This window comes from Indicator indicator, chromosome 3 (genome assembly GCF_027791375.1).
Source record: "Indicator indicator isolate 239-I01 chromosome 3, UM_Iind_1.1, whole genome shotgun sequence".
NCBI lineage: Eukaryota > Metazoa > Chordata > Aves > Piciformes > Indicatoridae > Indicator > Indicator indicator.
The window spans coordinates 46650394-46722482 of record NC_072012.1 but is presented as its reverse complement, the minus strand read 5'-3'; positions in this window follow the sequence as shown (position 1 = coordinate 46722482).

The following is a 72089-nucleotide window of genomic DNA, read 5'->3' as shown; positions in this document are numbered from 1 at the left end:
AAGAACCCCAGCTTCCTCAGCCTGTCCTCAGCAGGGAGTGTTCCACTCCCTTCAGCATCTTTGTGGCTCTGCACTGGACTCTTTCAAGCAGAGAGATTTTAAATTCTATTTTTTTTTTAATTAACATTTGCTCTAATGAGAAAGTAAATACTGTTCAGAGGAAAGACAGGAATTTTAATTGCTTCTAATCATCTAAATATTTATCTGGAAAGAGTCATAGTATGGGTACATTAAATAAATAAATAAATAATGTAGCTTTACCTGGAGAAAGAAGTCTACAATATGCAGAAACAACGTAGGGAAGGTTTTATTACCCTCAGTGAACACAATGTCCTATGTTAGAAATTCATGTTCTTCATAATTATGATGTGGCAAATTTTCTATTTCCCTTTGTGTGAAGAAATAAATAAACTGGTGTATAAATACAGAAATCACCAATGGTATCCTGGGGTGCATTAAGAGGAGTGTGTCCAGCAGATCAAGGGAGGTTCTCTTCCCTGCCTCTACTCTGCCCAAGTGAGGCCCCATCTGGAATATTGCATCCAGTTCTGGGCTCCCCAGTTCAAGAGGGACAGGGTTCTGCTGGAGAGAGTCCAACGGAGGGCTACAAGGATGATGAAGGGACTGGAGCACTGCCTGGTGAGAAGAGGCTGAGAGCCCTGGGGCTGGTTAGTGTGGAGAAGAGAAGACTGAGAGGGGATTTAATAGATGTCTATAAATATCTGAGGACTGGGGGTCAAGAGGGAGGGGACAGGCTCTGCTCAGTTGCACCCTGGGATAGGACAAGGGGCAATGGATGTAAACTGCAGCACAGGAGGTTCCACCTCAATATGAGGAGGAACTTCACTGTGAGGGTGACAGAGCACTGGAACAGACTCCCCAGAGAGGTTGTGGAGTCTCCTTCTCTGGAGATTTTCAAGCCCCATCTGGATGTGTTCCTGTGTGACCTGTGCTGGATTCTATGGTCCTGCTCAGGCAGGTGAGTTGGACTGGAAGATCTCCAGAGCTCCCTTCCAACTCCTAACATCCTGTGATCCTGTGAAAATGACTACCTTTCTTTTTCTACAATTTTTTTCTACAATTTTACTGGCAAGATATGAAAAAAAAAAAAACCACAAAAACGCAGAACTAATTTTACTTTTAAGTTTAATGAAAATAAAGCTGAATAAATTAGCCATACTGTTTATATATATTCCAACTTACTACCTTTGCTACATTCAGAGACAGGACAAAGGAAATTACTCTAGAAAAACCATCTTAATTTATGCATAATGCTGCATCTTTACAGCCCACAGCAAAACTGTTTTGATGTTCTTATGCAAAACTTCATACAATTCTCTTTTCAATGGGATTTCATGGATTAAATAGAGCTATAGAAATTTCTTAATTGATTTAATTATTATTTTTTCATTATTATGTGCTATCTTACCTCCTTCCCTCTTCAGTTAAATGTCAGTTTCCAAACACAGTAATCTTTTCATTCCTCAGTGAATCCTGAGCTGAAAAGGAAGAGGTCATTCAGCTTCAAATGCAGCCTAATGGCTCTGAGTAAGGGGAATTTGCTCTTCATAGACATAATTCTCTCTATATTGTTTTTAAAATTCCCCAGATCCTTTTGTAGAATTAAAAATTATTTTACTCAACAGGGCTCTGCCAGAAGCATGGACATGGTTATTAAAAATAATTTTCAGTTATGGGAATGTATTTGGAAACTCTCCTTTCTTAAGGATTTCTATGTTGGGAGTTTTTTGATTATCTATTTATCAATTATATTTTCTGTATAAAGAGTTGTGGTGTTAGATATCAGACCAAGGGGATTGTTAAGACCTCATCCTTATTTTCCTTTTTACATCCAGTGGCAATGTATTTACATTCTACTCTTCTACTCAATCTGTGGAAAGTTTTCCTGGGTACCAGCCTAAAACTACCACAACAGTAGAGTTTATTGCTACTTATAGGGTAGAATAAAATTCACAGAAATGTTCATCTCTTTCTGCTGTATTTCTTACAGGCTGCTAAGCCCTTCACTTTGTCAGTCATAGTTAGAATCCCCCACTGCTGAAGTACAGAGGCACAGATGCTAAAAATGATGGATGTGATAACTTCAAGTCTCTGCTGGTGTTTAGTGTCATGTAGACCTGCTCTGTGAAAGCTTAGATGCCAGCATCTCTCTCTCTTTTGTTCTCTTTCTCTCACAAAAAAAAAAAAAAGAAAAAAAAAAAGAAAAAAGAAAAATCTTATAAAAGATAAAATCCATCTAAGCCAGTCTGTGTTTCTATGATTCGAATTCACCCAATGGTTATCCTCCATGGGAAATCCCAGTGAACAGAAAGTTATGCCAAGATGTGAAAAACTAAACACAAAGCAAAACAAAACCAACCCAGCAAAATAAAACAAACAAACAAACAAAAGAGCCAAATCTAAAAAAGGAGGGGGGGGGGGGGTGGGAGGGAATAAATACTGTTTAAACTCAGAAATTTCTTCATGGAGAGAGTTGTTAGCATTGGAATGTGCTGCCCAGGGAGGTGGTGGAGTCACCATCCCTGGAGGTGTTCAAGAGGGCATTGGACATGGCACTTGGTGAGAGGTTCAGTGGTCATGAGGTCTTGGGTGACAGGTTGGACTTTGATGATCCTTGAGGTCTTTTCCAACCTTATTGGTTCTGTGATTCTGTGGTGACTAAATATGACAAATGTATATCAGGTGTTTAGTCTCAGAGTCAGTCCAGACATTTTCTTCTCTAGCATCGACTTAGTTATAGTGTCCTAAACATTTTGATTTCTGAATACTGTTCAGTTATGGTAAGTTTTATTTTGGTTGTGAATTTAAAGCAAGCAATGGTTCCTTACTACTATTTCCAAGCTTTCCTTGGGACAAAAAAAAAAAAAAAATGCAGTCCTCATCCAGCAATTGCTTTCAAATATCTTTGTTAAGGTCCAGAAACACTGAGGCATAGAACTCCAAATAATTAATAAAATTCTTAGGATTAAGAATCATAGAATCATGGAAGAATCATAGAATGGTAGGTGTTGGAAGAGACCTGCAGAGAACATCTAGTCCAAACTTTCTGATAAACAAAAATACTTTAAGGCATGAAGGAAAATAGATGTAAGAGCCAAGGCAGCTTACAATACAGAGCCAAAAGGGAGCCAAGATAGTTCAGGATTCATGCTGAAAAGCATTTTACAGTGTGATATTTTTTTTCCCTGACTCTATGGACATGCTGTCATCTTACATGTAGCACTTTGTCCCTACAATTCCATTCAGGAACAAGATTTGAGATGCACTCACATCACTCAGTAGCTCATCTATTATCTATTTATCTGTGTATCTATCCATTTCTAGATTTATTTATTTCCTCAGAACCACAGGTCAAAAGGTTTATCTCTCCTTCTGGATTTTTTTTTTTCCTACAAATGTATTTTTTTCCCTGAAAATAACAACTCATTGAAGTCAAACCAAAAATTAAAAAGCTGTGTGCATGTCTGTGTATTATTAAGATTTGGTCAGAAAACAAACCAACCAAACTCCAGTGATCTATTTAGACTTAAATTTGAGGTCTACTCCAATGGACTGAAATGTTTCTTTAAACCCACTTCTTTAAAAGATTCATTTAGAAAACGTTGCTTTCCCAACAATAGAGATTAAATCATATATCTAAATAGTCTGTGTGTCCTGTGGAGCTGTTTGGGACCTAGTTGAGAGCTGAGTGACAGGACTACCCAGTGTGCCAATGTGCCTCTTGTTTTGGTTTAGCAGATAACTGCTGAAAGGTGACACGGGTGGTGTCAGCTCCCTATTTGCAGTGGTGTTGGCTAAACAAAACCTGCATGGGATTATTTGGGATTTTTCACTCATTTGAATCCTTAATTTATCCTTTCTTGCAACATCCCTGGTTCTAATTAACAGCCTTTAAGAGAGGATTAACTCTCTTTTTGCCTTTACTAAGTAGACCATGGCCAGTTTTATATGCTGAGAGGAGCTTTCTACTGTAATGACAGAAACAGGAAAATGAAAACATGCAATTTTATTTTTGCCTTTCTTCCAAGTGGAGGTTGGCCATCTCAGTTGAAATAAGCTGTCTGTGACAACAGTTTTATACTGGAATGAATTTTGTACTGGCATAGAATAATTCAAAAGCCTCCTCTCAATAACTCAAACAGCAAATTCCAGCATGGGTTGGCAATTCTGGTTTGACTCTCCAAAATTAGGAAGGTTTGTAAATGAATTAATTTTACTTGTTAAATGACTTCATCTTACTTTAGATGAAAGCAAGCCAAAGAGCCCAAAGTAACCCAAACTTAACCCAGGATCTCCAACCTTAGTAGAAAGTGAAAAAAAAATATGGACTCCTAGAGAACTTCCATCTCATCCTCAAACTGCCTCTCAACAAAGATAGCATTAATAAAATACCTTTCCAAGCTCTATTATGTACACAACTGCTTGTGACATTTTCTTCATTATCTCCCATTTAAGACACCATTGCTAAAATATTTTGTAGCTCTAAGTTAGAATTAAACTCCTGCTTCTGACAGAATAAACAATTATCCTCCAAACTTACTCATGCATGAACTTTTTATCCAGCAGACTCTTTATATGACCAGAGTTTGCAAAGGTATAAAGTTCAAGATTACTGAAATTTACTGATGTTATCAAACTTTTTTTTTTTTTTGCCAGTTGTTCAACTTCCATCAGTTCTCCTGCGCTAAAAATACTAAGAAAAAAAGACTCTGCAATAGGCTGCCCATAGAGGTTGTAGATGCTCCCTCCCTGGAAGTGTTCAAAACCAGGTTGGATGAGGCCTTGAGCAACCAAGTCTAGTTGAGAGGCAGCCCTGCCCATGGTGAGGAGGTTGGAGTAAGATGATCTCTGAGGCCCCTTCCATCCTATGCCATTCTAAGGCTGTATGATGCAGAATATTCTTTTCATCAGCTGGAGTCAGCTGCCCAGCTGTGTCCCCTCCCAATTTCTTCTGCATCCCTATTTTACTTGTTGGGGTGGTGTGAGAAGCAGAAAAGTCTCCTCCAAATTTCTTGTGCATCCTTGTTTTATTTCTTGGTGGGGTGGGGTGAGAAGCAGAAAAGTCTCCTCCCAATTTCTTGTGCATCCCTATTTTACTTGTGGGTGGGGTGGTGTGAGAAGCAGAAAAGTGAGAAGCAGAAAAGTCTCCTCCCAATTTCTTGTGCACCTTATTTTACTTGTGGGTGGGGTGGTGTGAGAAGCAGAAAAGTGAGAAGCAGAAAAGTCTCCTCCCAATTTCTTGTGCACCTTATTTTACTTGTGGGTGGGGTGGTGTGAGAAGCAGAAAAGTCTCCTCCCAGTTTCTTGTATATCCCTATTTTACTTGTTGGTGGGGTGATGTGAGAAGCAGAAAAGTGAGAAGCAGAAAAGTCCCTTCCCAATTTCTTGTGCATCACTATTTTACTTGTTGGTGGGGTGGTGTGAGAAGCAGAAAAGTCTCCTCCAAATTTCTTGTGCATCCTTGTTTTATTTCTTGGTGGGGTGGGGTAAGAAGCAGAAAAGTTCCTGACTCTGTGTGAGCACTGCTTAGCAAAAGCTGAAACAGTGGTGCATTATCAACTGTTTATCCCAAATCCAACATACAACACCATACAAGCTGCTGTGAAGAGAATTAACTCTATCCCAAACAAAACCAGTACAGTAACAAAACTGCAACTCAGGAGATATTCCTCTGGGGGGAAAAAAATAACTAAGAACTCTTATGAAGTTAGGATTAAAAAAACCCAGGAAAGCAAAGATCTCTAAATGGTTCTTCAAAATACATCAAAACTAAATGTTAATCTGCATCAGGCAGAACCAGAGACAGGGTACCAAAAAACATTGCAACACAACTTAATGTGCTCCTTGTGTAACATAAATCAAGAAACATAATCCAAAGATTGAAGTACTCTTTACTGTCTTCTATTAAATGATAGAATCTTGGAAAAATAAAGCAGGACTTCAAAAAAGGAAGCTGATGTTCAAAAAGAGGAAGAAACAACTTCATAATTATGCAAGAAGGAAATTTTGGGCATATTAAGTTAGTCACACCTTTTACTCACCTACCCTTTCACATAGTACACCTTTGATATTATAAATAAGATACTATATCAGCAAGTTTGCAGATACCAAGCTGTGTGGTGGTGTTGATACATCAGAGAGGCAGGTTGTCATCCAGAGGGACCTGGACAAGCTGGAGAGGTGGCCTAGGTGAACCTCAGGAGGTTCAACAAGAGCAAGTGCAGGGCTCTGCACCTGGGCTAGAACAATCCTCACTATCAGTAGAGACTGGGGAAGGAGGTGAGAGAAAGCAGCCCTGTGGAAAAGGACTTGGGGGTGCTGAAGGATGAGAAGCTGGACAGGAGCAGGCAGTGTGAGCTTGCAGCCCAGAAGGCAAATCACATCCTGGGATGCATCAAAAGCAGCACTGCCAGCAGAGCCAGAGAGGTGATTCTGCCACTTTGCTCTGCTCTGCTGAGACCTCACCTGCAGTACTGTGTGCAGGTCTGGAGCTCTCAACACAGGAAGGACATGGAGCTGATGGAGAGGGTCCAGAGGAGGGCCATGAAAATGATCAGGGGATTGGAGCACCTCTGCTACAAAGACAGGCTGAGGGAGCTGGGGGTGTTCAGCCTGGAGAAGAGGAGGCTCTGGGGAGACTTAATAGCAGCCTGCCAGTACCTGAAGAGAACCTACAAGAAGGATGGAGAGAGACTGTTTACAAATGTCTGCAGTGACAGGATGATGGACAGTGGCTTCAAGCTAGAGAAAGACAGATTTAGATTGGATATCAGGAAGAAATTCTTTACTATGAGGGTGGTGGAACACTGGAACAGGTTGTCCTGGGAGGTGGTTGAGGTTCCTTCCCTGGAGATATTCAAGGTGAGGCTGGATGAGGCCCTGGGCAACCTGATCTAGTTGGGGATATCCCTGCTGACTGCAGGGAGGTTGGACTGGATCAGCTTTGGATGTCCCTTCCAGCCTGGACCATTCTATGATTTTGTGATCAATAAGATATTATCAATAAGAGTAATGAGTAAGACATGCTCAAATGTGCTGATATCTTTCTGAACTGCCTGACTAATGCAGAGCAGGTCAGAGATTTTCAAAAGTGGGAATGATGTCCACGTTCTGAATATTGTCAGTGTTTGTGTGGATTAATGAAAGAGGAAGAAAAAAAATGTATAAAATCTTCCATTACAAATCAGAAACCACTAAAACTTCCATGAGAGATTATGAGTCAAGTTGAGTCACTCCTCCTCTGGAAATGTTGCCCTGGACAGAATAATTGTGGTGACATCATAACATGGTAAAGGATTTAATATTATTTATTTTTACCCCTGAAAATTCAATACATGTTGCCCTGATTTGGGGATTTAGTCTCAAAAATTCATTTTGCTTTTCTGAGCTCTAACTCTGAGATTACCTGCAATGTTCACAATAAAACTGCAAAAAGAACAGCATGAAGAGGTTGTAAGACCTGTACTGAAGAGAAGTATTTCTATGTGATTTTGAAGTCACCACTGCAGTATTGTTATCTTCTACGTGATTCATAGAATGGTCTGGGTTGAAAAGGACCTCCAAAGGTCATCTAGTCCAATCCCCTCTGCAGTCAGCAGGGGCATTCTCAACCTGATCCGGTTGCCCAGAGCTCTCTTGAGCTTCACCTTGAGTATCTCCAGAGTGAGATTCTTTTGGTGAGACAAGTGTCACACAAGTCTGGGAATCTGAATAACTATAAAGTCTGAACACAGGATCAGTTACTGGTGAGAGACTCTCCATTGCATGTACATGTAGAACTGAACTAGTTTCCAGTGAAACTCATCATGTCATGGTGTCCCTACCCATGGCAGGGGGGTTGGAACTAGATGATCCTTGTGGTCCCTTCCAACTCTGACTGATTCTATGATTCTATGATTTGCAGACAGCATAAAGTTTATAACAGAACTGTTTTGGGTTTATATTTGAGGAGTAAGATTGTAGAATCACAGAATGTTAGGGGCTGGAAGGGACCTTAAGAGGTGATCCAGTCCAACCTCCCTGCCAGAGCAGGATCACCTAGGAACTAGTTCACACAGGAATTCAGCCAGAAATTTTTCTCAAGGGAAAAATGTAGTACCCTGTGAAAGCAGAAGTTAGTAGTAACTGTTTTCAACTTTTTTTTCCTTCTTAAGCTGTCAATTATCTTCAACATTTACAGATTCACTGAATCACAGAATTATAGGGGTTGGAAGGGACCTCTGGAGATCCTCTAGTCAAACTTCCTGGCCAGAGCATGTTGCACAGGAAGGCATTCAGGCTGGACTTGAATGACTCCAGAGGCAGATGCTCAACCGCATCTCTAGTCAGCCTCACAGTTCTGTCACCCTCACAGTGAAAAACTTCCTTCTCATATGTAGATGGAACTTCCTATGTTCAAGTTTGTGCCTATTACCTCTTGTCCTGGTTTGGTGCACCACTGAAAAAAAGATTGGCCACATCCTCCTGACACACATCCTTGAAGTACTGATAAAACCTCCCTCAGTTTTCTCTTCTCTACAAGGGAAGGCTAAAGAGCCCTGAGTCCCTCAGCCTTTCTTCATAAAAGGGATCTTCTAGTCCTCTAATCCATGCTGCAGGAGCTGTCTTTTCAATTCTCTTTGCACATCAAATAGTTTGACCCTTACAGAAAGCAAGGTGACTTTTACAATGCTTTAAAAAAAAATATTAGTACTCTTAATTCTGTTTAGCTTCTGACAGGCAACCAAATTCATGTTAAATATCAAGTTTAGAAGTCTTCTTTTCAGAGTACTCCACATATTTAGATATCAGAATCTGCTTAGTACAGCATCATTTTGCTTTGCTATGCATTAAGAGAACAAACTCTAACTTAAGGACCAGATGGTCCTCACCATTAGTGTAAATTTTAATTGATCTGAGGACCTGGGCCTTCTCTCTTTGAGATCAGATATTGTCTATAGCAGGTTCATACCATAGTGGCTCCAGGAGTACAAGATGTGAAGCAGCAACAGCTACTGCAGGTTTACAGATCCCCACCTTGTTCTTTCAGAGAAGTCTCTCTGAAAGGTTCACCCCTTGACTTCAATCAGAACAAGAGTAAACTCAGGCTCCAGATTTCCTTCTACTTTTAACTGTTAATTTGCCATGTCAAACAAACATACTACATATATGGACATGAGGCTTATGAGCAGTGAGCCCTTTGAAGCACACAAGACGATTGCTAACAGGTTAAAGGCTCCCCACTTCTGTCTTCTAGCCACTCAAATCTGCAATTACAAAGAAGGTCTTGATCTCTGGAAACCATGCCTGGTTAAATTTCCTTAGCAGACAAGATGGCAGTGTGGAGCACTACATGTGGTTACTGTTAGTCACATCCTTGCTGGGAGTTACCATAGTGTAACTAAGGTAATAAGAGATGACAAACGGCAGCATGGCAGGCTGGTCTGGGTAGTTTCCTTTGGAGCAAGACAAACCCTGTAAGAAGAGGCTTTTCACTAACTATTTGTTGGTGGATGTAATGAATAAGCATTAAATTAGCTTTGAGCTGCACTTGACCTACAGAGAGAAAAGGGAAGATCCTAGGCAACTGCAAGAAATCTGCTAGGGACAAAGGGTGAAAGACAGCACAGTGAGATGCTGTGCAGGACAGATATAAACCTTGGGTCTTTTATTTGGTCAAAATTACTTCAGAAATACAGTCAAAACACTATATAAAAACAAACAAACCAATCCCAACAACAAGATACACCTCAAATTCTGCCATCTAGGCCCATGAAACTCTAGAATGCTGTGGCAATTGCCTGTGAGGTGAGCTTTTGCTGCTGAGCATGGATGCCTGTGGGCCTGAAAGAGGCATCATATATTGTGGAATTAGGTTAGGTGCTTCCTCAGTCCCTTTCTTCATTCATTTTGGATTTGTTTTCTGTTCAAGTACCAAAAAGCACTGCAGCACACGTTAATGTGCTCCTCATGTAACATAAATCCAAAGATTAAAGTATTCATTACTGACTTCTATTAAATTATAGAATCTTAGAAAGGAAAAAAACCCCAAACTTAATAAAGCATGACTTCAAGAAAGGAAGCTGATGTTCAAAAAGAGGAAGAAACAACTTCATAATTATGTAAGAAGGAAATCTTGGGCATATTAAGATAGTCACACATTTTACTCACCTACCCACCTATCCTTTCACATAGTACATCTTTGATATTATAAATAGGATATTATATCATCAAGTCTGCAGATGGCACCAATGTCTCTAGTGGTTTTGATACACCAGAGGGACAGAATGGCATCCAGAGGGACCTGAACAAGCTGGAGAGGTGGCCCAGGTGAACCTCTTGAGGTTCAACAAGAGCAAGTACAGGGTTCTGCACCTGGGCCAGAACATTCCTCACTATCAATACAGACTGGGGGAGGAAGGGATAGAAAGCAGCCCTGTGGAAAAGGACTTGGGAGTGCTGATGGGTGAGAAGCTGGACATGAGCAGGCAGTGTGAGCTTGCAGCCCAGAAGGCAAATCACATCCTGGGATGCATCCAAAGATGCACTGCCAGCAGATGGAGACAAGTGATTCTGCCACTTGATTCTGCTCTGTTGAGACCTCATCTGGAGTGTCGCAGCCCTCAATAAAGGAAGGACATGGACCTGATGGAGAGGGTCTGGAGGAGGGCTATAGAAATGATCAGGGGTTTGGAACACCTCTGCTACAAAGAGGCTGAGGGAGCTGAGGTTGTTCAGCCTGGAGAAGAGGAGGCTCTGGGGAGAGCTAATAGCAGCCTGCCAGACTGTTTACAAATGCCTGCAGTTACAGGACAAGGGGCAATGGCTTCAAACTAGAGAAGAGCCGATTTAGATTGGATATCAGGAGGAAGTTCTTTACTATGAGGGTAGTGAAACAATGGAACAGGTTGCCCAGGGAGGTGGTTGAGGTTCCTTCCCTGGAGATATTCAAGGTGAGGCTCAATGAGGTCCTGGCACCCTGATCTATTTGGGGATGTCCCTGATGACTGTGGGGAGATTGGACTGAATGACCTTTGGATGTCCCTTCCAGCCTGGACCATTCTATGATTCTAAGTACCTTCATTTGTTTGACCTTTTTCTATGTACTACACCAAACATCATTATGAAGGGCTCATGTCTCCCCTCTTGTCTCCACAAAAGCCAGTTACAACACTCCTTTTATTTTGGAGATGAGCCTTCACTGTGTCTGTATTATAAGAAACAACATCATCACTATAGTCCTGTAATGAGTCTAAAACCTAGAGAACACTGTTTTGAAAGGATGAATTGCTTTTCAGATGGTCATATCAGTGTGAAATCCAAAGATACTAAAAAAAAGATTTGAGAAAATGTGAATTTTGCAATTCTATTTGCTTTTCTCCACCAGTTTCAGCCTGTATGTGCTCTTTTTTTTTTAACCCTGATGATTTTCTACCCTCATCCAGCCACTTTTAAAAAAAGGAATAATGAAAGGTCCTTTCAACTTCTAAAGCTGAAGGCAGTTGGAAAAGTTATAGTGACAGATTTGCACTTTCTATTTGGCTCCTCAAAGTTGAAAAAGGCTTTAAGAGTTACCAAAAGAAAATCTAAACTCAGGCATTCAAAACAAATATAAAAGATGGCACTTTAGTGGTGAACCAGTTAAAAGATATGACACTGACCTGGTGGGTCCTTATTGCTCATTGTTTTTCAGTACTTAAGTACTTATTGCTTATTGTTTTTCAGTACTTTTGTTGTGTTCAGGAATGATTTGTCCTTTCCAGCAGCATACCTGTGCTTCCAATGGTTTATCCCTCAGGGTGTAATTTAGACCAATCTGAGACTGAGGTCAGATCCCCCTTTTGGGGACAGAGTGGCTGGAGAGTGGCCAGGCAGAAAGGGATGTGGGGGTGCTGGTTGACAGTAGGCTGAACATGAGCCAGCAGTGTGCCCAGATGCCCAAGAAGGTCAATGGCATCCTGGCCTGGATCAGGAATAGTGTGGCCAGCAGGAGTACAGGGAATTCTGCCCTGTGCTCAGCACTGGTTAGACCACACCTTGAGTGCTGTGTCCAGTTCTGGGACCCACAGATCAAGAAAGATGTTGAGATGCTGGAAGGTATCCAGAGAAGGGCAACAAAGCTGGGGAGGGGTCTGGAGCACAGCCCTGTGAGGAGAGGCTGAGGGAGCTGGGGGTGTTTAGCCTGGAGAAGAGGAGGTTCAGGGGAGACCTCATTGCTCTCTACAACTACCTGGAGGGAGGTTGTAGCCAGGTGGGGGTTGGTCTCTTCTCCCAGGCAAGCAGCAACAGAACAAGAAGACACAGTCTCAAGCTGTGCAGGGGGAAGTTTAGGCTTGATCTTATAAAGAAGTTCATCACAAAGAGAGATTTGCCATTGGAATGTGCTGCCCAGGGAGGTGGTGGAGTCACCATCCCTGGAAGTGTTTAAGAAAAGCCTGGATGAGGCACTCAGTGCCATGGTTCAGTTGATTGGATAGGGCTGGGTGATCAGTTGGACTGCATGATCTTGGAGGTCTCTTCCAACCTGGCTGATTCTGTGATTCCAGACAGAGCATGTGACTGTCCCACCCTGCCCAACCACTTGTGTTAGGATGTTACTGTTGCTGGCCTTCAACGACTCCTTTCCCTCCTCTCACTTTCTACTAAGGTTGTCTCCATCTCATCCAGTTCTTCTAAGTCCTAGGCAGAAAAACAAAGCTGCTAAAAACATTATTTTGACTCCAGAATTGGGAACAGACCAGGGGCACAAACCATGTTACATGTGAAAACCAGAACAGCATGTCTGACCCTATCCTTATTGTACAGAACTGGTGCATCATGTTCCCCTTTACAGGCTTCAGACATTCACCTTGTGAATGGTGATGTATTATACTAAATTCTCCTATGAGGTCAGGAAGATTTCCAACCTATCTTCTCTTCTCTGTTGATATATTTGCCTTTTCAGATATCTAAAGTTTTTCTCAGTTGCTAACATAGCTCCAAACAGCAATAAGCTTCTTGGAGTGTTTTATTTCTTGCACCTCTGCTATTATTACAAGCAAGTTTCATTGTCTGGAGCTTGCAGGAACCTGCAAAATGTGATCAAAATACTACCTCACTGAAAGGTGCATGGTAGAAAGGTTGAGATGTATTATCCTCTGCACTCAGAGATTCCCTTTGCTCTAGTTAGAGCATGATGCACATGAATGTGGATTAGAACCCCATTACTGTGGATAGTTGAGAAATTTGAAGCCATTCATAATTGCAAGAGGATCTAGGTGGAGGAATGTGCTTTTTTTTTTTTTTTTTTGCAGGCCTTTTGTAAGGCAACAGATGGGAAGCCACCCAATCTATTTTTCTCTTTCGTGTTCTGGCAGGAACACCTCTCCTGTTCCTACACTGAATTTATTAAACATACTAAAGTAACCTCGAATATCTGAGTAGGATCTGTGAACAAAGTGGTCTTCCTGTGTTGAATTAGCTTAATTTTAATAGAATAGATGATTTGTAAAAGGAAGAGTCAAACAAAGTGTTTTTCTTATGTTGAAGCTGGGGTTGCTTAGCCTGGAGAAGAGAAGGCTTATGGGAAACCTTATTGCTCTCTACAACTGCCTGAAGGGAAGCTGTAGCCAGGTGGAGGTTGATCTCTTCTCCCAGGCAACCAGTGACAGAAGAAGAGGACACAGTCTCAAGCTGTGCAGAGGGAAGTTTAGGCTTGATCTTAGAAAGAAGTTCCTCCCAGAAAGAGAGATCACAGGATTACAATATATCAGGGGTTGGAAGCGACCCAAATAGATCATCGAGTTCAAACCCCCTGGTCAGAGCAGGACCATAGAATACAGCTCAAGTCACAGAGGAACACATCCAGACAGGGCTGGAAAGTCTCCAGAGAAGGAGACTCCACAACCCCTCTGGGGAGCCTGTTCCAATGACCCTTACAGTAAAGAAGTTCCCCCTTGTGTTGAGGTGGAACCTCCTGTGATGCAGCTTACATCCATTGCTCCTTGTCCTATCAGAGGGAGCAAGTGAGAAGAGCCTGTCCCCTCCTTCCCGACACTCAGCCCTCAGATATTTATAAACATTTATTAAATCCCCTCTAAGCCTTCTCCTTTCCAGCCTAAAAAGCCTCAGTTCCCTCAGTCTCTCCTCATAAAGCATGTCCCCATTGGAATGTGCTGCCCAGTGAGGTGGTGGGGTTGATGTCCCTGGAGATGTTTAAGAAGAGACTGGATGAGGCACTTAGTGCCATGGTCTGGTTGATTAGATAGGGCTGGGTGATTGGTTGGACTTGATGATCTTGGAGGTCTCTTCCAAACTGGTTGATTCTATGATTCTGTGAATTAACTTAATTTTAATAGGACAGATAATTTGTAATAGGGAGAGTCCCAGGTATCCTGTCTCTTTCTTAGTCTTAACTGTTTTGATTCTACTGTTTTGAATCTCAATTTCTGATAATATCTTTTTTTTACAGAGCCAGTTGCTGATAATAAGAAAGAAAGAAAGAAAGAAAGAAGGAAGGAAGGAAGGAAGGAAGGAAGGAAGGAAGGAAGGAAGGAAAGAAGGAAGGAAGGAAGGAAGGAAAGAAAGAAAGAAAGAAAGAGAGAAAGAAAGAAAGAAAGAAAGAAAGAAAGAAAGAAAGAAAGAAAGAAAGAAAGAAAGAAAGAAAGAAAGAAAGAAAGAAAGAAAGAAAGAAAGAAAGAAAGAAAGAAAGAAAGAAAGAAAGAAAGAAAGAAAGAAAAGAAAGAAAGAAAAAGAAAGAAAGAAGACTGTCCAACATTTCACCAGGAAATTAATCACAGCTAGTGTCATACGGGATTTTGTTTTAGGTTTCTAAAATTTGGATTAAAATCACAGCTAGCCTCCTCTTGTGTTTAATTTAGCTTCATGAGAAATTGTCTAAAATGTTTCACCTGATGACATTTACCAATCTGTACTTGCAACCTGATTGATCTCTTTTAAGATATGCCTACATTGACAGGCACTATGTACTAAAAGCCAAACAAATATAGAGGGGGAAAAAAAAGCCTATTTTAGTCCATAGGTATAGTTGCTGTGATTTCATAAAACATATACACATACATGAAGTGCTTTAGGTATCAAAGGGAAATGTGTTTTCTAGGGAATTGTTTCCAGTTTGAGTAACCATATGGAGGTTGAAAACCATTTAAAAATGAAAATAAGATGGCTTGTATCACCTGCATAACTTGTTTTGTTCTCTGCCTTCAGGCTTCAAAACCCACTTCCCCATATTTTTTCCTCTCTCTAAAAATAATCTACATCAGTTTAATTTATCCCAGGTCCCAACAGAAGGATCAGATTTTAAGCATTTAATGCTGCGGTTTCAAATCCAATTTTACAGTGTTCATCGTTTCAGAAGTGGCAGAATCCAAAGTGAACTTTAAAAAAAAAACAAAACAGAAGAAGTTAGAATAAAGAAACAAAAAATAGCTCAAGCTACTCAGTGTGCACACACTTCTCTCATTCCCCCCCCCCCCCATACCCAAGGTACAGCTTTAGTATGAAGCTGTAGCCTGATGGATGTTTCTGAAGGTGTTTTGAATGATTCTTGTTTTTAAGAGTGGTTTTTTAATCAAACGAAGTAAAATCTTGAAGGAAGGTGTGATGGTTTTAAAAACTGTCTTTTTAATTTTTCTTCACAGACTTCAAGCAGAGAAAGTGAAGGAATGTAAATAAGTCACAATTGGGTATAAGAAAGCAAAATAATGATTGTTCTAAACACTTCTATTGGAGAGAGAGAAATGTGTAAGAACTGTTACTCAAAACAAGGGTGGGGAGTTTGGGCAGTCTGAGTTCTCAGCTTGCTTGCTGGGCTGTCTGGCTGCTGCTGCTTCTTTTCTGTCTGAAGATAACACACTGACCTTGATGAGCTAGCAGCCTCTCTGCTTCTTAACTCTCTGTCTTCTGCCAGGGGGTCTGGGGATTCCTTCTGGACTGTGGGGAGAGGCCCCTTGGGAGGTCCCCTCTTTGGGGGAAGCAAAGGGAGCTTGGTTGTGCTTTTCTGTTGATTGTATGTATTTGTAAACGTTGTGAATAGTGACTATTTGTACACATTCATTGCATTTCATCATAGATTGCAGATTTGCTTGTAAATACAGCTTTCATTTGCTTCCAGACTGAGCTAGCCTGGTTGTTGTGGGTGTGGGGGGATTTCAGCTCTCACACTGTTACAGATGGCCTTGTATGTATGTGCAAATTTTTTATGTACTTACTCTGATGAACTCTGATGAAAATAGTGCACAGAAACACAGCATTTCAGATTACTATGGGGGAAAAGTGAACTTGAGCAGAGAGTGCAGAATAATCACTTTTCTGCTAAGTGTGTAGAATCTGGTATAATGCAATTTGCTCTTCCTCCTCATGGGACTACTTTTGGCTGTCTTTCAGACTTGACATCTATTTGCATGACATAGTAGCATCTTCCTTACAAGGAGAGACGGAGGGAACTGGGGCTCTTTAGTTTGGAGAAGAGGAGACTGAGGGGTGGCCTCATTCATGTTTATAAATATGTGCAGGGTGAGTGCCAAGAGGATGGAGTCAGGCTCTGCTGGGTGATGCTCAGTGACAGCACAAGGGGCAGTGGGTGGAAGCTGAGGCATAGGGAGTTCCATGGAAACATGAAGAAAAATGTTTTCACTGTGAGGGTGACACAACACTGGAACAGGCTGCCTAGGGAAGTTGTGGAGTTTCCCTCTCTAGAAATATTCAAATCCCACCTGGATGTGTTCCTGTGTGATCTGCTCTAGGTGATCCTGCTCTGGCAGGGAGGGTTGGAGTGGATGTTCTTTCAAGGTCCCTTCCAACCCCTAACATTCTGTAATTTTGTGATCTCTTCTATTTTGAAAATACCAATAACAGGGAAAAAAGTAAATTGTTTCAGGTATCCTTTACTGCCTTAATAACATGAACAGCCCCTGCCATCTGGGCCAATTTGTATGCATGAGTTTGCTTTCCTGCTGGTCAAGATTACCATCATTAAGGGATTACTGTCTGCATTTCCACTGTCTGTGGGGTGCAAACGCTGTTGTAAGGACCCTAAGCAGAGGAATCCTTAGGTGAGAATTGGCAATGTTACTTTCAACAGGTCATATTTGCTTTGTAAATCTCTCTCCATGCTTCTCAGTGAATGGGAATTGGTATTCACAGGTTCAATTTCACTGACTTCAAAAGTGGGACTATTATTGAACAGCAGTGTTGGGTCTACAGGACACAGAGAACTGGAGTGAGCAGTGATAGAGTTCTGGATCTACAGAGAGCTTTGAACTGATGGAGACCAGAAGCAAACTTTGCTTGCTGAGACAAAGAAGCCCTGGTAGAGGGCTCTCACAGGTGTAATAAATGACTCCCAAATAAAAGATGGTGATTCCTGCTGGAGAACAGCAGAAAATAGATATGGTAGTGTTGGATACCTTTCTGCCCTTCCCAGAAGATCTTATTCCCTTTGAGACACTTTCCCTCAGAGAAGTTTTGTAAGTTATTATAAATCAAATGCAAATTTAATAAATTATATGGCAATTGTGTACTGAAAATTTGCCATCTGGTTTTATTTTTTCTTCTTTTTCCTACTGCACAGAGTTGTCTCTTGGAGGAAATTTGGCTGCAGTGTCTTAGCTGAGTATAAATCAGCACTGGTAGTAACATTGATGTTGCAGGCACAGCAATTACTTGAATTAATTGTTGGTTTCTCTGAGGCTGTGACAGACAACTGCATGCAGAACCTTGTTTTTTGATATTGTAAAGAAGTCAGAGATTTAGTGGATATGGAAGGTGAATTACCTTTTTCATCATGATTGGGTTCCTACAGGTCAGGGTTCAGACACATTAGCGAGGTAATGTGACAAAGCTTAAAACTGCTACAACTTATTCCAGGTGTATTGGGAGGATATGGAAGGCTACAAGGATGATTAAGGGACTGGAGCACTGCCTGATGAGGAAAGGTTGAGAGACCTGAGGCTGTTCAGTCTGGAGAGGAGAAGACTGAGAGGGGATTTAATAAATGTTTATAAATGCCTGAGGGCTGGGGGTCAAGAAGGAAGGGACAGGCTCTGCTCACTTGTGCCCTGGGATAGGACAAGGGGAAATGGATGGAAACTACAGCACAGAAGTCCCACCTCAATATGAGGAAGAACTTTTTTTCTGTAAGGGTCATGGAGCACTGGAACAGGCTGCCCAGAGAGGTTGTGGAGTCTCTTTCTCTGGAGCCTTTCCAGCCTTGTCTGGATGTGTTCCTGTGTGACCTGTGCTGATTCTATGGTCCTGCTCTGGCAGGGGGGTTGGACTCAATGACCTTCAGAGGTCCCTTCCAACCCCTAACATCCTGTGATATTGGGAGGATATTTGTCAGCTGGATGTCACAGACAGTCCTAGATAGATTATTTTGAAGTGAGTGGAGAAACCATACATCTACTTTGACATAGCAATCCCTTCCAAAACATTTTAAAAATAAGACAAAAAAAAAAAAAGAAATCTGTTTTTATGAACTCTGTTTGCAGCCTCCCTGCATTACTTTTTCTTTGCAAGGTATATGTGGAATGCTAAAATTCACTCCCATTTTAACCAAGTGTCACCAAAAACAGCCTGGACACATGATACTGAAGCTGCTCTTGTGCTACTCATTTAAGTTATGTATCAAGTCTAAATTTAATCAAGGCCACATTTTATTTATACATTTCATGCATTAAACTCATTTAAACATTTAGTCAGCTTTCATTAGGGGAAATACTACCGGGCACATCATGCAGTAGTAAGGCTAATGTGCTTCAGGAATTTGAAAGGAGGATTTAGAGATCAGAGGGTCTGATTTCCAGTTTTCTTTTTCTTTTTCCTCCTTGGTGCTTGGAGCAGCCCTGTATGCTGCACAGAGTTTGTTTCCTAGGACACTAATACAGTCAGCATGGTCTGTACAAATGTGTAAACACAGACATTCTCTGTAATCAGTGGGTTTGGTGTCTTAAGGCAAGATAATGTTTTTTTTAGGAAATGCAATTTATGTTCCAGATTAAGTTTCTCCTCCAGACTGATAACGTCCTGAGGTTGAATGAGATCATAAATATTGTGTTCTGGCTTTTTGTTCTCTGTCATAGATCTTCATTCTCTCTTCTCCCCCTCGCCCCCCAGTGTTTTAGGAAGAAGGGGATGAAAGAAATGTATCTATAATGATTTACCTACACAAAAAGACAGTCTGCAGGGCTTGAAAATATGGGAAAAAATGATAACATTCTAAAATTATGGACAGCTACAATAAGCACAATACCATTCCTGAATCAACACTGTTGTTTCATCCAAAAAATCTCCATCAGATTAAAAGCCCCCATGCATGAGAAAAGAGTAACACAGCCCTCACTGAATGTGTCCATTCTGCAATCATTTTTCAGCTCTCTTTTGGACAAATTCTCCCTGGTGCATCATCACCTTATTGTCTACAAAGCTGAGGAAACTTTGTGTAGTATCTTTTGTCTTAATTCAGATAAGAAAATGTGTGTGTATGTATCTCTCTCTCTCTCTCTCTATCTCATATCTCTATCTCTATCTCTATCTCTATCTCTATCTCTATCTCTGTAGCTCTCTCTCTCTCTCTATCTCTATCTCTACCTCTCTCTATCTCTATCTCTCTCTATCTCTATCTATCTCTATCTCTCTCTATCTCTCTCTATCTCTATCTCTCTCTATCTATCTCTATCTCTATCTCTATCTCTATCATCTCTATCTCTATCTCTATCTCTATCTCTATCTCTATATCTCTATCATCTCTATCTCTATCTCTATCTCTATCTCTATCTCTATCTCTATCTCTATCTCTATCTCTATCTCTATCTCTATCTCTATCTCTCTCTGTATCTCTATCTCTATCTCTACCTCTACCTCTACCTCTATCTCTATCTCTATCTCTATCTCTATCTCTATCTCTATCTCGATCTCTATCTCTATCTCTATCTCTATCTCTATCTCTATCTCTATCTCTATCATCTCTATCTCTATCTCTATCTCTATCTCTATCTCTATCTCTATCTCTCTCTATCTCTATCTCTCTCTATATATATCTATATTTATATATCTATATCTCTCTCATCTATATCTATATATCTATATTCCAAATATATATATTCATATATTAATATAGTCCAAATATATATGTATTAAAAAAATATTCCAAATTCACAATACAAATTAACTTATCTTTGCTACTAAAAATAAAAAAGTAAAGAAGAAAAAAAAATTATTAATAGACAAAACCTGCTTCACCCCTCTGCTTTTTCAGGAGAAGCAGTTGGATTGGATTTTACCATGGGGCTTTTTCCCCTCCTGATGCAATTACACCACAGTCCTTAAGAATGGAATTTTGTCATTCTCATGTGCATGGTATCTTACAGGGCTGCAAATCCAGTAGATGACAAAGCCTTAGTGACCCAGGGCATATTTGAACTTGTGATCTACCAGATGAAAGGCTTCACGTTCAACTCCCAGTCCCATGACTCATCCAATTTCCCAGCATAATTTTGGTTTGGGAAAGAAATTCTTGAACTGCAAGTTTGTAGAAAAACTTTCCACCAGAATGGCAATTTAAAACCAGCATGGCTTGATTTACAGACGTGTTGAGCCTCCAGGGTCCCACTGGATATAAAAAACATGCAAGAGCCAGAAGAACAGACCTTACTTAGCACCTGTCTTTAAAACACTGCACAAAGGAGAAAAAAAAAAACAAAACAAAACATGCTGCTATAAGATCCAGGGATCATGATCTCAAGATGCAAATATGGGGCCAGGCTTGCAAAGGAATGATTTCTACATCATCATTCCTTTTCTCAGCCTGCAAGGAAACCACTACAAAGGTGCTTTTGAAGGCTCTTGACGTGGTGTGTCCTAAAGGGCTAACAAGACTAGGAGCACAGCTTTCTGACAGCAAAGAGTATGATTACATCCCTGATCTCTGATCATATCCCCTTTTGCCTCCATGTCTTTTGAGGAGAAACTATTTCTCTCCCTCTTAACAGCAACGCTTCTGGTGGGTTTTCCCCCAAGCTCAAGCTCTTCTCTGACCAAAAGTTGGAGAACTGAAGTCAGGCAGTCAGAGATTGTGTGAGGAAACCTAGAGCTGCACAAAAGAAATTAATTCTCCCTGTTATGTGGGGTAGTTTTAGTCTGATGCCTAGGAAAATTTTCCACAGATGGAGTAGGAAAATGGCAGAATGTAAATAAATTACCATTGGATGTAAAAGGGAAAATAATTATAAGGTCCAAATAAGCCCATTGGTCTGATAACTAACAGAAAGTTAGCTGTGTGAACTAACTTTTGCTCACTTTTCAGCTTCTTCACTCTTAGCAGATCCTAGCTAGATGCTTTTGCTTGGCTGTTGCTGACTTGGCTGCCTTCTTGTTGTGGCTAAGTACTAACAAGCTACTCTCTGCTCTTCTCTCTCTCTTTTCCCTTGTATAGTGTGGGGGAAGGGAGCAGAGAAGGGGAAGCTATTAGTAGCCCCCTGGTTTTCTGCAGGGGGTGGTTCTTGTGTTGTTTATAAATGGTAAATATATGTAACTAAAGTATATTTTGTACACATTCATTGCACTCCATATTTCTAGAGCTTAGTTTTGCTTGTAAATAGAGCTTCATTTGCTTTCCAACTGAGATGGTCTGGCAATTTTATTTTGGGGGAGCTAATTTCAACCCACCACATTATGTGTATTATATTGGTTCAGGCCTCAAGACATGGGTACCTCTCAGTGGTACCCATGTCACACAAGTCAGCTCACTCCCAGAGCAAGCAGCCTCTTCAAGTGGCTAATTTCAGGCACTCATATTCATTCTCATGTCTCATGTTCTTTAACATACTCAGAGACTCACTGCTTGTGAGAGTTGTGTGCTGTGGTTAACTCAAAGCCCATGCTCAGGAGCAGCCAACAAAAGCAATACAATTGTTCCTTGTAGGTCTTAGATAACCTCTTAGCAGTTGAACTCCCTTGTGACTACGTAGTTACACCAAGCATTATTCCACACAGAAGAATCCTTGGAATGTGGTAGCTAAGTTAAAAATAATTTGAGCAACAGTGTTCAGGAGAGACATTGCCAAGACAAACAAATCATGAGATCAGAAAAGTGGCAAAAGAACTCATTAACCAGAATCCTTATGAGCTCCTCTTTTCTTTTTGCATCTTAAGGCACAGATTATAGTGCTTTTGTCTACCAAAAGAGGCTTTCCTACTACAAGTAAATTACTCCTAGCTTGAACTAGTAAAAATATGTCTCATTTTAATGTGGATTAATGACTAGAGACATTATAACTGCAACAGGAAGCTGCAATGGAAACTCCTTGTTGGTGTTACTGGGTTTATTTGGTGGAAATTGATATTTAAGTAGACTTTAATGTGGCTTAAGGGAGAGGTAAAACAGGATCAATGAAGAATATAATCAAAACCCAGATCTATAGTAGTTAGGAATGCTTTATGCAGTTGCAACTCTCCCTCACTGCCTTTGAATGGCACAAGAGGATCACACTGATTTCACAGAATCACAGAATCAACAAGGTTGGAAAAGACCTCAAGGATCATCAAAGTCCAACCTGTCACCCAAGACCTCATGGCTACAAAACCATGGCACCAAGTGCCATGTCCAATCCCCTCCTGAACACCTCCAGGAATGGTGACTCCACCACCTCCCTGGGCAGCACACATCTGTTTTCTTCTTAAACAAAAGGCAGCAGAGTGTCCTGTAAGGAACTGGAAAATTCTCAGCATATGAATATGCAAATAGAGATTTATCAATAGCAGACTTACTAAAGCAGGTTGAAAATGGGAGGCTTTGAAAACAGAAGGATTTGACAAATTCTGTGGCTATCCTCAATTGCAGAGGCATTTCACCCTTCAGCCAAAGTTCTGGTGAAGGTAGAAAGTGCCACTTTGTGACCTAGTTTGGGAGAAGAGATTGAGATTCTTGAGAAGGTTGTGGTCATTTGGATTTTGTGAATGCCAGAATGAACTTTCCTTCTAGACAGGAAATAGGTTTAGACAAAACCATTCCTCCTTCCTGTGGTCCCTGGAAAAGGTGGCAGGGAACTTTTGGGTTGATCTGTGTATTAAACACTCCCACTAATAAAAGTGAAAACCATGAAACACCTTGGGATGAAACTGGATTATGCTTTTGCTTTCAAGTGAATCCCCAACTTGTGTGAGGTTTTTTTTTTTTTTTCAGATCTGTATTTTATGCCAGGCAGTTTGCACAACTTTAATACACTTTGCATTTTAAACCAAGAAACAGGCACAGGTGAGGGAGGGCTGGAGGGAAAGTCATATGAGGAGAGGCTGAGGGAGCTGGGGGTGTTCAGCCTGGAGAAGAGGAGACTTAGAGGGGACCATAGTCCAGCCCTAGACTATATGAATAATTATGTATTATAGTAGATTATATTAATAAATATGTATTATAGTAGACTATATTAATAATTATGAATTATATAAATGATATTAATTATTAACAATAATTAACTATTACTAATAATTGGAGCACATATGGTGCTGAAGCAATGAACTGGTGAGCGGGCTGGAGGGAAAGGCTGATGAGGAGAGGCTGAGGGAGCTGGGGGTGTTCAGCCTGGAGAAGAGGAGGCTCAGGGGGGACCTCAATCACACTCTACAAGTACCTGAAGGGAAGTTGCAGTCAGGTGGGGGTCAGGCTCTGCTCCCAGGCAACTTGTGACAGGACAAGAGGGCATGGCCTGAAGCTATGCCAGGGGAGATTTAGGTTGGATATTAGGAAGCACTTCCTGACAGAAAGGCTGATTAGGCACTGGGCTGGACTGCCCAGGGAGATGGTGGAGTCACCATCATTGGAGGTGTTTAAGAAAAGCTTGGCTGTGGCACTTAGTGGCATGGTTTAGCTGATGTGGTGGTGTTAGGTCATAGGCTGGACTTGATGATCTCAGAGGTCTTTTCCAGCCTCAGTTAATTCTGGGATTCTGTGAAACGTTTCAAGCTGAAGTGTGTCTTTATTTCCACAGGGTGTCACTGTAAGGCAACGACACAGGGTTTGGAAATCCTTAACGAGATCTGTTCCATCACAGAGTTTGCGTTTACTTCAGAAGGCTGCAGCGAGACAATGGTGCTTGCTAAACGCTGAAGCAAGCCTCATGTAGCTTTAATGTCAACACTGAATATCAGCCCTTGTACAAAACCAAACCAAACCAAACCACAAACCCACAACCCAAAGCAAGCCACCCAAACCAAGCAATGGGCTGGTTCTGTGAAAACCTGTAACTGGATTTTAAGATTCCTTACTGGGAAAAGAATGACATGAAAAAATCTTCCTGAAAGATTGAAATGCTTCGTTTGGGAACAGAGGGTGGGGTTCAGCCATTGCTAGAAGAGTTGCTCTAGGGCAGAACATTTTACCTGACAACAGAGCTTCACTCTTCTGTATAATTTCAACCATCCCCTTTCCACTAAAACCCTTACCTCCAAGCTGCCAGGCATCTGTCATGGTGTAACAGCTTAGGGGGTACCCAGCTGATGCATAGGTAGAACCCCAGCATCGGTCCCTTTATCTGCAACAGTTGCAGATGGATCTGATTGCCTCCTAAAGGACCTGTGGCTGCTTCCCAGAGGGAAAAATCAATTAGAAAGGGAGGTACACTTCATTTTTAAAAAAAATCACAGAATGTTAGGGGTTGGAAAGGACTGAAAAAGCTCATCCAGTCCAAGCCCCCTGCCAGAGCAGGATCACCTTAGAGCAGGATCACCTTAGAGTAGGTCACACAGGAATGCATCCAGGAGGTTTTCAAATATCTCCAGAGAAGCAGACTACACAACCCCCCTGGGCAGCCTGTTCCAGAGCTCTGTCACCCTCACAGGAAAAAAGTTTTTCCTTATGTTCACATGGAACCTCTGCTGTTTCAGCTTACACCCATTGTCCCTTGTCCTATCACTGGACATCACTGAACAGAGCTTCTGCTCCATCCTGCACCCATTGCCCCTTGTCCTATCACTGGACATCACTGAGCAGAGCCTGGCTCCATCCTCCCAACACTGCCCTGCACATCTTTATAAACATGAAGAAGGTCCACCTCAGTCTCCTCTTCTCCAAGCCAAAGGGACCCAGCTCCCTCAGTCTTATTTTCCATCAAACTATATTACTTAAGGGATCATTCCAAACAACAAGTTTTTCCCCTCCCTGACAGTATTTACTTAATTTGGTTTTACTCCTCTTCCTTTCTTCTCTTGCTTCTTTATTTTTTTCCCATGAAATTGTTCTTGATGTCACCATCAATAGTTTAAACAATAATTGATTCTGTTGGCTTTGTTTGCTTGGTTTTATTCTGGATGCATTAGGAACAAAAAAATCCCATACTGACAATTTTTTTGAAACTTCCTTTACATTTTAGTTCTCTCCAGACAGCAATTTCTATAAGATTTAGATTGGATGTTAGGAAGAAATTCTTCCCCATGAGGGTGGTGAGACACTGGAACAGGTTGCCCAGGGAGGTGGTGGAAGCCTCATCCCTGGAGGTTTTTGCAGCCAGGCTGGATGTGGCTGTGAGCAACCTGATCTAGTGTGAGGTGTCCCTGCCCATGGCATGGGAAATTGGAACTGGATGATCCTTGAGGTCCCTTCCAACCCTGAGAATTCTATGATTCTATGGTCCTGCTCCAGCAGGGGAGTTGGACTCAATGATTTTTTTTGGTCCCTTCCAACCCCTAACATCCTGTGATCCTGTGAAATTAAAAACTTCAGGTAAAGACTTATGGCCCACTGCCCTAGGTAATTGAAGTCTGCCTACAGCTGACTGCTGCTTTCTCATCCTATGATCATCTGATGTTAAGAGGTCTGATTGCCAAATAAACAACGCAAGGAGCCGAGGGAGTCCCTTCTGGAGATGGAAGCTCAGCGTTCCCAACTGTTGTAATCTTTGCTTCCTGACTTTGGGTAAGTGATCTTTGTTCAGCACCAGGTGGGTGGTATGAGACAGTCACCAGGCACTTTTCTGCTTACTGGTCATGTAACACTGAAAAGTGGATGCCAAACCTCTTTATCATGATGGTGGTGGAACATTGGAAGGCGATGGTCAGGGAGGGTGGTTTAAGCCCCATTCCTGGAGATATTCAAGGTAGGGCTCACTCAGTAGGGTTCTGGGTAACCTGATCTAGTTGAGGGTGTGCCTGCTTACTGCAGGGGGTTTGGACAAGATGACCTTTAGAGGTCTCTTCCAGCCCAAACCATTCTATGATTGTAGGTGAGCACTTTCAGCATTTCACTACTGCCATTTCACAACTGCCTTGCACTTCTCTTTTTCTTCTGTACAAGCAATGGTCCCACAACCATATGCCATGCAGTAACTTCTTTGCTGAGACCAATTTGCAACATTTTTAGTTTTACCATCAAAAGTTTTCTTCTGTCTCTCTCATGAATCATAGAATCATAGAATCAGTCAGGGTTGGAAGGGACCACAAGGATCATCCAGTTCCAACCCCCCTGCCATGGGCAGGGACACCTCACACTAGATCAGGCTGGCCAGAGCCTCGTCCAGCCTGGCCTTAAACACCTCCAGGGATGAGGCCTCAACCACCTCCCTGGACAACCCATTCCAGGCTCTCACCACTCTCCTGGGGAAGAACTTCTTCCTCACGTCCAGTCTGAATCTCCCCACTTCCAGCTTTATTCCATTCCATTTATTCAGAGGGTTGTCATCAATGGCACAGAGTCAACTTGGAGGCCTGTGGCCAGTGGTGTCCCCAAGGGATCAGTACTGGGTCCAGTTTTGTTCAGTATCTTTATCAACGACCTGGCTGAGGGCATTGAGAGTACCCTCAGCAAGTTCCTGAGGATACAGAACTGGGGGGGTTGGCTGACACCCCTCAGGCTGTGCACCATCCAACGTGACCTGGACAGGATGAGAGCTGGGTGCAGGCAAATCTCATGAAGGTTAATAAGGACAAGTGCAGGGTCCTGCATCTGGGGAGGAATAACAACAGGCACCAGGACAGGTTAGAGGCTGCCCTGCTGGAAAGCAGCTCCCCAGAGTAAGACCTTGGAGTGCTGGGGGACAGCAAGTTCTGCATGGAACAGCAATGTGCTCTTGTGGCCAAGAGAGCCAATGGGATCCTGGGATGTATCAGGAAAGGTGTGTCCAGCAGGGCTAGGAAGGTTCTTCTGCCTCTTCTCTGCCCTGCTAAGACCACACCTGTAATCCTGTGTCCAGTTTTGGGGCTCCCCAGTTGAAGAGAGACAGAGACCTGCTGGAGAGAGTCCAACAGAGAGCCACAAGGATGATTAGGGGACTTGAGCATCTCCTCTAGGAAGAAGAGAGTGTGAGCCCTGGGGCTGTTTAGTCTGGAGAAGAGAAGACTGAGAGGGGATCTGTTCCTGTGCAAACTATCCTGGGTGATCCTGCTCTGGCAGGGGGATTGGACCTGATGATCTCTGGAGGTCCCTTCCAATCTCTGATATACTGTGAGACTGTGAGACTGTGAAGATCATTATTTAGCAATACACTCACAGTGGCTCTCACCATGATAACAAGGGGGAGAATATTTGCATGCACATGACATGCAATAAGCTCAAAGAGCCAAGACTTCAGACAGGTTCTACAGCTCAGTGCTGCAGACAATACAGAAGTGCTGAGTACTGAACCCTGAGTCACTAAGATGCAAACTTCGAATCCAGGCTTTTGGCTTTGAAACAGGCACCTCAATGCAGACTCCTAGATGATTTGATGGCCTCCTAAGAGCAGAGGAGGATGAGCATCTCCAGCTGGCAGCCCACATCTGCATGGGTCACAGGGGATTTGTCACAAGGGCGCTGAGCTGTGCTTCTGCACTTTGGAACACAGCTTACAGCACCATCTAGTGAGCCACAGAAACCTGAATGGCACAGACCACTGCCTGAAGAAAACCAATATACATTACAAAAATTTTAAACAAATATAAGTACATCTCCCCCCTCCACCCCAATCCCCATTTTCTGCAGAAAATAAGAGCTTAGCCTTTATTTTAATCCCAGTGCACAGCTTCCAATACCTAAAAAGTTATTATATTCAATGGTCAATCAGGACACATAATTAAATGGCAACAAAAACTTGGACAAAGCTTGGCAGACTCCTATCACTCAATTCATCCTGCACTCTCAAACCCAAAAGCATTTTTTTCCAGAGTATTAGTATCTTTCTGAAGAGATTAACATGTTTTCCCTTTTGAAGGCAACAAGAAGGGTGCACTTGGCTGTCAGAAAAGCCACCCCTATTCTGCCTGACCGGGTCCAGTGATTTATTTACATGAAGGTAACAATGCAGATGAAAATCATGCCCTGTATGTTTAGTATGCTGCATCACTCTGCTCCCTCACTAAAGCAGCATAAGCTCAAATTCTCCTCTGCAAGGTGCTTTGCTGTACTGGGAAGTACCTGTAAAATAGTATCTAATTCTATCTCTGCACTCTTCTTCTCCTGTTCACAGGCTCATAGGATACTAGGGCCCAGAAGGGATCTCTGGAGATCATCCAGTCCAACCCCCCTGTTAAAAGCAGGACACATAGGAGCACATCCGGGAGGGTTTTGAATGTCTCCAGAGAGGGAGATTCCACAACCTCTCTGGGCAGCCTGTTCCAGGGCTCTCTCAGCCTCACTGGAAAGAAGTTTCTCCTCATGTTGAGGTGAAATCTTCTATGTTCAAGCTTGTCCCTGTTGTTTCTTGTCTTAATCCTGTGCACCACCGAAAAGAGCTTTGCCCCTCCACTTGACACCCACCCCTCAGGCATTCATAGATACTGATCAGGTTCCCTTCAGTTCTCCAGGATAAACAGCCCCAGGGCTCTCAGTCTGTCTTCACAGGGGAGATGCTCAAGTCCCCTAATCATCCTCATGGCTCTCTGTTGGACTCTCTCCAGCAGCTCCCTGTCTCTCTTGAACTGGGGAGCCCAAAACTGGACACAATTCTCCAGGTGTGGTCTCACATTCATGTTCTTACTACTGGCAAACTCCATTGTACTTCTATATCCCTACAGAAAAGAAATTATCTCAATGCAAGTGAGATGCCAGAAAAAATGCAGTTATTCCTAGGAAGAGACATTATAGCTGGATGTGTTTAAAGGTCATTTAGAAGTGATACTTAGAGATGTGTATTAGGGGTGAACTTTGCAGAGTAGGGCTTGATGATCCCAAGGATCTTTTCCTACCTAAATGATCCTGTGACTCTGTGATAGTCAAAGACTATCAAGTTGACATAAAGACATTTCTAGCTTCTATTTAGACATAATTTACTTCCAAGGAATAAACTCTTCTGTGTTCTTCATCATGGAATATAAGCTGTGTCTGGTTTATAATGGGTTATCACACCTCTGAATTTTCTGGAAATGTATTTTTTTTTTCACCTGCAAAAACATTTTGGTTATTTGTTTCTTATTCCTCAACATCTGGAGACATGGTTAAACTTCTAGGTGGATCAGGTTTGCACCAGCAGTGCTGTTTGATGGATGTGGCTGTATCTTTTTTTTTCCCACAGGTGCATTCAGTTACAAAAATGGAAGCCTCAAACCAAAAATATTTTGTAAATCAGAAAAATTCCCAGTCATGAGTTGTCAACCAAATAAACTGATTCATTGATTTGTTGTTACCAGTTGTCCTCTTACTACAATGCTTGCTTACAAATTTTTTTTTTTTACCTATTCTAATCATATTTTGCACCTTCTTAGTAGGTCTCATCCCTACCAGAGCTTCTAGGTCTTAGTATAAAAATACAATAATGGCAAAATATTCATATACAGATGTAAGAGTGATGAGAATCACAGAGTCACAGCATCACAGAATGTTAAGGGTTGGAAAGGACCTCAAAAGATTGTCTAGTCCAACCCCCCTGCCAGAGCAGGATCACCTAGAGCAAGTCACACAGGAATGCATCCAGGCAAGTTTTGAATGTCTCCAGAGGAGACTCCACAACCTCTTTGTGCAGCCTGTGCCAGGGCTCTGTCACCCTCACAGTGAAAATGTTTTTCCTTATGTTCACATGGAACTTCCTCTTTCATCCATTGTCCTTTGTCCTATCATTGGACATCCCCCCTGAGCAGAGCCTGGCTCTCTCCTCCCAGTGCTGCCCTTCACATCTTTCTCAACATGAATGAGGTCACCTCTTAGGCTCTTCTTCTCCAAGCTAAAGAGTCCCAGCTCCCTCAGCCTTTCCTCAGTTCCACTCCCTTCATCATCTCTGTGGTTCTGCTCTGGACTCTTTCAAGCAGTTCCCTGAGGTCCTTCTTGAGCTGAGGGGCCTGGAGCTGAATACAATATTCCTGATGTGGCCTTGCTAGGGCAGAAAAGATGGGGAGGAGAACCTCTCCTTACCTACTAACCACACTCCTTCTAATACACCCCAGAAAAGGCAGGTTAATGAACAGGTTAAAATCTGTTTTCCTAGCTTTCAGAGTCTGAGATCAGATTGATGACTGCAATCAGTTTACACACCAAACTGAAGACTGCAATGAACTCTCATTACAGTGTCCTGGATAGCTTTTAATGTGGCTTAATTACTTTTCCCCTCAATATCCTCCTGTACAGTCTGATGGTGTCAATAAAATGAGGGGATATTATACTTTGGCCTTTTGTTGAGATGTATGGATTTTACCATTGCAACATTTACCAGGTCAACATTTACCTGTTTCATAGGACATCAGAGTGCAGTTTGAATCTACTCATTTCTCAACTCAGTAATGCCAAAATTGTTGAATTTCTTTAAATTTCTGCAGAATTTTAAATAGGTAGAAAAACCAGACCTCAATAAGATCTACACCTTTATTTTTTAAGTGTTCAGTTCTTTTCTCATTCTTCTCAGATGTCTTGTTTTGTTTTGTTTTGTTTGGCAGTTTTTTGTTTGTTTGTTTGGGTTTTTTTGAGGGATGGTGCTTTCCTTCTTCCTTTTTCAAAGACATGTTGGTAACTTCTCCTTCTAACCCACACACATCAGCTCTACATTCCACCTCACAGGAATTTAGAGTATCCATAGCAGAGCAGCCTCTTATTTATTAATTTATTTAATCAGAGGATTAAATTCTTGATAGGAAACATCCCCTTTTGGATCAGTATAGGTTGGGGACTGAGCTGTTGGAGAGCAGTGGAGGGGAAAAGGACCTGGGGGTCCTAGTGGATGGAAGGTTGACCATGAGCCAGCAATGTGCTCTTGTGGCCAAGAAGGTCCTGGGGTGGATTAGAAAGGCTGTGGTTAGTAGGTTAAGAGAGGTTCTCCTCCCCCCTCTACTATGCCCTGCTGAGGCCACATCAGGAATATTGTATCCAGTTCTGGGCCCCTCAGTTCAAGAAGGACCTCAGGGAACTACTTGAAAGAGTCCAATGCAGAGCCACAAAAATGATGAAGGGAGTTAAACATCTTCCTTATGAGGAAAGACTGAGGGAGCTGAGGGCTCTTTAGTTTGGAGAAGAGGAGACTAAGGATGGCCTCATTCATCTTTATAACTATGTGAAGGGTGAGTGTCAAGAGGCTGGAGCCAGGCTCTGCTGGGTGATGCCCAATGACAGGACAAGGGGCACTGGGTGGAAGTTGAGGCATAGGAAGTTCCATGCAAACATGAAGAAAAATGTTTTCACTGTGCAGGTGACAGAACACTGGAAGAGGCTGCTCAGGGAGAGTTGTGGAGTCTTTCTCTCTGGAGATACTCAGAACCTACCTGGATGTGTTCCTGTGTGACCTGCTCTAGGTGATCCTGCTTTGGCAGGGTGGTTGGACTGGATGAGCTTTCGAAGTCCCTTCCAACCCCTAACATTCTGTGATTCTGTGAAATGTAGAAACTATCTTCATGTTTCACATCTGTTATGCAATCAGCAAAATGGATGAGAAAGAATGTTCCTACTTGCTGCCTGGAAAACAGGCTGCATTCCCTGTGGTGCATCCCAGCAGTGAGCTGAGCAAATATTATGTTGACAGAGCTTGAGGGAAGAAACTTGAACACTGTTCTTCAGCAGCCCTGAAATTTGACTTTGACAGCAGAGTAAGCAGCTACAATCCAGTCATGCCTTGTGGAAGTGAATTGCCAAGGCATCATTTTTAGGGATGATTTTCTTGTTACAAAGCATCGATGGTGAGCAAGAATTTTAAGGGGAAAATTTATGATGAGTTTTCTACACAGCCCTTATAGTTCCTCTGACAGAATAACTTCATTTTGCTTTAGCTTTTCTCCTTTTGGAAATGCATTTAAGGCTTAGAACTGTCACCAGGGTTCTTTCTGAAAGGAACAGGGTGGGGATAAATACCTCCCCCCAGTTTCAATGAAAGTAGCTTTAAGGAAAGAGCCACTCTCAAAACCTGTCAAATCCTGTCAAATGGACAAACACTTTTTTTTGTTTGTTTAATTCTTCATTTCTTTTTGTTAGTCCTTAGATAAAAAACATCCATCACAATTAGTGCTGAGAATTAGAAAGCAGCTTGACACTAGGAATCACTTTAGTTCCTAGTCATAGAGCACAAAATAATCCTTCCCTGTTGGACATAATGTGGTTTGACTTGGTGATCCTGAGGGTCTTTTCCAACCTGAATGTTTCTGTGATTCTGTGATATGTTTCTGTGATTCTGTGATATGTTTCTGTGAATGGAGTGCTGCATGTGTGTCCTTCTCATGAGTCATTGCCTTGTTAGTTTTTTCGGTAGCAAGTTGGTGATAATTAATTTCAAACTTGTTTTCAGTTATGTTATGAGAATTCTTGTTTAAAACACATTGAAAATGTGGAAATTTGCATTAGTAACATTAATACGTAGCTTTTGGGGATACCTAAGAGGATTTGGCAATAGAATAGTTCATGGATCTGTTTCTTTACCTTTTCTTTGTCTACAGCTGGGAATAGAAGTTACATTGATTAGGGGAAAAAAAAAAAGAATCTGGGAGCTTTTGCCTTGTTTTTGTTGCTAAGGAAACCATTTCCTTGGCATCAATGCATCTAGCAGGTCTGTCTTACTTTCCTGTGAGCTCTGACAGAGAGAGTATTGTGGAATGGCATTGGGGGGCAAAAAAACCCCCACAGAGATAAACAAGGAGGAAAAGATCAACAAAAGCAGCTGAAAGTTAATACATGGATATTGCCCAGTTGAATTGAATTAAGGCTTGTTTCTGTGTGGGTCAGCTAGGGAGTTCTGTGTATGGGTAAGGATTTTAAGGCTCCAACAAGGCTACAGCCAAAAGCCAGAGGAACAGGAGCCTCCACATCAGAAAGTTCCATCCACAATCCCAACCCCCATTAAAAAAAGAAAAAAAGGAAAAAAAAAAAAAAAGAAGAGGGAATTATGGAACTATGTGTCTGGGTGCAAAAAAAAAAAAAAAAAGGGGAAAAAAAAAAAGAAGAGGGAATTATGGAACTGTGTGTCTGGGTGCAAAACTTGAAGACAGAAATGTTTGGTTTCTACTCTTCTGCCAGTCTTAAAATGGTAACCTCATTTGAAAGAAAATCTTTTAAAACCTAAAGCAATTTTAAAGTCAAAACCCGCTGCAGCTATCACATAATTTATGTGATGGTATGTCAGATGGGATATGCCATGAGAATCTAGTAATTATGTGCATTCAGTATGTTAAATCAATTTTCTTGTGGTGTTTCTGCAGCTGTAATTTTATTCTTGCTTCACTTTGCACCGTGTATCACAAAACTAAGGACTGAGAAGGCAGATAAGTGACTGCTATTCACTCTTCCTGCCTGACTGTACAATGCTTCAGCTGTTTCCTTTTCCAGAACTGTTTCTTGCAAAGGACTTAAACTCTGCTGAAAATGAAGTGAATGACAAGCAGGATATGCCCAGCACCACATTTGGCAGGAAGCTGGGTGACACATGAAAACCTGTCAAATAAGTTCTGTTAGCAAAACTGAAGGCTATCCCAAATGGCAAAATGATTGGCTCCAGGATGTAGAAGGGGAATACCAAAAGACAGTGATATGAATCCAGGCAAAAGCAATAGTAAAACCATCACTGTCACCTGACAAATGTACAGCAGCCTGCCACGTCTGGAGGCTGTTGTTAATAATCTCTGTACCATTTCTCCTTCAGAAGTCAGACACAAATCCCTGCCATCAGAGCTAGAACTATTTGAGTTCTTAAACTGAAAGTTGCAAAATGTGTTGTTGGTGTGGAAGTATGAGATGCTGAAGCTGGTGCCTTCAAGGCAAGGAGACATATTCACAATTCATTTAGTCCTTTCCCTCTTGCTGCACATAGAATCATAGAATCAGTCAGGGTTGGAAGGGACCACAAGGATCATCTAGTTCCAACCCCCCTGCCGTGGGCAGGGACACCTCACACTAGAAATACACATAAAATAGGTCTATTTTTAATTTCTATTTCAAGGATATTTTTGTGATTATGAACATGGACTGACAGATGTCATCAAGATACAGACACATTTACCTGGGGACTGTTAGGAGCTGCAACATTGGAGGCTACTCCATAGGGAAGCTAAGAGTGCTCCCAAGAACAGCAGGGCAGTAATTCCTCTCACCAGGGCACAGTGGAACAGTGCAAGATCCCATTGACAGTGACATTAGAGGAAGGCAAGGTAACCTCAGAGAAAGGGCCAAGCTCAGACCTGCTGGAGAGAACCCAACAAGAGAGTCATTAAGATGATTAGGGCACTGAGCATCTCCCCTATGAAGAGAGACTGAAGAACCGAGTCTTGAGAAGAGAAGGCTGAGAGGGGATCTGATCAATGTCTATCAATATCTGAGGGGTGGGTGTCAAGTGGAGGGGGGTCAAGCTCTTTTCAGTGGTGTGCACTAATAAGCCAAGGAACAACAGGTGCAAGCTTGAACATAGAAGATTTCACCTCAACATGAGGTGAGACTGAGGGAGCTGGGGAGAAGAGGAGAGTTAGGGGTGACCTCATTCATGTACAGGGTGAGTGCCAGGAGGCTGGAGCCAGGCTCTGCTGGGTGATGCCCAATGACAGGACAAGGGGCAATGGTGGAAGCTGAGGCATAGGAAGTTCCATGGAAACATGAGGAAAAATGTTTTCACTGTGAGGGTGATAGAACACTGGAACAGGCTCCCCAAGGGGGTTGTGGAGTCTTCCTCTCTGGAGAGTTTCAAAACCTGCCTGGATGCTTTCCCATGCAGACTACCCTAAGTGATCCTGCTTTGGCAGGGTGGTTGGACTCAATGATCTCTAGAGGTCCCTTCCAACCTCTAATGTACTGTGATAATTTGACACCTCTGCAATGCAGCTTAGGCAAGCCCACCCTTGAGTACTGACAAAAGAGTATGATGGATGCTGAGGTCAGTCCAGAGAGCTGAGCCTATGGGTGCTTTCAGAGCCCAGACAGGGATGTGCTGTGGAGACTCTACAACCCCTCTGGGGAGCCTGTTCCAGTGCCCTGGGACCCTCACAGTGAAGAAGTTCCTCCTCATGTTGACGTGGAACCTCCTGTGCTGTAGTTTACATCCATTATCCCTTGTCCTATCCCAGGGTGCCACTGAGCAGAGCCTGTCCCCTCCCTCTTGACCCCCAGCCCTCAGATATTTATAAACATTTATTAAATCCTCTCTCAGTCTTCTCTTCTCCAGACTTAACAGCCCCAGGGCTCTCAGCCTCTCCTCATCAGGCAGTGTTTCAGTCTCTTAATCATCCTTGGCTGCCCTCCGTTGGACTCCCTCCAGCAGATTCTTGTCCCTCTTGAACTGGGGAGCCCAGAACTGGATGCAATATTCCAGGTGTGGTCTCACTAGGGAAGAGTAGAGGGGAGGAGGAGAACCTCCCTGGATCTGCTGGACACACTCCTCTTAATGCACTCCTCTTAATGCACCTGCCCATGGCAGGGGGGTTGGAACTAGCTGATCCTTGAGGTCCCTTCCAACCCTGACAATTCTCTGACTCTAAGATATACCTTTTGTAACAAATAAATCTTTGTAATTTTATTATTTTTTTCAGCTGTCGTTTTTTTTACTTCTTCTTCTCTCTTGCAGTATTAAACAGAAGCTTTTTTCTATATGCTGCTGGTGTGCAATAGTGGTTGGTGTAATATACACAAGATAGAGGATTTCCATGGGACATGTCGAGAACACAGACAAAATGAACCTAACTGAGCCCTTTTTACTTTTAAAGAGAGAGTAAATTGGGAGAAGTAGCCTCCAAGATGATTCTCTGATTCTCTGAAATTGGCTTGATGATTTCAAAGCCCTAATTGCATCCAGATAGTAGGCCTACAAAGTACTAACCTGCAGAGGAAAAAAAATAAAAATTAAAGCCCATCTTTTTGATGGAAGTAGCATCCTGTGAGTGACTAATGGTTATTATATAATTAGAGTACATGAAACCCTCACTGACCAGCATAGAAATGGTCATTTTTACCTCCTTTTGGGGGGGCAGAGGAGAAGAATTTGTGCTTATATAGACTATAGCCTGAATTAACATGCATGAGGAAGTCATTTGTCCTTGTTTGCTTGCAGCCTAAATACAGGTTTGTGTTTTGACCTTTAATGTCAATCCTTGGATTCAGTTCTACAGGAAAAATAACATCAGTTTTGTCTTCGAAGTTTGTTATTAATTACTCTAGAAACAGAATTTTATATCTTGACATAATCTATTCTGCCCTGGAAAGAGTGATTGCCCATTGGGATGGGCTGCCCAGGGAGGTGGTGGAGTCACCATCCCTGGAGATGTTCAAGAGAAGCCTGGATGAAGCACTTAGTGCCATGGTCTGGTTGATTGGATAGGGCTGGGTGATAGGTTGGAGTGGATGATCTTGGAGGTCTCTTTCAACCTGGTTGATTCTATGATTCTATGATTCTATGTGGGATTGCTGTAGGCTGACTGCTTTGCTGCAGTTAGGGAAGTCAGCTTTTCTAAGCAAACAATGAGGAGAGAAAAATAATCTGCAAAGCCTAAACTGCCTGCTTGCAAATCTCTAATGGTCATCTGCTAGGGACTAGGAAAAACTCAGGAAGGGTAAAGAGGATGATCAGAAGGCTGGAGCACCTCTCTTATGAGGAGTGTCTGAGAGAATTGAGGCTGTTCAGTCTGGAGAAGAGAGGGCTCTGAGGTGACCTTCTTGTGGCCTTCCAGGACCTGAAGGGGGCTACAAGAAAGCTGGGGAGGGACTTTTTAGGATATCAGATAGTGATAGGACTAGGGGGAATGGAATAAAGCTGGAAGTGGGGAGATTCAGGCTGGATGTAAGAGAGAAGTTCTTTACTATGAGGGTGGTGAGAGCCTGGAATGTTGAGGCCCCATCCCTGGAGGTGTTTTAGGCCAGGCTGGATGAGGCTCTGGCCAGCCTGATGTAGTGTGAGGTGTCCCTGCCCATGGCAGGGGGGTTGGAACTGGCTGATCCTTGTGGTCCCTTCCAACCCTGACTGATTCTATGATTCTATGATAAAATCAACTTCATTTCACATTTCTGGGATGATGGAATAAGACAGGTAAGTGTATTTAAGCCTTCTGGTTATCAGCAATCAGCTTACATTTCTGGGGTCTGGTGCAGTTATTAATACCAGTGTGTTGTGCATTTTTTTTTGCTATCGCAGACAATGTAGCAGTTATCTACAGAACAGAGATTTCTATATGAAAATTAAAAATGTGTGAGGGGGTAATTTCTTTACCTGTCACACGAGAACGGGAATAGGCTTAGAGAGAAACAAAAGGCTTGCTGTCAAAGACATTAGATGCTGTTGCTTCTAACAGGAAAAAAAAAATCCTGGTTTCCCTTTCATTGCAACTCTCAGGCATCAAAGAATGTTTCAAAGAGCACAGAACAGAGATCTTCTTTCACAGGGGTAGATTTACTTAGAAGATTTTTACTCTATATTCCAAAGTAATCTTGGGAAGTCTGAAAGGATTAGATGAGAATCACAGGCAAAGAGAATGGGCTATAATTGAAAGAAATGAACAAAAAACAAACAAACAAAAAAACCCAACCAAACGAAACTCCCTCAAATAACCAAGCAGATGATCTTTAATTCGTAGTTTTGTTCAGCTTCTTAAAATTTCACTGGAGTTCTCATGAACAGGGCTGATGTGAAAATTTCATCATCACTGACATTGCCCATTCCCACCCAGCTTTCAGTCCAAAATGTAAGGTCATAGAATCACTGAAGCACAGAGTGCATCAGGTTGGATGGGATCCTCCAAGGTCATCTTGGCCAACCGACCTGCAGTGAGCTGGTGCATCTTTAACTAGATAGGTTGCTTAGGGCCTCATCAAGTTTGACCTTGAATGCCTCCAGGGATGGGGCAACCTCTTCTAGTATTTCACCAGTCTCATTGTAAAGAACTTCCTCCTTATGTCCAGCCTAAATCTACCTGGCTCTGCTTTAAAACTGCTGTCCCACATCCTGTTGCTACCTGCCTTTCTAAACAGTCCTTCCCCACCCTTCCTGTAGGTGCCTTCAGATACTGAAATGGAGCTATGAGGTCTCCCCAGAGTCTTTTCTTCTCCAGGGTGAACAGCCTCAACTCTTTCTGCCCTGTGATCATTGTGGCCCTCTTCTGAACTCGCTTCAGCAGGTCCATGTCCTTCACGTGTTGGGGCCCCAGAGCTGGGAACAGAACTCCAGACGAGGTCTAACCACAGAGAAAGGAGAAGAATCACCTCCCCTGACCTTCTGGCCATGACTGTTTTTATGCAGCCCAGGATATGAGAAGAGTAGATTTAGGTTGGATGTTAGGAACAAGTTCTTTACCGTGAGGGTGGTGGAACACTGCAACAAGTTCTCCAGAAAGGTAATTGAGGCCTCATCCTTGGAGATCTTCAAGGTCAAGCTGGACAAGACTCTGAGCAACCTGATCTAGTGGAGGATGCCCCTGCTGACTGCAGGGGCTTGGACTAGCTGACCTTTGGAGGTCTCTTCCAATCCAAACCATTCCACCATTCATTGCCTTTCTGTGCTGAAAGCTGGAATATATTCCTGGCTCATGCACAGTTTTTTATCCACCAGTTCCCCCAAGTTCTTTTCTGCAGGGATGCTCTCAATTTCATCATCCCCCAACCTGTATTGATATCAAAGATTGCTCTGACCCAAGTGCAGGACCTTGCACTTTGCAAGTGATTTCTCTTGGTACCTATAAAAAGGATTTCTGCTTCATTCATTCTATACACATATTCAGCACAGTAATCTTCCTGTGTTTGAGTAGTTAGGAATGGTTTTGAATGCCACAGAGAAAATGACAGAGAAACTGCACTAAACAAGAGGAAAATATTTTACAGCTCCTGAATTATTTTACAGTTTTTGACCGCTCCTATTTCTTCTCTTCTCTCATTCCTTTTGCTCACCAAGTTCAACAGGGAAGACAGGTGAGGAAAAGGCAATCTCAAAAAATGTTGACAAGAAGTTGACAAAGCTGTGCTTAGTGATTTAATTAGTAAAAGTCAGAGTCCATTGCAGGTAATTTGTATATAGGGAAAAAAATAAATCTGGATTCTTTAAAAACAAATGGAATGTTTTTGCAATTGACAGCAGGAGATCTGGGAACTCACTCTTTCTACCTGAAATAGGGCCAGGCTGGATGAGGCTCTGGTCAGCCTGATCTAGTGTGAGGTGTCCCTGCCCATGGCAGGGGGGGTTGGAACTGGCTGATCCTTGTGGTCCCTTCCAACCCTGACTGATTCTATGATTCTATGAAATATGAGAAGCATGAATCTTTTTTTTTTAATTTGATATCTGTTTCTGGAAATATCTAAACCAACTTTCACTATAACTATAAGGTCATGATATACTCCAACCCAAATCTTATGATCCCCCAAATACAGAGAATCCCTATATAAGAGTCTTCTCATTCCTTCCTACTTCTCAGGTTGCCCCAAAGTGAGCCAGAGTGGTGAACTAATCATGATGTCCATTAACTGAAGGAAAAGAAATTTGTTTCTTTACATTTGAGTTACCTCCTGGATTCTGCTTGGTGAAAAGCAGAGACACCAGCCTAAGAAGAGAGAAGAGCTGCAGCTGTAATTCACAGGATTCCCCAGGGTGTTTCCTAAAGCTGCTGTTTCAAAAGATAGACATTAGATAGGAGAACTTCAGTAGCAGCTCCAAAGTGGCAGTCTGGGGTGGCACATCTTATAGTCCTCCTGAATTTTTACTGCTGCAGATGATGCTGATGTAGATGAGCCATAACTTTGAAGTAGCCCTGATATCTGTGACCCTCATCTCCAAGCTCTTTGATGTCTTGTCAGAAGATGCAGAGCGAAATCTCTCTCACACATACTGAAAGCTAAATACGTAGTTAGAGTTTTGGGTGGAATAAAACCTCTTTCCAAAAGCTTGCTTTGTTCATGCAGGCATCACAGAACCATAGAATGATAGGGGTGGAAATGGACCTCTGGAGATCATCTAGTCCAACCTCCCCACCTGAAAACAGAGCAGGTTGCACAGGATATTGTCCAGGCAGGCTTTGAATGACTCCAGAGACGGAGACTCCATCACCTCTCTGGACAGTCTATTCCAGTGCTCTACTGCTCTCAATGTAAAGAAATTCCTCCTCATGTTTAGATTGAACTTCCTCTGTTCAAGTTTGTGCTCATTACCTCTTGTCCTGTCACTGGGCACCCCTGAAAGGAGACTGACCCCATCCTCCTGACACCCATCCTCAAGTATTGATAAGTATTGAGAAGATCCCCTTTCAGTCTTCTCTAAAAGGAAGGCTAAAAAGCCCTAAGTCCCTCAGCCTTTCTTCATAAGAGAGATGTTCTAGTCCCCTAAAAATCTTTGTACCCTTTGCTGTGCCCTCTCAAGCTGTTCCCTGTCCCTCTTGAATTGGGGAGCCCAGAAGTACTCCAGATGGAGACTCACAAGGGCAGAGTAAAGGGGGAGGGTTAACCTGTACTGATACCTGGGGTTATGCCACCCTAGGTGCAGTATCCCACACTTGCCATTGTTGAACTTCATGCAGTTACTCTCTGCTCAGCTCCTCGGCCTGTCCAGGTCATGCTGGATGGCAACACAACTGTCTGGTGTGTCAGCCATCCCTCCCAGCTTTGTGTCATCAGCACTCTTGCTGAGCTTACCCTCCATCTCTTTGTCCAAGTTGTTGATGAGCATACTGAACAGGACCAGACCCAGGACTGACCCCTGGGGAAATACCACTTCTTACTGACCCCCAACTAGACTGTGCCACTGACCACCACCCTCTGAGATCTATATTTCAGACAGCTTTCAATCCACCCCACTGTCTGTTCACTTCACCCACACTTCCTAAATGTGTATCAGACTTTAAATAAGCTGTTGTCTTAATCATCTGTTAAATCATAAAACACCTAAGGAAACTAATAGACACCTTTGCAGGATGCAGCCAGGCTCTTCTCAGTGACGTCCAATGATAGGACAAGGAGCAATGGGTGCAAGCTGGAGCAGAGAAGGTTCCATGTGAACATAAGGCAAAATGTATTCACTGTGAGGTTGACAGCCCTGGAAGAGTCTGCCCAGAGAGGTTCTGGAGTCTCCTTCTCTGGAGACATTCAAAGCCTGCCTGGATGCATTCCTGTGTGACCTGCTCTTGGTGATCCTGCTCTTTCAAGGAGGTTGGATTGGATGATCTTTTGAAGTCCTCCTCTCTAACATTCTGTGATTCTGTGATTACAAGGAGATGGCTGAGTTTTAACCTCTGTTCAAGGGACCTGTTCAGTGCAACACAGGCATAAAAGCAGAGCTAATCTGAGCCTGTGCCTGCTCAGGTTAGCTCTGCTGCAAATCACTCACTCCTCCATGGTCAGGGAAATGACAGCTCCTTCCCTGGCATGGCATGGCAATATTTCCACTGGTTTCAGGCTGGGCCCAGAAATTGTGTAGGTTGCTCAGCTCTGGAGAGTGTCAAAGAATGAACATCATGGTGGGGTCCCATTATTCCCACAAATCAACTAAAATCCAACTTTCCCAGCAGCTATCATAGTCAGAAATCAATGTATCTAATTTCTTTGAAGCTTTCTAATAAGCACTTCCCTGATTTAAGAGCTTGGGGTGAAGAGTTAGGGAAAATGCTCTTTTTGTTTACTGCAGAAACTGAAACTACAGACCATGAAAGTGATCAAGGAAGAAATAAGAGATAACCTGAGGTAAAAAAAAAAATGGGGTTATTTACTTTATTAAAGATAATGTTCATTCAAAACTCCTGGTCTTTAAAAAAAAAATCTTTCAGTTTGACTAAGCTTCACTGAACTGTTTTGGCTGAATCAACAGTCCAGGAAGAGAGTAGTTTTCCCTTTTTCTGAAAATGTTAATTGGTAAAATATTCATTCAGTGCCCTAGAAACAAGATTCACTTCACTCTTTAGCTCAAGGGAGCAAAGCTATATTCTTTCTTTCTTTCTTTGAGAAAAATTCCTAGTCACCACAATGAAAAGTGTTCTGGCCTCTGCTATAAACTTTTTTTTAATTTAGTTTAAATATAGTTTAAGGATTGGAATTTGTTTGCTTCCTCAGACCTGGTGAATGGACAGTTTATGTGAAAACCACTGGATATGAGTGTCCCTTCCACTTTTGTCCAGTTATTTATTCTGACTAAAGTGCAGCTACTCTTGGGACAAGTCAGCATTATTCTATTTCTATAGTCAGTGTTGAGAGAAAAGATCAGCATCACTGATACAGGATCACAGGATCCCAGGATGTTAGGGGTTGGAAGGGACCTCTGGAGATCATCAACTCCAACCCCCCTGCCTGAGCAGGACCATAGAATCTAGCACAGGTCACACAGGAACACATCCAGACAGGGCTGGAAAGTCTCCAGAGAAGGAGACTCCACAACCTCTCTGGGCAGCCTGTTCCAGTGCTCTGTGACCCTCACAGTGAAGAAGTTCCTCCTCATGTTGAGGTGGAGCCTCCTGTGCTGGAGATGATATCCATCACCCCTTGTCCTATCACAGGGTGCAAGTGAGCAGAGCCTGTCCCCTCCCTCTTGACACTCAGCCCTCAGATATTTATAGACATTAATTACAAATTTGATTAAGCTGTAAAAGTAATGTCTTCAACAGTTTTGCCTTTCCTCTTCTTTCTTCCTCCCTTCGCTCTTCTCTTATATCCTGCTGCAGATTAAATGAAACTTTTTTTTGTTAAGCAGAAAAATTGGGGCCAACTGTTGAAAAGAAGGAATCAGTTAACTGAAAAAATCAGTTTACACATCTTTAGCTCTCTTTTTCCAGTGAGGAAATCAAAATCAAAAATCCATCTGGTTAAATATTGCACAGATAGAGGAAATACAAAGTTATAGCATTTCCAAATGATCTTTGAAAGGGTTCAAGCCTGAATGAAAGAACATCTAAGCAAGAGTTTTTTTCCTTTTTATCACTTTACCTGCATAAAATGGAAAATTTAAGTAGTATTATGGTTACTCTACACATAATAGGTCCTGTAGACCAGAATTTTGTTCCCACACTGACTGCCTTGTTTAGGAAAATCAGAAGGTGTGGTAGTTTTAGTAGTTTTAATGTTGGGGGAGAATTTTTCAAGCCACCACAGAGGGGGAAAAGTAAAACGAGCACAGCTTCCTCTAGAGTTTTCTCCTCAAAGCACAAACTCTCTGAGCCTCAAAAGGATGGAGATGTCTAAATATCTTTCATATTCCTGTGCCTTTGAAGTTTTGGGTGATGACAAGGTGGCCATTCTGTATCTATGAATAATGGCCTTGACCTGACTTGGACTCCAGCTGAGCATCTTTCTTTGTCATAGTTGGCTGAAAACAGGCACTTTTCAATTTTTAAGGTATCATCTATAATTGGAGAAGTTGGAAGCCTGCCACAGACCATGTTTTTATTTCACATCTGAGTGATAAAATAGAGGGGTAACCTCTCATGTGCTCAGCAGAAGAAAATATGCAAAATATATTAATCTGGATGAGACATCACAGTACCATTGTCTGGGACCTCAGAGTAGAAATAGGGTCTTGGGTCTGGGACCCAAGAGATTCAGAAATAGATTTATGTGTGAACATATATCATGAGTGTGGTCATGGCTGCTAGGAAAGGAAGAGGTTGAATGTCTGTTTCTTGGCATCTTCAACCAGATGTTTCCTTGGAGGAAAGCTTAAACCCGGCACATTGGCTTTGGCTGAAATTCTACCACTACAAAAATACGAAACAAGAATCCCAAGCACAAATATAGGCTGGGTGAGGAGTGGCCTGAGAGCAATTTTGAGGATGTCAGGTGATGCAAAACTCAACATGAGCTGGCAATGTGCGCTTCCAGCCCAGGAGGCCAAACAAGTCCTGGGTTGTATCGAAAGAAGTGAGACCAGGAGGATGAGGGAGGTGATTCTGCCTCTCTACTCTGCTCTCTTGAGAGCCTGCATGGAGTACTGCACCCAATTCTGGTGTCCCCAGCATAAGAGAAGCATGGAAATGGTGGAGAGGGTCCAGAAGAGGGCCACAAGGATGATCAAAGGGCTGGAGTGTCACTGTCGTGGCGGACTGAGCACGACATGTACACACCTATAGCTGCAAACCAAGTAGAGTAGCAAACATAGAGCCCCTTTATTATTATTAACAACACACATTTATGTGTTTTCTATCCTACTGTGGCTACTTCTAATTGCTTAACAAGTTGTTTTTAATACTCTTATTGGTTATTGCTACCTCACGATGGTAATAGCTGTTCTTGTTAAATTACACATGGGCTGATTCAAACCTCTTCTCTTAGAGTTTCCCAGACACTCTTTGTTCTTGCAAACCACCTGCATCTCTGGAGCCTCTCATACCTTTACTGATGCAGAGTAATCTGCCCAAGGTCAAGTTCTTCTTTCCCAGGCAAGGAATCTGTGGACCCACCACAGTCCCCCGCACTGGAGCACCTCCTTCATGGGAACAGACTGAGAGAATTGGGGCTGTTCATCATGGAGAAGAGAAGGCTCTGGGGAGACCTTAGAGCAGCCTTCCAGTACCTGAAGGTGGCCTACAAGAAAGCCTGGAAGGGACTTTTTACAAGGGCTTGGTGCGATTGGATGATAGGGAATGGATTGAAGCTTGGGGAGGGTGGATTTAGATTGGAGAGTAGAAAGAAATTCTTGACAGTGAGGGTGGTGAGACACTGGAACAAGTTGTCCAGGAAGGTCATGACTGCCCCTTCCCTGCAGGTGTTCAAGGCCAAGTGGGATGAGGCTGTAAGAGACCTGGTCTAGTTGAAGGTGTCCTTGCCCATGGCAGGGGAGTTGGAACTACAAGATCTTTAAGGTGTGATTCTGTGATTTAATCTGTGGCTGGTGTATGTTTTCTGTACCCCTTTCTAGCTCTCAGTCTAGTCTGACCTTTAGATCTCTTTAACTGCAGCTTTTGAAATAACTGCAAAGTCTTGTCACATTTTTTTCCTGTGCATGTAACTCTTGTCTCTGTGCCAATAAACTGCTCAAGTATAGCAATATAGTTGTTTACCTCAATAAAACCTAAAGCAGAATAATAACATTGTTTAGGTTGCCACAGACCTTTATGGTTTTTTGAGTCCAAACATAATCTAAAACTGCCTAGTCCACCACTAATCCATGTCCCTGAGCACCACATCTACAACTCTTTTCAATACCTCCAGGGATGGTGACTCAATCACATCCCTGGGCAGGCTGTTCCAATGTTTGATAACTTTCTCAGTAAATAATTTTTTCCTAATATTCACTCAAATTTTTCCTAGCATTCAATCAAAACCTCCCCCTGGTGCAGCTTGAGGTCCTATTATTGCTTGGGAGAATAGATTAACATCCACCTCACTGCAACCTTCCTTCAGGGAGTTGTAGAGAGTGATAAGGTGATGTATAAATGTACACTTAAAGTATTACAAAGTCAATTTATTTAATCTTTATTTACTTAGTTAGTTAGTTTCATAAATGTAATTTAATGTTCCCATATGAGCTACTCATAGAAACCTTTTTTTTTTTCCTTTTTCTGCTTAACCAGTGGTTTTTCCACAAAGATCAGTTCCACATTGCTTCCACTTTTTGCTTTTTTTTTTCAACTTGATGGTGTGAAAGTCTTTAAAAATTAGGAAAATAAATGCAATGTCATTTGACATGGATGATATTTTATCAACACACATTCAAGGGACAATGCCATATCTGGGAACAAAGGTACTGTAATGAAGATGCTGCAGTATTTCAGTCCATAAAACTTTTGTCTGACAGAAAAAGAGTTTGAAAATAACCTAGAGTCTTATTTTTTGTTGATTTGAAAGGACAACCATAAGTAGGTATTGAAGAAAATCCAGCAGGGTTGTGTACTCAGCTACTGGAAAGAATTTCTTCCTAATCTCCAGTCTCAGTCTCCCCTCTTCCAACTCAAAGCCATTGCCCCTCGTCCTGGCACTTCCAGCCCTTGTCAAAAATCCCTTCCCAGCTCTCCAGGTACTGGAAGGCTGCTCTCAGGTCTCCCTGGAGCCTTCTCCTCTCCAGACTGAACAGCCCCAACTCTCCCAACTGAATTTGAAAAGAAATCCTTCTCTGGCAGTCAGTATTCAGCAGAGAACCTCTGACCACCAGGTGACAGGGAACAGCTGTCCATGCCCTCCTGCTGATGTTCCTCTTCCCTCTCTATCTCTGTCCTTTGCCCATTTCAATTCTGAGCCCTCCAGGGCCCTACCAGCAGCTTTATGCAATTCAGAAACTGAGTTTTGACACCCACTGTGCTACCCTTAAAAAAGGCAAACAAACAAAACCAACCAACCAACCAAAAAACCCCCCAAAACTGTAGCCAAACCACCCCCCCAGCCCCCACCCCCCCAAACAAACAAACAAACCCGAAATAATAGTTTTGGGGAGTAGAAAACATCACTGATAAATTTTACATGAAAATTTCTAGGCAGAGTTTCATTCATGAGAACTTTTAATTTGCAACTTACTATGTCTTACCTCCAAACATTTCAGCCAATGTAACATAAAGCATTATCTGTAAGCAAAAAGATTTTCAAATACAGTTTGAAGTAAAATAAAATGGAACAAAGCTGGAAGTGGGGAGATTCAGACTGGACTTGAGGAAGAAGTTCTTCCCCATGAGAGTGGTGAGAGCCTGGAATGGGTTGTCCAGGGAGGTGGTTGAGGCCCCATCCCTGGAGGTGTTTAAGGCCAGGCTGGATGAGGCTCTGGCCAGCCTGATGTAGTGTGAGGTGTCCCTGCCCATGGCAGGGGGGTTGGATCTGGATGATCTTTGTAGTCCCTTCCAACCCTGACTGATTCTATGATTCTATGATTCTAAAATCAAAATTTTATGGCACTCTTTGAAAAGCTATGGAAAGAGGTTTCAAACCTACTAGGAAATCAGTTGGAGTCAACTCTGTTAGTTTTCATTGCTACAGTTTTATGTTTTAGTGAATAAACTTTGGATATCACAGAAAATGTGATCTTACCCTGACTGGGGACTGTCAGAGCTTAAGTATTCTAAACTGAATGTGACATCTAAGCTCATCAGAGCTTTGGCTTGGTACCTTGTGTAGGGCTGAGACATAACACAGAGCTTCTCTGTTCTCATTTGCAAACCTGTGTAACTAATCTGCTGTTAGTGCCACCACTAAGCCTGCCAGCAATTTTGCCTGCTAGTTATTTTAAGATTACACTCCCACATTTAAATTATTTGCATGACATTTTGAATCTCGTTCCATTAATTTTAGCCCCATTTTTTTTGTGCTTTGATATTTTCTATTTTCCTTGTTCCCTTAGAATTTGCTTCTTGTTCCTGGTTCTCCTCTGCATTGTCTTTAGTTGAACATTTCTTGCAAGCTTCCACTCTTCCACTTAAGAGTTAATGAGTATACTAAATAAAAAAGTCTTTGTTGCAGATTCTTTGCATACTTCATTTCAGATCTCAGGTCTAATAGTTCAGAATGGATATGTATTGAAGCTTTTCTGCTTTTCTGTTTGTGTTCCTCTTTGGGTGGTTTGCTTTTCACAGCATCACAGTATCACAGTACATTAGAGGTTGGAAGAGACCTCCAGAGATCATCAGGTCCAACCCCACTGCCAAAGCAGGATCACTTAGGGTAGTCTGCACAGGAATGCATCCAGGTGGGTTTGGAAAGTCTCCAGAGAAGGAGATAGATATTGATAGACATTGATCAGATCCCCTCTCAGCCTTCTCTTCTCCAGACTAAACAGCCCCAGGGCTCTCAGTCTCTCTTCATAGGGGAGATGCTCAAGTCCCTTAATCATCCTCATGGCTCTCTGTTAGATTTTCTCTGGCAGTTCCCTCTCTTTCTTGAACTGGGGAGCCCCAAACTGGACTCAGTATTCCAGGTTATATTTTTATACAACTGCCTTTGTGCACAGACAAATGAGATTAATTATACTGGTACAGGTTTTTGACACACTGTCAAAATGACTTAGCAAAATCTAAAGTGAGGAGAAGAAATTATTCTACAATTATTCTAGTTAATTTATAAGTAGGTGAGGGAAGAAAATAATTCTACAGTTAGCTAATTTACAAGTAAATACTTCAAAAACAATGACTACCTGAAAACAAATAATCTTTGGATTACCATTTCCTAATTGTATTAGAATTCCACCACCCAAGTTTCCTAAGTCTGTTTTCTTTTGCAGAGTCCTTGCTGGACACAAGAGAGGAATTTCCTTGCTCCCCATGTTCTGAGTCCTAAACCATACCTGAAATAAATAAGATATGATGGTTTAGAGAATTGATGATGAATGCTCTGCTGTAGCAGATTATTCCATGCAACACTAAGAGCATCTGGACTCAGAGAATCCTATAATTAGTTGCAAAGCAGAATATAGAATCATAGAATCAGTCAGGGTTGGAAGGGACCACAAGGATCAGCCAGTTCCAACCCCCCTGCCATGGGCAGGGACACCTCACACTACATCAGGCTGGCCAGAGCCTCATCCAGCCTGGCTGCAAACACCTCCAGGGATGAGGCCTCAACCACCTCCCTGGACAACCCATTCCAGGCTCTCACCACTCTCATGGGGAAGAACTTCTTCCTTATGTCCAGTCTGAATCTCCCCACTTCCAGCTTTATTCCATTCCCCCCAGTCCTGTCACTACCTGATAGCCTAAAAAGTCCCTCCCCAACTTTCTTGTAGCCCCCTTCAGATACTGCAAGGCCACAAGAAGGTCACCTGGGAGCCTTCTCTTCTCCAGACTGAACAACCCCAACTCTTTCAGTCTGTCCTCATAGGAGAGGAGCTCCAGCCCTCTGCTCATCTGGTGGCCCTTCTCTGGACACCTTCCAGCATGTCCATATCCCTCTTGTAATAGAGGCTCCAGAATCGGACACAGTACTCCAGGTGGGGTCTCACCAGAGCTGAGCAGAGGGGGAGAATCACCTCCCTTGCCCTGCTGGCCACACTTCTCTTGCTGCAGCCCAGGCTCTGGTTGGCTTTCTGGGCTGCAAGTGCTCACTGCTGGCTCATGTTGAGCTTCTGAGCCAGCAGCACCCCCAAGTCCCTCTCCTCAGGGCTGCTCTCCAGCCAGTCACTGCCCAGCCTGGATTTGTGTTTGGCATTGCCTCGACCCAGCTACAGGACCCTGCCCTTCGTCTTGTTGAACCTCCTGAGGTTGGCTTGTGCCCACCTCTCCAGCCTGTCCAGGTCCCTCTGGATGGATCCCTTCCCTCCAGCCTGTCTGCTGCACCACACAGCTTGGTGTCATCAGCAAACTTGCTGAGGGTGCACTCAATGCCTCTGTCCATGGCACCCACAAAGATTTGAACAAGACTGGTCCCAGGACTGAGTCCTGAGGGACTCTGCTTGTCCCTGGCCTCCACTGGACATGGAGCCATTGACAGCCACTTTTTGGGTCCCTGTGATACAAATTAAACTCCTTCAAAAATATATTTCGTCCAATTTCCTTTGTGTAATTTTTTAGGTACCAGATTCTCCTCTTTGCTCACATTTTGATTCTTCCAGCAGGAGACAATAGTTTAAGTCTCACTTATTTTTATCTGTGAGAATTGTTGGGTTCTGGTTTGTGCAATGCATGTTTAAAACAGTGCCTGCCTGTGGCACTAGATGGAGCTATCCCTTTGAATTGAATTAACTCTAAAGGAAATTCAGCTTCTGTTCCACTCGTATCATCCTGAGGAGTATCATACAGAAGAAAAAAAAAAAAAGGGGGGGGGGTGGAGGGGTGGGGGGTGGGAGGGGTGGGGAAGAATAAAGAGAAAAATATAAACAGACCAAACAAGAAATAGAAATATAATTATTTAAAGGATCATGACAAGGAGTCCAAAATAATTTCAAGTGAATGAATGTGTATAAATATGTGAAGAGTGAGTGGCAGGAGGATGAAGCCAGGCTGTTCTCAGGGATGTTCTGTGACAGAAAAAGGGCCAGCGGGTGCAAGCTGGAGCAGAGGAGGTTCCACACGAACATAAGGCAAAATCTATTCACTGTGAGAGTGACAGAGTACTGGAACAGGCTGCCCAGAGAGATTGTGGAGTCTCCTTCTCTGGAGACATTCAAAATCCACCTGGATGTATTCCTGTGTGATCCTGCTCTGGCAGGGAGGGTGGACTGGATGATCTTTTAAGGTGCCCTCCAACCTATAATGTTCTGTGATTCTGTGATTTTGAAAACTGCATTGAGAACTCTTTCCACAGGGGTAATTTTTGAGAACTTAAGGTCTGGAGAAGCTTTGGTAGCCTTTAGGTAAACTCAAATTAAATAACACCCAGTTGTTTTGTTACAATTGATGCAGTAGCACTACTTAGAGCTACTTTTCTATCAATCCTCTGCTACTCACAGGTATTTCAGCAAGGAATACTCAAGAAGGGTAAAATAATTAGTTTTTTCCTTGTAGTTTATATTTTGATCCCATCAGGACCTGTTCTGCACCTACTGTTCCTTTGGAAGCTAACAATTTGGAAGCTTCTTCTCCATGCACACCACTGCAGGCATTTGGTTTTCAAAAGATATGATGTGGAAACACATCGTCTAAAACTAGTTCCAGTTAGGACCAAAACATCTGAGTAACTGTGGATGGAACTTTTCTTGCAAGAGTATTAATTAAAAATCATTAGGAAGGATTATTCCTATTAAGGTTCAAAACCTGCTTTGTGGAGCCTTGGAAGGAATGACTTTTAGTAAGACTCCTGTAACATTTTCCATAGGATCCTTGAGTTTTGCAAGATCTTGTCAGAGGCTTAAGAAGAGAAATAGGAAATCTGGCTAAGAAATAATAAATAAGTACACGTAATTAGGTCACTTTTCCCATGGATTACTCAAACCTTTTTTTTTCCCTTCTTTTTTTTGACTTTCAAAAAAAAAAAAAAAAAAAAGGCTTTCCACAAGCTCTGCCAGATGGCTTTCTCCAGTGCCACATCACCACTCTTTGAATCCACTGAACAGGAAGACCACTTTTGGCTAGGGCTAAGAGTGATACAGTCCTTTTCAAAATAAACAGAAAAGATGAGGAAATCTCCAGCTCATTTCTTTACATTCTAGCCAAAACTAGATTGCTCAACTTACCAATGTTTGGCCAGACTGTCAACCCCTAAGGTGTACCATGGCATGAAATGCCCAGATTGTCATGAATAATGGTTTTTTTTTCCCCTTTCTGAAACTCCTACATGCATTTTCTTCTGTATTTTCTCCATGCTTTGTTATTTTCAAATAGACACAAACTCCAAATGTCATCAATCCACTTTGCAGTGGAAACTCTTTTGTTAATGGACTGTATTTCCCTGTTCATCTTGGTGATGATTGTAGTTAGGCAAAATGAAGTACCTGAAAAGGGTTACTGGATCACAGGATCACAGGATGTTAGGGGTTGGAAGGAAACTCTAGAGATCTTCAAGTCCAACCCCCCTGCCAGAGCAGGACCAGAGAATCTAGTGCAGGTCATACAGGAACACATCCAGACAGGTCTGGAAAGTCTCCAGACAAGACTCCACAGCCTCTCCTGGGAAGCCTGTTCCAGTGTTTTTTACAGTAACACCTCATGTTGAGGTGGAACGTCCTGTGCTGTAGTTTACATCCATTGCCCCTTGTACTATCACAGGGTCATTCTTGACACCCAGCCCTCAGATATTTATAAGCATTGATTAAATCCCCTCTCAGTCTTCTCCTCTCCTGATTAACCAGCCCCAGGTCTCTCAGCCTCTCCTCATCAGGCAGTGCTCCAGTCCCTTCATCATCCTTATAGCCCTCTGTTGGATTCTCTCCAGTAGATCCCTGTCCCTCCTGAACTGGGGAGTCCAGAACTGGATATAATATTCTAGGTGGGGCCTCAGTAGGGCAGAGTAGAGAGGAAGGAGAACCTCCCTCAATCTGCCTGCCACACTCCTCTTAATGCACCCCAGAATGGATAAAAGATTGTACATTTACTATGTTAGGAAAATGCATCATTTGTCCTTTAAATCACTTTGATGGCATTCTGACTTCTCTAGTCAGAAGAAAGTGAACACTAATAGTAATCACAATAATAATACCAACAACAGCAGAAGCTTTAGTGACCTAACACACAACAACAATTCATATGCTCTGAGGTTTTGGAAAAGCACCTAGGCAGTAGATTGTAAAATTTACAGTGATGCCATTCATAATGCAGTGCACTAGCAGATGATTAAGGATTTTAATTTCCCATGTTTCAGAGTAAACCAAAATATGCTAAAATATTTATGAAAGAAAAAAATACTCCACTGAGTTTGATGGAGTCTGCTCTGAACGTTCCAAGCCTTCACTGCTGGGGAAATTATGAGGTTATTTCTAGAATACACTATTGCCTTCTGTGGCATATGCCAGAGAGAAAGGCTCTCCCATCTTTCTTCCAAGTGAATTATGCTTAGCCAAGCTATTTGGTAAAAAAAATAAGCCCAAACTTGAAGTAAATGCTGAAGTTAATGAATAAAGTGCAGGGAGAAGAGATTAAAAAAAAAGCCTAAAAGCTGAGGAACAAACTTAAATTTGACAAATAACTTCTCACCCAACTTCTGTATTCCATATGGCCTCTCCTGTTTGAATACTCATGAATAGAAATTATTAAACAACTTTGTAAACTTAAACCAACACTGAAAACTGTTCACATCCCTGACACTGAAAAGCAGAATGCAAGCTGCTGACTGTTCTGCATTCACAAACTGATTTCATTCATTTACATGAGCCTGAGTTGCTGAGGATGAGTGGAACTTACAATGCAACTTCATTTTAAGGGCTGTCCTATGTTCTTCAGTTTCATAAATGATCTTCATTTTGGTTACGACTTGTTAGTGGATTCTTGGAAGGCAGCCTGTTGAAAGGGATGGAGGGAGCGAGGAAGGAAGGAAGGAAGGGAGGAAGGGAGGAAGGGAGGGAGGGAGGAAGGGAGGAAGGAAAGAAGGAAGGAAGGAAGGAAGGAAGGAAGGAAGGAAGGAAGGAAGGAAGGAAGGAAGGAAGGAAGGAAGGAAGGAAGGAAGGAAGGAAGGAAGGAAGGAAGGAAGGAAGGAAGGAAGGAAGGAAGGAAGGAAAGAAGGAAGAAAGGAAGGAAGGGAGGGAGGGAGGGAAGGAGGAAGGGAAGGAAAAAGAAAGAAAGAAAGAAACAAAGAAAGAAAGAAAGAAAGAGAAAGAAAGAAGGAAAGAAAGAAAGAAAGAGAGAGAAAGAAAGAAAGAAAGATAGAAAGAAAGAAAGAAAGAAAGAAAGAAAGAAAGAAAGAAAGAAAGAAAGAAAGAAAGTCAGAAAGAAAGAAAGAAAGAAAGAAATAAAGAAAGAAAGAAATAAAGAAAGAAAGAAAGAAATAAAGAAAGAAAGAAAGAGAAAGAAAGAAGAAAGAAAGAAAGAAGGAAAGAAAGAAAGAAAGAAAGAAAGAAAGAAAGAAAGAAAGAAAGAAAGAAAGAAAGAAGGAAAGAAAGAAAGAAAGAAAGAAAGAAAGAAAGAAAGAAAGAAAGAAAGAAAGAAAGAAAGAAAGAAAGAAAGAGAAAGAAAGAAAGAAGGAAAGAAAGAAAGAAAGAAAGAAAGAGAAAGAAAGAGAAAGAAAGAAAGAAAGAAAGAAAGAAAGAAAGAAAAGAAAGAAAAAGAAAGAAATAAAGAGAAAGAAAGAAAGAGAGAAAGAAAAAGAGAAAGAAAGAAAGAAAGAAAGAAAGACAAAGAAAGAGAAAGAAAGAAGGACAGAAAGAAAGAAAAAAGAAAGAAAGAAAGGAAAGAAAGAAAGAAAGGAAAGAAAGAAAGAAAAAGAAAGAAAGAAAGAAAGAAAAAGAAAGAAAGAAAGAAAGAGAAAGAAAGAAAGCGAGAAAGAAAAAGAGAAAGAAAGAAAGAAGGAAAGAAAAAAGAAAGAAAGAAAGAAAGAAAGAAAGAAAGAAAGAAAGAAAGAAAGAAAGAAAGAAAAGAAAGAAAAGAAAGAAAGAAAGAAAGAAAAGAAAGAAAGAAAGAAAGAAAGAAAGAAAGAAAGAAAGAAAGGAAGGAAATAAAGAAAGAAAAAGAAAGAAATAAAGAGAAAGAAAGAAAGAGAGAAAGAAAAAGAGAAAGAAAAAGAAAGAAAGAAAGAAAGAACAGAAAGAAAGAAAGAAAAGGAAAGAAAGAAAAGAAAGAAAAAGAAATGAAAGAAAAAGAAAGCAAGCAAGCAAGAAAGAAAAGGAAAGAGAAGAAAGAACGAAAGCAAGAAAGCAAGCAAGAAAGACAGAAAAGAAAAGAAAGCAAGAAAGCAAGAAAGAAAGCAAGAAAGAAAAGAAAGCAAGCTTAGCTGTTCTGGAAACACAGAAATGAAAGCAGTCTTCTATTTTGCAAATACACTGCATTTTCTGAGAGCAATGAATGGCTCTCTGGGGAATTTAACATTTTTGAGAGTGCAAAAATGGTTTTGTTTTTTTTTTCTTTTCTTTTTTTATCACTATGACATTAACATAACTTAACAAGCTTCGAACAGTGGAAGCAGTTTAACAGGATTAATGTTTAGTTTTAGGTGATTAACAGACTACTTGCAGAGCAGTCTGATTTCTGGTATGTGAGGGGGGAAAAAAAAAAAAAACACCAACACAACCAGAAAGCATAATGAAGTCATGCACGAAACTGAGTTTCTCCTCGAGGAACAGAATTGTCATTAAGCATTTAAATAGGAAGTGATGATTAAAATACAGAGCAATGCACTCATTTATGTAGTTCCTTTAGATTTATATTCAGAGATTAAACTGGTTGCAAAGATCAACATAGTTTTCTCCCAATGGCTGGCACCAGATAAGAATCTAAGAGTGCCGGTGAGATTTGCTTTGGTTCAGGTTCAAAGATGATGTGAGTGGCTGTTTCTTGCCAAAACTTCTGTTCCAAGAACCATAACTCAGTCTTGGAGCTCAAGTCTGCTCTGGGAATTTGTGGCAGTTTTCATGTAATCAATACAGATTTTCACATGTGTAATGTAAAGCCTTTCATACAAGAGAAATACTAAATGGGAACAGTAGGTGAAACAATGCAACTGGGATTAACTTTAGTTCAGATAGAGAGGTACAACATGTATGGAAGGCAGCAAAGGAGAAAACAGCATGAAAATAATTAGCATTATTGTAAAATCATTCCCCCCCCCCAACCCCCCCATTTCCCCCCTATTAATTTCCTCTCCTGCAGTGCTTATAGCACTTTTCTTTTCCTTATAGGTCTCTTGCAATACATACTGTAGCTGTATGAAAGAATTCCCAATGGTGCTGCACTGAAACTTTAAGTTTTTGTACTTGCCTTACCAATTTAAATCAAACAGAATGTTCATTTTTCTGCCCTCATCCAGTTCCTGAAAGGTGGCTTTTAAAAATGCCACCACAATTGTTTGTAGATTACCCACACCTTCTCTGTTCCTTTTTATTATTATTATTATTATTTCTTTTTAAATTTTTTTTTATCACTACTGTCTTTTATATTTTAGCTTGAGATATCATCAACTTTGTAAAGAAGAATGATTCTGCTAGATAGGTCCCAAATGATTATGTCTCATTGTTTCCAAGAACTGCATTGTAATTATCTTTCTGAGTGTCTGTGGGTTTTCTAGATTTCCACATGAACTACAGCCAGACAGAACTTTCAGATATCCAGCTCTACAGAAAAAAAAAAAGGCTAAATATTTTTTATTTTATTTATTTCATTATTTAATTTATTATTTATTTTATTATTTATTTCCCAGATTTTATACTCCTTTTTTTTTTTTTTTTAGTTTTTATGACAGTACAAAGTGAGAAGAAATGTGTGATCTTTCAATCCTACTCTTGAGGCTATTGCTTTGTTTCCACACCCAAAACTGGCTTTACAAATAGGGGAGAAAAGCCCAAATGACTGAAGCTGATTGAAGTGACTGAAATCAATTATTTCTGGCTGAAGCTGGCCAACTTCTTTACATCTTTAAATTAATGTAACTCCATTATTAGAGCAGGAAAAGAGCAGGATAGGGACTTCAATATCTAGCAAGTTTTCAGATACTGACCTGGATGAGTTTGTTTTAGGGGAGTCACTGAAGCAAGTCTCAGAGCTGTCATTAGTTATTTCTAAGCACTTACTGAAAAATTCCAGAAGACTGGAAAAAGTAAAGAAAGGATGGGATGGCTGCTCCAAACTTTGGCAGCTCTCCTAGTTAGATGGGTGTCACACAGGATGTCTGCAATGAGTGTGAGAAGAGTCAGTGTCACAGAATCATATGATCACAGCATCATCAGGGTTGGAAGTCACCTCAAAGATCATTGAGTTCCAACCCCCCTGCCACAGGCAGGGACACTTTCCACTAGATCATGTTGCTCAGAGCTGCATCCAGCCTGGCCTTAAAAACCTCCAGGGATGAGGCTTCCACCACCTTCCTGAGCAACCTGTTCCAGTGTCTCACCACCCTCATGGTGAAGATTTCTTCCTGTCGCCAGTGTTGATCTTGTATCACAAAAGGGAAAGATTGTAGGCAGTAGGAAATATTTAAGAAGTCTAATCTTATCTTCCTTCTAGCAACCCTGGAGGTTTTTAAGGCCAGGCTGGATGTGTCTTTGAGCACAGTGTGAAGTGTCCCTGTCCATGGCAGGGGGGTTTGCAACTAGATGACCCTTGAGGTCCCTTCCAGCCCTGACAGTTCTATGATTCTAATGTAATACATGATTTATACTCCTGGTTATGGACAACAGATCCCTCCTTTTTGCAGTACCACATCTATGTATAAACATGGACCATAGTGTATCTACCCTTTCTACCCCTTCACATGTGTAAAGACATGCTCCCTCAGCTGCTTAGCGAGCAACTACAAGAACCCAGTTCTTTAAACCTTTAGTTGCCATGGTTTTTTTGGGTGGGGGGTTTAAATAATTCTCTGATCAATCTGTTATTCTCTGGCATGAATACAGCTTTCTTTATTGAGCTGTAACTTAAGTGCTGTGTCCAATTCTTTCTGTATTACTCCAAATGAGGCTTTCCCCCTGCTAACTAGAAGGAAAGGAATATAGAATCATAGAATCAGTCAGGGTTGGAAGGGACCACAAGGATCATCCAGTTCCAACCCCCCTGCCATGGGCAGGGACACCTCACACTACATCAGGCTGGCCAGAGCCTCATCCAGCCTGGCCTTAAACACCTCCAGGGATGAGGCCTCAACCACCTCCCTGGACAACCCATTCCAGGCTCTCACCACTCTCATGGGGAAGAACTTCTTCCTCACATCCAGTCTGAATCTCCCCACTTCCAGCTTTATTCCATTCCCCCAGTCCTGTCACTACCTGATAGCCTAAAAAGTCCCTCCCCAGCTTTCTTGTAGCTCCCTTCAGATACTGGAAGGCCACAAGAAGATCACCTTGGAGCCTTCTTTTCTCCAGACTGAACAGCCCCAACTCTCTCAGTCTCTCATCATAGGAGAGGAGCTCCAGCCCTCTGATCATCCTGGTGGCCCTTCTCTGGACACCTTCCAGCACCTCCAGATCCCTCTTGTAATAGAGGCTCCAGAACTGGACACAGTACTCCAGGTGGGGTCTCACCAGAGCAGAGCAGAGGGGGTGAATCACCTCCCTTGCCCTGCTGGCCACACTTCTCTTGCTGCAGCCCAGGCTCTGGTTGGCTTTCTGGGCTGCAAGTGCTCACTGCTGGCTCATGTTGAGCTTCTCATGTACCAACACAATCAAATCCTTTTCTTCAGGGCTGCTCTCCAGCCAGTCCCTGTCCAGCCTGGATTTGTGCTTGGCATTGCCTCGACCCAGCTGCAGGACCCTGCCCTTGGTCTTGTTGAACCTCCTGAGGTTGGCTTGTGCCCACCTCTCCAGCCTGTCCAGGTCCCTCTGGATGGATCCCTTCCCTCCAGCCTGTCTGCTGCACCACACAGCTTGGTGTCATCAGCAAACTTGCTGAGGGTGCACTCAATGCCTCTGTCCATGGCACCAACAAAGATGTTGAACAAGACTGGTCCCAGGACTGAGCCCTGAGGAACTCCACTTGTCCCTGGCCTCCACTGGACATGGAGCCATTGACAGCCACTCTTTGGGTGCAGCCATCAAGCCAGTTCTTTATCCATCTTGTGGTCCACCCATCAAACCCATGTGTCAGCAGTTTGAGACCAGGATGTGGTGTGGGACAGTGTGGAAGGCTTTGCTCAGGTCCAGGTCAATGACATCAGTTGCTCTCCCCTCATCTATTAAGGTTGTCACCTGCTCATAGAAGGCCGCCAGGTTTGTCAGGCACAAGTGCTCTGTATCACACTGAGATCAATCCAGTTTAAGCAGCCCACTGTAACGTTTGCCTTTCCCACCACAGAATGATGTGTGCAATTTCAGAAGTGCTCCTGTTCAACTCCCTCTCCACCAGGGATATAACCTTCACATAGACTCATAGAATCCTTTAGAGTGGAAAAGACCTTTAAAACTGAGGCCAGCCATTGATGTCACACTACCAAGTCTACCACTAAACCATTAAATGCTAAACCACTAAGCATGAGAACTTAACAGCTATGTCTGGAACACTATTTTTCCAGTGTTTTGATGCTTCTGTAGATTCCTTATAGTCATTCCATGTTTTCACCTGAATATGTCACACAGGGCAGAGCCCAGATTTATTGGAGTTTGGATATTTCCAGTATTTCCAGAAATCCTCAAGTCCTATTACCTTGTCAAAGGAAATCAGCTTGGTTTGATATGATTTACTCTTTAAAATCAATTTTCACCATTTCTTATCAAATCATTATATTCTAGATGTTTGCCCATAACATATTTCTTATTTGTTCTCATAGTGGTATAGGAACTGAATTTCGATTTGTGATTCTGTAGCTGCTCAATCTCTACCTTTCAAAGGTGGATGTGATAGGATAGGTTGCAGTCTAAGCTGTATCTAAAGTAAACACTGAAATTTATTTCTTATCTAGAGAGTTATCCAACTCTTTACTACTATTTGGCCTGAAAGTTTTTGGTGTCTCTAAATTTAGGCACCTTTAAATGCTCATAAATACCTTCCTTGAGTCACACAGAGCCCAAATTTCAGGTCAAAACCAGGCTAAATATTTCAGCATTTGTAACTGGAAAGTGTGTCATGATTATAAGCTGCACCAGGGGAGGTTTAGGCTGGATATTAGGAAATATTTCTTCATTGAAAGGGTTCTCCAACATTGGAATGTTCTGCCCAGGGCAGTGATGGAGTCACCATCCCTGAGGTGTTTAAACAGCCTGTGGACCTGGTGCTTTGGAACATGGTTTGGTGCTGACCCTTCAGTGCTGGGTCTAAGGTTGGATTGGATGATCTTGGAGGACTCTTTGAACCAGATATATTCTGTGATGTTGTGCTGCTGTGATCTATTTTTGGATGTTCAGTATTGCAGCTGGTTCTGTCCAACAGCCTCCACTCAGATCCTATGAGAGGGTAGCTTTGGCCTCCATGGGTGGCTCTCTTCCCTCTCTTCCCTTTCCTGGACTTTTCTCTCTTAGTTTTTCACTTCCCAGCATTGCTCAGACAAATCCTTCCCACTCTGTGTGCACATTTTCCTCCCTTTTTTATTTTTTTATTTTTTGATGTAGATATCTAAAAGTGCTCAGATGAAGAGCCCCTGAAAATATCTGTCTGTTAAGAGTCTCCTGTAACAACAACTCATTCATATGTAAGCATCCATGCTGCAGCCTGACAAACGTGATCAATATCCCACTTGCTTGCCAGAGAGAAATGCAGGGATGGATGTGAACAAGGAGGTTCCTAAGTCCAGACAGTGTACCTCCCCAGATTTGAAATGCCATTCAGTTTGTCTCCACAGTCAGACTTCAAGAGAGACAGGGACCTGCTGGAGAGAGTCCAAGGGAGAGCCATGAGGATGCTTAGGGGACTTGAGCATCTCCCTGTGAAGAGAGACTGAGAGCCCTGGGGCTGTTTAGTGTGGAGAAGAGAAGACTGAGAGGGGATCTGATCAATGTCTATCAATAGCTGAGGGGTGGACATCAAATGGAGGGGGCCAGGCTCTTTTGGGTGGTGCACAGTAATAAGAAAAGGAACAATGGGTGCAAACTTGAACATAGAAGATTTCACCTCAACATGAGAAGAAACTTCTTTCCAGTGAGGGTGACAGAGCACTGGAACAGGCTGCTCAGGGGGTTGTGGAGTCTCCTTCTCTGGACACATTCAAAACCCACCTGGGTGCATTCCTGTGTGGATTACCCTAAGTGATCCTGCTTTTGGCAGGGTCTTTAAACTCAATGATCTCTTGAGGTCCCTTCCAACTTCTGACATTCTATGATTCTGTGATTCTTATGAATCATAATCTCTGTAAGATCACAAACACATCCAGCAGCAAAGCACACAGCTGTTAATGGAAGCAGAGGACTTGTGTTGAAACCAGTCTGCTTCCATGAACATTTCAACACTTTGTTTTCTGCATTTTCCAAAATACTCATAAGCTCTTTTCAGAGCTGGCTGACAGCATCCACATACAATACCTAAGGAGTCAGGTAGAAAGGTACTTTGTGGAGGTGCTTCAAAGGGCTTGTAAAGGAAGGATGTGCAAGTGAATATGCTATTCATTTCCTGTCCCTGTGTGCATGCCAAATGGCTTTGCACAGAGATTAAATTATCTTCAATAATTACAGCCATTGAATTGAATTTGTACATACAGGTAGAACTGTTCTGCCCTATCTGTTACAATTTGGAGCTGTTTTATAGTGACAGAAATTGCTCACAAGCTATTAGGGCTACATACAATATTTTGTAATAAAAGTGAAAAGAAAGAAAAGCCAAACAAACCCAACTATTCCTCTGTTAATTTATTTTAGTTAGGTTCCAGGTGGAATTGTCTACAAAGATATAATAATAAAAAATAACCCCCCAAAACTCTTTTTCTGTAAAGCAGTGGCTGATGATGTGTCCAACTCTGGAGCCTTCAACATAGGAAAGGCATGAACCTGATGAAGAGAGGTCCAGAGGAGGGCCAAAAAACCACCCCCACCCTCTCCACCACCTAAAAATCTGTATAATTTTCTTAGAATCTTAGATAAACTTGGACAATGTGCATGAAACATTACTTAAACTTTGAAAGTATTGGGCTTTTTATAACAGAATCACAGAAATATACAGGTTGGAAAAGTCTCTCAAGATCACCAAGGCCAACCCAGAACCCTACTCTACAAGGCTCACCCCTAAACCATAACCCCAAGCACCACATCCAAACCACCTTGAAACACAGCCAGGCTTGGGGACTCCACCACCTCCCTGGGCAGCACATTCCAATGCCTGAACACTCTTGCCATGAAAAACTTTTCCTAATGTCCAGTCTAAACCTACCCAGTGACAGCTTGAGGCCATTCCCTCTTGTTCTATCACCAATTACCTGTGAGAAGAGACCAGCACCAACCTCTCCACAATGTCCTTTCAGGCTGCAGAGAGCAATGAGGTCTCCTCTCAGCCTCCTCTTTTCCAAACTAACCATCCCCAGCTCCTTCAGTCACTCCTCATCAGATTTATTCTCCAGGCTATTCCTCCACTTCACTGCCCTCCTCTGCACTGGCTCCAGCACCTCCACCTCTTGTTTTGAAGTGCCCAAAACTGGACACTATACTCAAGATATTGCCATTAGTTGTGGAAGGGAAAGGGAAGAAATATCATAGTATCTAGGTGTGTAACAGAGAACTACTTAGAGCAAAAGTATTAATTTAATTTCCAGTAATACAGTAATATTAACTGAGCACGGCTTGAGTATTCTTTTTCTTTGTAGTTTCCCATTTCTGCATAGGAATTTCTTGTATTAACAATCATCCTGAAAATGTCTTTGTCACTTTGTGTCATTAGCCTGTATAGCAAAGATACTACTGAACAGAATTCTTGTAATATGATGCATGGAATTGTTCATTCTTGTCTGTGGGGAGCAAAGAAACCAAGAGCATAACAGTCCAAGGAAATGATGTGAGAATAACTTACTGTGTCAAAGTTGCTTGCTGAGACTTCTGCTTCAGCAATATCTTTCTAGAGGCTGAAATCAGTCCGTTAACAGAGCAGATGACAGCTGGACAATGAATGTCTAGTAGGCTTTTAAAATTAAAATGAATTAAACATCTTCTAATCTAAAATTATAAATACAATGCAGTGTGAAAGAGATGAACTCCCTCCCCCCCACCACCAAAAAAAAAAAAAAAAGATTCATGTAAATACATAGTACATTAAAATGGTTGGACAGACACAAGCCCTGTGAGGAGAGGCTGAGGGAGCTGGGGGTGTTTAGCCTGGAGAAGAGGAGGCTCAGGGGAGACCTCATTGCTGACTACAACTACCTGAAGGGAGGTTGTAGCCAGGTGGGGGTTGGGCTCTTCTCCCGGGCAACCAGCAGCAGAATGAGGGGACACAGTCTCAAGCTGTGCCAGGGGAGGTATAGTCTGGATATTGGGAGGAAGTTCTTCACAGAGGGAGAGATTGGCCATTGGAATGGGCTGCCCAGGGAGGTGGTTGAGTGGCCTGGAGATGTTCAAGAAAAGCCTGGATGTGGCACTTAGTGCCATGGTCTAGTTGATTGGATAGGGCTGGCTGATGGCTTGGACTGGATGATCTTGGAGGTCTCTTCCAACCTGGTAGATTCTATGATTCTATGAAATAGCTACCAGCTAAATCTTTTTTCTGCACTACACTGATGTTAACTTATCCATTGAAGATGCAAAATGAGCTGCAGGAATGTCTGGGTCATCACATGTTTCTAAAAGTGTGAGATGCAAGAGAAGGGCAAAACAAAGATTGATTTCTCTCTGACCTGTTCGGAGAGAGCTCAGCAGTAAATTGTGACCTCCAAGATTATCAGCACCACTGATGGGCAGGAATTCAAACAGATGTGATTCTAGGCACTGGTTTTTACACTCTCCTTGCTCTTTGTCTAAGGTAGCTTCTGGAGATGTGTGCTTTAAGAGATCTTTCCTATAGGATGTGGAAATTTCTTTGGTTTGTGGTAGAACTTGAGCCTTCATTTAAAGAATTCAAAATATGTTTTCTTAGCATTCACTGCTTGTAAAGGCAGTTCTGAGAACTCTTATAAGGAGAAGATGAAATACCTCTATATGGTGTTTTTAATGTGTGTCTATTTCCTCTATAGAGGGTTTTTTTTTTTTGCATCATTGAGTCCCCAAGCCTGGATGTGTTTTAAATGTGGCTTGGATGTGCTGCTTGGGGGTATGGTTTAGGGTTGAACCTTGTAGAGTAAGGTCCTGTGTTGGATTTGGTGAGGGTCTTTTCCAAGCTGAATGTTTCTGTGATTTCTGTGACTTTCCCCCTTAATTTCCTATATAGCTTAAAAATTCAATTTTCAGCTTTCCAGATCTTTCTGTAGGTGTGAGGCATATTCTTTCCCCCTCACTATCTTTATCAATCAACTTCATAAGAAAATTAAGGAGATGCAGTGTAGATTAGAATGGTTCAACCAGAGGGCAGACCTGATTAAGAGAAAATCTTTATACAGCTAAACCTCTTCCAGATCAGGACTCTAGGAAATGTGAGTACTGACCAGTAGCAACTTCAAAGTATGAAAGCAGAATCTTTTTTCTATATCATTGCATTTTTTTTTCTCATTGTGGTGGGTTGAAAATTTCCCCCCCCCAGCATTAAATTTGCCAGACCAGCTCAGTTGGAAGCAAATGGGAGCTTTATTTACAAGCAAAACTACAATCTACAATGGAATGCAATAAATATGTACAAAATACACAGGATTTACAATATTTACAGATAGTTACAATTAATAAACAGCACAAGGACCAGAGGAGCTGCAACAACTTCTCCCTTCCCTGCCTCCTCCCCTACCCCCCTGTACACAAGGCACAAGAGAGAGAAGCAGAGAAGTTAACTGCAGTCAAAACAATGCAGCCAAGGTCAAGCAGAAGCCAGCAGAAGCACAAAGTTAGCATCTCTCAGCCCCAGGAAGTGAGAAGAGACAGAAATTGTTTTGGGAACTAAATCTATGGTAGATATCTCTCTAGATATCTTTATTTTCCTTTTTACACCCACCAGTGATTTATTTACATTCTACTACTTGCTGTTCAGGATCTGTGAAAGATTTTTAAAGGCATAGCCTAAAACTACCACAATCATTCAGAGCCTCTTACTTGGGATATTAATGAAAACCAAGTAAACAAAGTGGAGATATGGTTGAATCAGAATGACCTCTCTGTAGCTATATTATTCTTCTGCAGAGCATCCTATCCTGCAGGTTCAGGTCAGCTGGGGCTAAAGAAATCATTTTCACCTGGATACTTTGCTGGTACAACTGGGGAAGCAGAACAGAAATGAACAGATATTGAACAGTGTTCAAAAAAGCCTTAATATCACAGAGGATCAATGACATCTACACAGTTTGTCTCCTGGCACCAGATTCTTAGTCTTCTCTACAAAAGTTTTGATAAACTTTCCAATACCAAAAGTCAGAAGTGATTTCATTCTTTTAAAGGTCTGGCCTTGAGACTTCAGGTAACATGGAGAGAGTTAGGGCTGTTCAGCCTGGAGATGAGAAGGCTCTGTGGAGATTGCCTTCCAGTACCTGAGGGGGACCTACAAGAGAGCTGGGGAGGGACTGATTATGCAGGCATGTAGCACTAGCACAAGGGGCAGGGGTTTTAAACCAGAGAAGGGTAGATTTAGATTGCACATTAGGAAGAAGTTCCTTGCTATGAGGGCAGTGGAACACTGCAACATGTGGCCCCATCCCTGGAGACATGCAGTGTCAGGCTTGGGGCAGGATTCTAGTTGGGAATGTCCCTGCTTACTGCAGGAGGTTTGGACTGGATGACTTCTAGAGGTCCCTTCCAACTCAGTGCATTCTGTGATTTTTTTTTTCCTTGCAGAAAACAATATATGAAATAGCAATGCTAAAACTGAGGGAGTATCACTGACTATTCTGCATTTTCCAGCCCTGACTTAACGTTTACTGACACATAACATATGACAAGGGCTTGTGTTATCAAATGCTCCCTTACACAGAATCACAGAGTAGTAGGGACTGGGAGGGACCTCTGAAGATCATTGAGTCCAAACCTCCTGCCAGAGCAGGATCACCTGAAGAAGGTGACAAAGGAAAACATCCAGGCAGGTCTTGAAAGTTTCCAGAGATGGAGACTCCACCACCTCTCTGGGCAGCCTGTTCCAGTGCTCTGCTATACTCAAGGTGAAGAAGTTCATTCTCATGTGCAGATGAAACTTCCTATGTTTGCATCTAACATATAACTGTGGAGTCTCCTTCTCTGGAGATATTCAAAGCCCACCTGGATGCATTCCTGTGCAGACTACCCTAAGTGATCCTGCTTTGGCAGGGGGGGTGGACTCAATGATCTCTGGAGGTCTCTTCCAACCTCTAATGTACTGTGATAGTGTGGTACTGTGAATACTAACATTTCAAAAACAATATAAAACCAGACCTGGAGTAATAGGTTCACCACTAATGTATTGACATCATTAAAGCAAGTGTTGCACTAATTTGAAACATCCACTGCTCCTAATTTGAAGAAAGTGAAAATGATCTTGTTTCTCTTAGTTAAAATCCAAACTCATCTTTGGACAAATGCTTTAGTTGGGGCATGTCTTTTCTCCAGTAGATTTTTTTTCTTTTTAAATGTGAAGAGGCAGGTATTCAGTCTTTTGTTCAACTTCCTACTCCTTCCAGTTTAACTGAGTTCATCTAATATACTAGACAATGCAGAAAAAAAAAAGGGAGTTGTCATTAGGAGTATTCTTAAAGCTGTTATTTACCATTATCTGTAATTTTAGAGGTATTATCAGTTGAGAGTTCAGAAATGAGGGATTTTTTGCTATGTCATGTGTCACTGTTTATAGCCCAAAGTTAGAGCTTTGACTAGCATACTGTGGAAATCACTCCAAAATAGAGTCATTGATCACCCAGGGCTCACAAGATGTGTTCACTAGTGAGCATTTTCATCGTGTAACCTTAAAGCATGGCAAAGAAGAAAAGAAAATATATATCCTTGCCTAAAGAATCATAGAATGGTCTGAGTTGCAAGGGATCTCCAGAAGTCATCTTGTCTAACCCCCTCTGCAGTCAGCAGGGACATCCTCAACTAGATCAGGTTGCCCAGAGCCCTGTTGAGCATCATCTTGATTATCTCCAGGGATGGGACCCCAGCTACCTCCCTGGGCAACCTGTTCCAGTGTTCCACTACCCTCATGCTAAAGAACTTGTTCCTAACATCCAGGCTGAAGCTTTGGTCTGGGTACAGCCCAAATTCTGCGCTTTGGACAGGCTATGGTTTGTGCCTAGCCCTGTGCTTATGTCGAACTCTGCATGTGTCCATGTGCCTACAAATGTGCTGCTTCTGGAATTCTGCTCTTACTTGTTTCCTGATTGCAACAGATCAACTCCAGGTTTCTATTGCTTACACTGGGTGAGCAATTTAGCATTCAGCATGCATTGTAAAAGCTCAAGAATAAAACAATGTTAAATATTCTTCCATTCAAACCACATGTCAAACGAGTTAATTCTTATTGCTGAAATTGAGAGCCCTGTCTTAAAAAAAAAAAAAAAGAGATTTCTTCTCAGCAATGTCCTAAGCCATTTATAGCCTTTCCAACAAGCAGTCTCTATCTTTTCTACTAGATTGAAAAATTCTCTATTGCAGCACTTTTCAGAAAGTCTCTCAGACCCATACTGCAGTTTAGCAGGAGAAATAAGCATGGTATGATAAGAAAATAAAGCTACAGCCACAAAAATGATGAAGGGAGTGGGACATCTTCCTTACAAGGAGAGAGTGAGGGAGTTGGGGCTCTTTAGCTTGGAGAAGAGGAGTCTAAGGATGTGACCTCATTCATGTTTATAAAGATGTGATGAGTGCCAAGAGGCTCTGCTGGGTGATGCCCAATGACAGGACAAGTGGCAATGGGTGGAAGTTGAGGCATAGGAAGTTCCATGGAAACAGGAGGAAAATTTTTTTCCCTGTGAGGGTGACAGAACACTGGAACAGGCTGCCCAGGGGGGTTGTGGAGTCTCCTTCTCTGGACATACTCCAAACCTGCCTGGATGTGTTCCTGTGTGATCTGCTCTAGGTGATCCTGCTCTGGCAGAGGGGTTAAACTGGATGATATTTTGAGGCCCCTTCCAACCCCTAATATTCTGTTATTCTGTGATTCTGTGATTTCCATGATCCCTAACATTCTGTCATTTTGTCAGTCACTCATTCCTTTTGAAGCCACTTTTAAAGTTTAATGAGATTCTTGCTTGAGCGAAGTCCACAGGTTGTTAGTCAGATTGAAAAGCAAAAACTATTCATTAGATAAATAAAATAAGTAAAAAAACTTGATTTATCAGGTGAACTAGTGACAATCACTTATGCAATGTTCTCCTCCCTTGATTGTAGAGACATGGAGACTCAATTCAGAAAGAAAATCCTTTGCTGTTTTCCTGGTCAGCACTGGTTAGCCTGCTCAAGTATCTGCTCCTTTATTCAGCTAGAAAGAGATCCGTGTTAGACCTTTGAGCACATAATGGTGAGTAGTAAGACTTAGCACAAAGCCGTAAGCAAAGTGTCTCTGGGAAATGAATGGAATTATATTTGCTTTCTGTGAGTCCATCATGACTTTGTATCATGGAACTCTGTCCAGTTCTGGGCTCCTAGAAGTAAGAAGGACATTGAGGTGCTTGAACGTGTCCAGAGAAGGGCAATGAGGCTGGTGAGGGGTCTGGAGCACAGCCCTGTGAGGAGAGGCTGAGGGAGCTGGGGGTGTTTAGCCTGGAGAAGAGGAGGCTCAGGGGAGACCTCATTGCTGTCTACAACTACCTGAAGGGAGGCTGTAGCCAGGTGGGGGTTGGTCTCTTCTCCAGGCAACCAGCACCAGAACAAGAGGACACAGTCTCAAGGTGCACCAGGGGAAGTTTAGGCTTGAGGTGAGGAGAAAGTTCTTCCCAGAAAGAGAGATTGCCCTTTGGAATGTGCTGCCCAGGGAGGTGGTGGAGTCACCATCCCTGGAGGTGTTCAAATAAGGATTGGATGTGGCACTTGGAGCCATGGTTTAGTTGTCTGGAGGTGTTAGGTAATAGGTTGGACTTGATCTCTGAGGTCTTTTCCAACCTGGTTGATTTCTTGACCTTCACCAGACAATCCTTTCTAATCAGCATTCTGTGCAACCTTCATTTTCACTGGTAAGTCAGATCCCACCCTTACACCTTTCAAATCTAACTAATTTTCCCCTCGTAGGCAAGCTGCACACATCCAGAGTATTTGACAAGCCCACGCTTCTTATCCCTTTGAGTGCAGTGATTTGTTTATAGAATCCAACCTTTTCTTTTCATAGCATCCAATCCAAATTATTGAGTTGGAAGGGATCTTTACAAGTCATCTAGTCCAAGAGACATCTTCAAGTAGATCAGGTTGCTCAAAGCTCTGTACAACCTGACACCCCCTGGGGTGGGGCATTTACCCTCTTTCTGGGCAGTTTGTTCAAGCATTTTACCTCCCTCAATGCAAACAGTTTCTTCCTTTCTTGTAGTCTTAGTTTACCTTCTTTCAGTTAAAAGCCATTGCCCCTTGTCCTGTCATGACAGACCTGTGCACATCTTTATTATAAATCCCCTTCAAATATTGAAAGACTCCAGGAAGGTCTCACTGGAGCCTTCCCTTCTCCAGGTTGAATAATCCCAACTCTCTCAGCCTTTCTTCAGAGCAGAGATGTTCCAGCCTTCTGATTACTTTTGTGGCCCTTCTGTGGATGTTCTCCAATAGATCCATCTTTGTCCTATGCTGAGTGCTCCAGAGCCTGATGAAGTACTGATGCAGTGTGGTTTCACCTGTGCGGAGTAGAGGGGCAGAATCAGCTCCCTTGACATGCTGACCACATTCCTTTTAATACAGACCAGGAATATGGTTGGCTTTCTGGGCACACATTGCCAGCTCATGGCCAACTTTTAGAATCATAGAATCATAGAATCATAGAATCAGTCAGGGTTGGAAGGGACCACAAGGATCATCCAGTTCCAGCCCCCCTGCCATGGGCAGGGACACCTCACACTACAGCAGGCTGGCCAGAGCCTCATCCAGCCTGGCCTTAAACACCTCCAGGGATGGGGCCTCAACCACCTCCCTGGACAACCCATTCCAGGCTCTCACCATTCTAATGGGGAAGAACTTCTTCCTCACATCCAGTCTGAATCTCCCCACTTCCAGCTTTATTCCATCCCCCCTAGTCCTGTCACTACCTGATAGCCTAAAAAGTCCCTCCCCAGCTTTTTTGTATCCTCCTTCAGATACTGGAAGACCACAAGAAGGTCACCTCAGAACCTTCTCTTCTCCAGACTGAACAGCCCCAACTCTCTCAGTCTGTCCTCATAGGAGAGGTGCTCCAGCCCTCTGATCATCCTGGTGGCCCTTCAATTTTTACAGGTAGATGTTATTACTGTCATGTTTTCATCTACCAGTTCCCCCAAGTCCTCTGCAGGTCAGCTCTCAAGCGCTTCATCTCCCAGTCTGTGTTGATTTTGGAGGTTGCCCCAGCTGCAGTGCAGGACGTAGAGTCATAGAATCATAGAATCAGTCAGGATTGGAAGGGACCACAAGGATCATCTAGTTCCAACCCCCCTGCCATGGGCAGGGACACCTCACACTAGATCAGGCTGGCCAGAGGCCACTTGGCTTTGTTGAACCTCATAAGGTTCACATGGGTCCCTTTCTCAAGCTTCCCCACATCTGGATGGCATCTTGTCCATCAGGTGTGACAATTGCACCACTCAGCACTGTCACCTGTAAACTTGCTGAGGGCACACTCGATCCCATTGTTGGTGTCATTGAAGAAGATATTTAACAGTACTGGTCCCAGTCCTTGTTCCCAGTCTCCACCTGGATATCAAGCTGTTGACCATTACCCATTGGAGGCAATTGTGCAACCAATGTGTTTTGAACACATGGCTCCTCTGATTTCATCCTCATAGCACCTAAGGCATCTTGATTAAGAATGAAATGAATGACCACAGGTGTTGTTTCTTTCTAGTTCATTTAATGGCATGTAGTGAGAGGAAAAATATCTCTGTCTACCTGAAAGCAATGGAGTTAGGTCCATGTTGAAAAGATGGAGGGAAGAGGCTGTGTGACAAAATGCAATAGGGGCATCTCCTTATCTATTATTTAAAATGTCCTTTCAAGTTCACTTTGGAGATTCATAAAAGGAAGTGAGTGAGATGGAAACTGTGATCTCCCACTGCTCAGACATAAAAGCTGATTTCTTTTCACAGCACAGCGAGCCCAGTTTGCACTGAATTCTGCTCTGTGTAGTTTATACCCATAGGGAATGATGTGAGTGCAGAGGAGGACAACGAAACTGGGGAAGGGCCTGGGGAATAAATCTGATGAAGAGCTGGGGTTGTTTGGTTTGGAAAAGAGGAGGCTGAGGGGAGAACTCATGTCTCTCCACAACTTCTTGAAAGGACATTGTGGAGAGATTGGTGCTGGTCTCTTCTCACAGGTAATTAGTGACAGAACAAGAGGGAATGGCCTCAAGCTGCCACTGGGTAGGTTTAGACTGGACATTAGAAAATTTTTTTCAGGGCAAGAGTGGTCAGGGATTGGAATGTGCTGCCCAAGATGGTGGTGGAATCCCCAAGCCTGGATGTGTTTAAAGATGGTTTGGATGTGGTGCTTGGGGCTCTGGTTTAGGGGTGACCCTTGTAGAGTAGGGTTGTGGGTTGGCCTTGGTGATGCTGAGGGTCTTTTCCAACCTGAATGTTTCTGTGATTCTGTGATTCTGTGAGTGTCCTGAGTAGGTGACACTTTTCTGCTGGTGACTAAATATGGCAGAAAAGATTGGGTGGTTTTTTTTTTTTTTTTATTGACTCTTCTTGCAGACAGCAATTGTCCCACTTCAGTGCAGCCTGTGAACCCTGACGTGATCACACTGCCTGAGGGGTCTGCTGGTCTTGACTGTGATATGAAAAACGATTTGTGGTGGTTTTGCAGTGGTCATGCTGGCACTGAGGACAAGCTTGAGAAAGAGGCCTAGGGTAGGAATTCAGTAACCAGCTCCTTGAGTGAAGAGGAGAAAGGAATGAAATATTTTCTGTGGCATAGTGTAGCAATGAATTCAGAGAAGACAGAATGATGTAGGAGGATGTAACAGCAATAAGTCCTTATTTTCTTACAGTCAGGATTAAAGTTTTATTTGAAAAGACTTGCCCTCCTCTGGAACAAAGTTGTTACCATTCTTGAACACTTGAAAGCAACACAATTAGAACCACAAATCTGACATAATTTCGTTCTTTGACTATTATCAGGAAAGTAATCACACCCTCCTTAAATAACTTGTACAAGCTTGAGCTCCTGCAAGAGAAGTAATCATTTGCATACTTATTAATGCTGACATTTTTCTAAGCTTTTTTTTTATTCCCCCCTCCCCTCTTCCCTTGCTTAACTCCAAGATTGTTAGTGGAATATGTAAGTGCTCTTCAGATCTCTGAAACAAAGATCACTCTTCAAATGCAAAAATATGGATGTTTTTATATCAGACTTGGCAAATCCTGTTTAGTTTCTATCTCCTCTAGGAGCTGAATGGAAGGCTTCAAAAAATTGGATTAAGTGGATCTCATGGCAATATGATAAAAAAGTCTCATTGAAGTAAATTTGAGTATAGGTAAAGTTTATAGAGATTGAAATTTATTTTCCAGATACCTTATATTACGTTGGTGGGGTTTTTTTAAGGAACAAAATCAACACTAAAGTTTAGTTCCTTCTCAGGAACTGCCTATTTCTGTTACCTCTTATTTCAGTTCAGGTCTTTTGATGGAGCTGAAATATAAAGAGGAGACAGAATAAACATTATTTTTTTCATCAGTTATAGAATCTTGAATGCTAACAAATACTTGACCCATGCAGGATGGCATTTGCAGCTATATAGAAGTCTAAACTTATTTT